At 45.8% G+C, this 72,089-nt stretch overlaps 1 protein-coding gene and 1 pseudogene across 1 annotated transcript; one reads left to right on the forward strand and one right to left on the reverse strand.

Annotated features, from left to right (window-relative positions):
- Window positions 1–17,008: 17,008 nt before the first annotated feature.
- Window positions 17,009–18,664, reverse strand: LOC147978378 (BTB/POZ and MATH domain-containing protein 2-like). Its single transcript, XM_087514730.1, has one exon. The coding sequence runs from the start codon at window positions 18,662–18,664 to the stop codon at window positions 17,009–17,011; it is 1,656 nt and encodes a 551-aa protein (XP_087370856.1).
- Window positions 18,665–19,594: 930 nt separating this feature from the next.
- Window positions 19,595–30,195, forward strand: LOC147978379 (uncharacterized; annotated as a pseudogene).
- Window positions 30,196–72,089: the final 41,894 nt, after the last annotated feature.

Consider the following 72,089-nt stretch of genomic DNA (forward strand, 5'->3'; position numbering starts at 1 on the left):
ACAGGCGGAGGCAAGCCATATAAATATGGTCCAAACCTCACTACTCCTCTTCCTGAGAGGGCTTACGACAGGACCGAGGAGCAAACCAATGCCATAGTGCGGGCAGAAGTCGACGCCCATTTTGGACCGAAACCGCCGCCGCCGCCAAGGGAGAAAGTGCCTGTGGAAGTAGTTGACCACTTCATTCATATGGCTCAAGCACCAGCTCCTAAGCCTGTTGACACAGACTATGAGCGCCACATCAGGAAGTTACATCGACAACGTCTATAGAAGGAGGCGAGCTCGAGCTCGAGCAAACAACAAGCAGCTGTCAAAAAATGCGGGAAAACCGTTGCCCAGCTGGGAAAACAGGCGGCGCAATCGATCCCCCCGCTTGTTGTGCCGCCAACAACACGTGACAGTACGCACGCCCAATATTATTGGGGGCAAACAGTTTACGTTCCCGAGGTGGGCGATGTGGTAATAACCCAGCAGCATATAATGCAGGCTGAAACTCTCAACATCACTGTTGGACAACTCCTCGAGATCGAGGACATGCCTGTGCTTACAGAGGAGGAAATAAAACGGAAATATGCCCGGGGCCAACCTTTGGTCAAGCCAGAAGAGGTCAAGAAGCTCCCAACGAGAATGTATGAATTGCATCAATGGTACATGGACATTACCAAGAGATCCGATCGAGAGTCCCTCATGGTGCAAGTCAAGAAGGATCATTACTACCATCAGAAACCTGTGACCGTTGACTATTCTGAACTGTTTCAGTTATACAATCAAGACGCACTCGACAAATCTATCGTCAGTTGCTATTGTCTGTAAGTGATTTCTTTCTGTAATTTAAGTCTCAAGCTAGCTGTAGTGATCCTTTTGATCAATCATTACCTGTAATTATCCTCACTATATTCTTTTCTGTGGTATTATGCAGGATGAGGATGTATGAAATGAGAAAAGGTGGACGCTATGGCATTGGGTTCATTGACCCAAACACCGTTAATGAATACACATGGAAAATAAACAAGCATCATGAAAAGCAGGTAGAGGACAACATGCTAGAGTTCTTGAAGAGCCTCAAATACAATGAAGATATACTACTTCCTTACAACTTCCAGTGAGTCACACTTTCTTGTACTACAAATTCTCTGTTTTTGCCTACTAGCTAGCTACATGTTTTTGCTTACATATGCCCGCTTAATTAAGACATGCAAACGTGTGTGCATGCAGATATCACTGGATCTTGTGTATCATTAAAGTTGACGCCGGAACAGTTGAAATACTGGACTCACTACTCAAAGCAAATAGTGACTATAACATTTTGTTGGGATAGTCAACAGGTAATTTCAATCATTATTAACTATATATCTCGGCCTATTTACTTCGTCATTTCATGATATGAACTATTTAATAACCCCTTTATTCATTTTCTTTGTCGGCGGGCAGGGCTTGGGCAAGGTTCATCAGCGTCACGGAAGGCGAATGGAAACGACAACTGAAATGATTTCGAACGAAGGTAAGTAATTGAAAGTGCGTTATATCGACTAGAGGGGGGGGTGAATAGGCGATTTTTATGAAAGTCTTCAAAACGTGAGAGTTATGAAGACAAACAACGAAGATTATGCCTATTACTATGTAGCGGAAGTTAGATTACACTAGGCCAGCCATGGTCATGTATTCAATAGAGTGAAAGCACAATGACAAACAGCTGCAGTGTAATAAGGATCAGGTAGGAAGAAGTTATGAAGCCAAACAGATCATACATTCATGTTGTGAAGACAAAAGATAAAGCAAGCATGCAATGGCTTCACAATGAGTAACAGTAAGAAAATGAAGTGAAGATGAAACCAGTGACTCGTTGAAGACAATGATATGTTGGACCAGTTCCAGTTGCTGTGACAACTGTACGTCTGGTTGGAGCGGCTAGGTATTTAAACCTTAGGACACACAGTCCCAGACACCCAGTCCTGAACACACAGTTCAGGACACCAAGTCCTCACCGTATTATCCTTGAGCTAAGGTCACTTAGTCCTCGCCCAATCACTCTGGTAAGTCTTCAAGGTAGACTCCCAAACCTTCACAGACTTCGTTCACTGGCAATCCACAATGTCTCTTGGATGCTCTGAACGCGACGCCTAACCGTCTGGAGGATTCACAGTCCTCAAGTGTAATAAGTCTTCAGATCACACAGACAAGAAGACTTAAGTGATGCCCAATGTTCTCTGGCTCTGGGTGGTTAGGGCTTTTCTCCTCGCTAGGAATTTTCTCTCAAAGGCTTCGAGGTGGGTTGCTCTCAAACGACAAAAGCCGTGCACTGAAATCTGAGCAGCCAACCGTTTATGGTTGTAGGGGGTGGGCTATTTATACCCACTTGGCAACCCGACCTAATTTGTCCGAAATGACCCTGGGTCACTAAGGAACTGACACGTGTCTCAACGGTCAGATTTCAAACTCTCATGGCAACTTTACTTGGGCTACAAGCAAAGCTGACTTGTCCGGCTCTGGACAAGATTCGCTCTCATTGTCTTCACTCGAAGACATAGGTTTTTTGATTTAGGCATCACTTCAGTCATTCTGACTGGTTCTCCTGGACCCCACTTAACAGTACGGTGGTTCCTATGACTCAAAACAAAAGAAAAAGAACTACGAAAGATCTAAGTCTTCGAGCTCCATAGGCTTCATAACGTGTCTTCTTTTGTCATAGTCTTCAATGTGAATATCTTCATATACCACCTTTGTCTTCAATGTCTTCATACATTTTTAGGGGTCATCTCTGGTAGTAAAACCGAATCAATGAGGGACTTCTACCTGTGTTATCCTGCAATTCTCACAAACACATTAGTCCCTCGACTAGGTTTGTCGTCAATACTCCAAAACCAACTAGGGGTGGCACTAGATGCACTTACAATCTCCCCCTTTTTGGTGATTGATGACAAACTAGTTGAAGTTTTCAACGGGGAATATAGTCTGTGAAATTGTAAAGGATAAGGAATTGTCTTCATAAGTTGCAAGGGCTCCCCCTGAAGATGTGCATATAAGTTAATTTGCTTTTGGAATGCAAATGCACATGGCAGGTTGTACTTGTGGAGATCCACTTCAGCTTATGATGACAATCCACTATGCATGTGAAAGTATATGAAGATAATGACATGCATAATGGAAAATGGACGTCTGCAGAATGAGATAGGTGCGGAATTTATCGTCGCATGCGGGATTTATCTTCGCATACAGGGTGGCAAACGAGTAGCAGACGACCATCGAGTTTTAGTGTTACAACTCAAAGAACCAAATGAAACAAAAACGAGAGTTGTAAACACGAAGCAAAATATAGCAAAGCACCCGCCCATATGGACCCGCTTGAAGACTATCAACCCATATGCTTCTCCCCCTTTTGTCAGCAAGGACCAAAAAGGTTTGAAGACATAGAGTGTCTACTCGTTTCTAGGAGCAGCAGGGTCGTTGGAGTTGTTTGGCGGTGCAGAAGAGCTTGGAGGTGCTGAAGCAGGTGGCGGTGATGTAGCATCGTCTTCTTCATCAATAATTCTAGAAGTGACTGTGGCAGCAGATGAAGAAAACTCAGAGTCTTCAAGTGATGGTGTGTTGCGCATCACAGCCCTTCTAGGAGGTGTGGTGTCAAACTTGAAGCGCTCAGTGAAGCCATCCTCTTCAAGTTCAGCTTCAGTACATATCATTGAGAGCCCTTTCCTTGTACGACGGCAGGTTTCATGTGTAACGAAAGCATTCTTGGTGGCAAGGTTTCGAAGACGATTGGCATCCACCAAGAGGCTTTTCATCTGACGCTTTAGCCAGTCGTGATGCCTATCTTATTTTTGATGAAGGGCCACAAGAGCTCTCGGTCAGTGAGAACACGAGCGCGCTTCTTGGGTCTTGAAGCAGTTGCACTATCAGTGGCTTCAGTTGAAGCAGGGTGTGGCGCACGTGTAGTGCCAGCCAAAGGATACACCCTGGAGATGGCTTCAACACCTTCATCATTCTGAGTGAAGCTATGGTGTTCTGCATTCTGAAGACTTATCGGTTGCTTGGCAGGCTCAGGATATATAGCTTCAGCAGAGGTATCTACATCTGGCAAGAAGATCCGATGGTTTCGGGCTGAGGGCTGATACGAGATCACAGAGTGCAGTTTGATTAGCTTCATCACCCAAGGAGCATAGAACTTCAAACCAAATAAATCTGAGCCTGACGCTGCAAGTTGGTGTATGAAGAACTCCTGTGCGTTGAAGCATTTGCCATGAAGGATATAGAATATGAGAGTCTTCATTGCACCCTCAATCTTGGCATGTGGAGAGTGTCCCTTAATGGCCAGAGAGTCCACTGGATGATGTGATATATGGTCTTGGGCAGGTACTCAAGGTCTTCAACGAAGAACTCAGTTGGATAGGGTGCATCATGAGGCAATGGCTTCATCATTGAGAGCATCTGACTCATATTTGGTTCAGGCGTCTGGAATATGCTCTCAATAGCTTCAGCATGTAGTTGACAGCCTTCCTCGAAGAATTCGCCAGGAGTGGGTAGGCCGGTGAGCTCAATGATATCAAATGCATTGGCTTCATGATGGACATTGCCGGTCATCCACTCCAGGACCCAAGTCTTCGGATCTCTGTTGTATCCTTTAATATGGAGGGTGGCATAGAACTGAAGCAGAAGCTCTTCATTCCGGTGCTCTTCATCAGTGACAAACTGCAGCAGACCCACTTGCTTAAAGCAATCCAAAGCTTCCTCTAGACATGGCAGACTAGCAGTGGCTTCAACCTCAAGGCGCTTGTGCGGGAAGATGCGACCTTGGTTGTATAGGATGCTTGAGTAGTAGCTGCGCTGAGGATAGCTCCAGAACCTATCTGATACAATCCTTTCCCTTGAATAGGGGTTCTTGGAGCTGTTGAAGAATGTGTTATCTGCCTTGAAGCTATTGATATCAAAGGAGCCAGGTGCTGATGCAGGACCTGGGAACCTTGGAAACCTTGGGACTGGCTTCTGGACATGAGGCCTGTGCTCAACATGATAATCAAATTGAGGACCAGCAGCAGACTCAGGAACAGAAGTGTCTGGATCAGTAGCTTCGCTGTCTGCTGAAGCTTTTGGTGGGGAGGGCTCCACATTTGCTTCAGTGTGTGTTGTGGCAGCCTCAACATTTTCAGCCTCCACTTGTGTAGTTGGAGGGACAAACTCAGGCACGTTCTCCTGGAGAATTGCGTCTTGATGGAGCGGGGGAGTGGGTTCTGGTGGTGCTTCTTCATTGTCTTCGGCTGATGCAGCCGGAATTTCTTTAGTATAGACTTGAGGCCTTGGACCTTTGCGAAGCCTGCGGAATGCAGATGACGCCTGTGGGGTTGGAGTGGGCTGGGCCTCAATGTCTTCTTCCTCTTGAGGGCGATCCGCCCATGACGCATCTTGTGCAATTGGCGTCAGAGGACGACCAATGCTGATGAGTTCGCTTGTTTCAAGCTGAGGAAGGGCTGCATCATCTTGCACATTGTCCTGGTGACCAATGTCTTCAGCAGCTATGGGGTCGGCTGTTGGAATATCTTCAGCTTCAGGAGCCTCTGTGGGAGCAGGCTCATGAACTGTCAGTTGTCTTTCTGCATTGGGGTGAACTATAGAGAGGGGTTCAACCATCAAGGGCTCTGTGGGAGCAGCCCGAGCTTTCTTGATCTTGCGCTTCTTCTTGCTGAGGTCAGAAGGAGAGGCTTCAAAGTGTTTCCTCTTCCTAGCTTCAACCTCTGCATTCCGTGCCCTTTTGAGCTCTGAAGCGGTTGACCGGCTCTTTGGCTTCGAGCCAGTCATGGCGGTTGGGAAGACAATCGGAGCTTCTTGCCTTGGTGCCTCTGGTTCAGCTGGAACAACCTTCTTCTTTTTCTTTGCGGCCATCTTGGGGTCGATGCCAGGACGCCCAAGTGCCTTGCGCTTCTCGGCCTCATTGTAGGCCTGCACACATCTTTCAGCCAGAGATTTCATCCGCTCACGCGAGCCCTGAGCTTCAGCACGCTTCTTCAGAAAATTTTCCTTGAGCTCATGCAACATGGTTTTGAAGCTCTTCACTTCCTGCACGCTGAGCCTGGCCATGTGCTTCTTGAACTGAGCCTTTTCATGATCAATTTTCTGCTTCAGCTCAACAATGTGCTGAGCAATGGCAAGTTCTGAAGCAATTGCGCCTTGGAAGGCGACGCTGAGGCCGACAGGCAGCTGCAGATCTTCGAAGCTGATGTCTGGTGAGGCAAACCATTCGTCGATGAAGTTGTGGATGATGGCGACATCAAAGAGAGGCAAATTGTTGAAGATTTCAGCTTCTTCTTTGCGTTTGATAAGCTGCTCTAGAGCGTCATCTCCAAGATCTTCATCGCTTGATAGATCAATGGCTTCGCTGCGCAGAATGGCAGCAGCAGTGAGCTCTTTGCCGGTGTGTTGCTGGGGCACCTTTTCCTTCTGGGGCTTGGAGACGCGGGATACGTCTTCAGACTGCACACTGACTTCAGGAGGTGCAGTTTTCAATGGCTTCGCCCTTGAGATTTTTGACGAAGGGGCCGGCTTTGAAGCTTTTGGCTTCTTGGACCGCTTTGGCTTCGGTACAGCAGGAGCTTCATCAGACTCAGAGTCAGCTGGAGGGTCATTCACAGCAGTCCCTTGAACTAAGATGTGGGTGATGAGGCCCTCAAGGTTGGCAAACGGACCGATGACATTGGGTTCTGCGTAGCGTGTGCCATCTGCCCTTGGTGCTGAGGGACCAGGGTTGAAGTCTAACCCAAATTTCTTCTTATTCAGCTTCGCTGATTGTTGGGCAAACTGAAAGTTGCGCTTGAAGATATTGTCGTCACGACACCAGAGGAGTGACGACGTATGCGCATCATCAGCTGTGGTCCTCGGACCATGCATGGGTAGAAGCCTTGAGCAATGGCTTCATCTCTGGTCCTGGGTACGAGATTCTTGTAAAGGATGTCCCCCCATGGTTTCTTGATGGCACATTTCTCAGCATACTCCTGGGTGACGAAGCGGTATTTGAACCATTGTTCTGCCCAATAGCGTCGAATCCATTGGATTCGGGTCTTGCGCTGCCCATAACTCTCTTCAGGATCCGTTTTTTACATTTCTGCCAGGTCTTCAGGTAGATCTTTGGAAGTCCCTTCACGTCTCTGTCTGCCCCCCTTCCTTGCTGCTGCTTCTGAAGCCATAAACTTTAACTTGAAAGGCTTCAAGACTTTCAAAGGCTTCAAAGGCTTTCTTTTTCTGGACCAACAGGAACTGGCTTTAGGAGAGTTTATGTGATGCTGTAGGAATTCTGCAAATGAATGCAGACTATGAGAACCGAAGGATTCTCCCACGGACATGTACCTGTGACAGCATTAAGGTGCGAGGGAAGGGGAAGAGGTCATATGCATTCTCAGAAGGTTTTGAAGATTAATCAGTTTAGAAGACATTGACCTCATCGTGCGAAGACATTCACTCATATATAAGAAGTTGGTTCCAGATTTGTACGAACCCACAGATCAGTACAAGTGAGGAATCTAACTAGTTTAAGCACAAGTGAATATACTAGGCATGTTATGAGATGCAGATTGAGAGATCTAACTTGTGTGAAGATAAACCTCTTATGGTAGAAAGTGACAGAACCATGAGATCAAAGGGGCTGTAAAAAGAAGTTTTATTTACCACACTTGGAACTGCTAGACGGAAGTAAGAGATGATGCTGAGCAGTTCAGTCCTCCATGCCCTAACTTGGCGACGGAAGACACCTACGGCGACGGCGGAGAAAATGATGTCCGCGGTCGGCGTGAGGACGGAGTCGGAGAGGTTGCGGCAGCAAAGCGCTTCGTCGCCGGCGTCGTCGAGTGCTAGCGGTGGCGCTAGGGTTCTTGCGAGGGTGGAAGAAGGAGATAATGACCGCGGTAAGTGTGAATTTATAGGCTCAGGGGAGGCACTGTGCTATTACACAGGTGCCCCTGGCGATTCGCATCTGAGGAACACGTGGCCAGTTTGCGGAAGTTTTGGGTCTGTTCCACGTCCCACACACGCCTGGATTGTCGGGCGGTCGTTCCTGCTTCTCCGGATTTTATGTGGAGGAATGAGCATTAAAAACGGACTTTATGGTTGTCTCTATATCTTCAGCTAACAAGGACACAGTGAAGACATTCGACAGTTTCAATAGAATGCATATGACTTGGAGAGATAGAATTTGAGATAGAAAGCATAGAGAGATTAGGGTCCGATCACATTCACTTAGTTCAAAAGATTCAACCAAGAAGACATAGCTATAAGTGAATGCTGTAGAGGACAGAACACTAGTATGTATATATCTATATAATCAACGTAGTGAAGATAATCATGAAGACATGTTGAGTTCGAAGCCAAAACAAATGTGAAGATATTGCAAGGTAACGCCATGAGTGAAACACTTCAAAATGGAACGTTTGGTGGTGGCGTTACCCACCGTATAGGAAGTATTAGACCCAGACACGACGCACAATTATCGTGGCGCTCCGAAGTCAAATTCCACATTAATGTATTCACACTTAGAATGTATGTCTTCATTGATTGAAGATATACTTTACTTTGTGTGTTGCTCATCTAAGTCATCATATGCACAAGTGTTAGGATGTGTGCCTGATCACAGGACATTTGAGGATTCCAGGATATTTAGCTCACACCGTAACTTGCAAAACCTCTTCTCATCCAAGGGCTTGGTGAAGATATCTGCCAATTGCTCTTCAGTGTTGACGTGTATGATATCAATGTCTTCCTTCACAACATGATCTCTGAGAAAGAGATGACGAATTTCAATGTGCTTTGTCTTCGAGTACTGAACTGATTTGTTGGCAATCTTGATGGCGCTTTCGTTGTCGCAGTAAAGTGGTACTTGCTTCAGATGAATGCCATAGTCCCTGAGTGTTTGCTTCATCCACAGAAGCTGAGCGCAGCAAGATCCAGCAGCAATGTATTCAGATTCAGCAGTGGAGAGAGATACACAGTTCTGCTTCTTTGAAGACCAACATACAAGTGATCGTCCCAGAAAGTGACATGTGCCTGATGTAGACTTGCGATCAACTTTGTCACCAGCATAATCAGCATCCGAAAATCCAACCAAATCAAACTCTGAGCCCTTTGGATACCATAATCCTAGAGTTGGGGTGTGAGCCAAATATCGAAGAATTCGCTTCACTGCTAAGTGATGCGACTCCTTTGGTGCCGCTTGAAATCGAGCACACATGCAAACACTAAGCATAATATCTGGCCTAGATGCACATAAATAAAGCAAAGAACCAATCATGGAGCGGTATACCTTTTGATCGAACTCTTTACCATTGTCGTCAGGACCTAGATGATGTTTGGCTGACATTGGTGTTGTGAAGCCTTTGCAGTCTTGCATACCGAACTTCTTCAGGCAATCTTTGAGATACTTCTCTTGAGATATGAAGATGCCATTGCGTTGTTGTCGTATTTGAAGACCAAGGAAGAACTTCATCTCCCCCATCATGGACATCTGATATTGCTCTTGCATCATATATCCAAATTCTTCACTGTACTTCTGATTGGTGCAGCCGAAGATAATGTCATCCACATATATTTGGCACACAAACAGTTCACCATCATATGTCTTCGTGAAAAGAGTGGGATCCAGGGAACCAGGTATGAAGCCTTTGCTCTTCAGGAAGTATTTGAGTGTGTCATACCAGGCCCTAGGAGCTTGTTTGAGGCCATACAGTGCCTTGTTGAGCTTGTATACCATGTCAGGATGTTTTGGATTTTCAAAGCCAGGCGGTTGTGCAACATACACTTCTTCTTCAATCTTGCCATTGAGAAAGGCACTTTTCACATCCATTTGATATAGAAGTATGTTATGATGATTTGCATAGGCCAGCAGTATGTGTATGGCTTCAATCCTAGCCACAGGAGCAAATGTTTCATCGAAGTCAATGCCTTCCACTTGAGTATATCCTTGAGCAACGAGACGAGCTTTGTTTCTGACAACTTGACCATGCTCATCTTGTTTGTTGCGGTATATCCATTTGGTGCCTATTATGTTGTGCTTCCGTGGATCAGGACGCTTGACCAGTTCCCATACATTATTCAGTTCAAACTGTTGAAGCTCTTCTTGCATAGCTTGAATCCATTCAGGTTCCATGAAGGCTTCTTCAACTTTCTTGGGTTCTGATATTGATACGAATGCGAAGTGCCCACAGAAATTTGTTAGCTGAGTTGCCCTTGAACGAGTGAGTGGACCAGGTGCATTGATGCTGTCAATTATTCTGTCAATCAGCACTTCATTGGCAACACGAGGATGTACAGGGCGAAGACTTTGCTCTTGCTGATCTGTGTTGTTGTTGGGAGGAATGTCTTCAGGCTGAGCATTGTCTTCATGTTGATCAGGTGCTGAGATGATAAGTTCTTCTTCAGGATGAGCTTCAGAAGGTATAATCTCTCCAGTTCCCATTAGCTTGATTGATTCACTAGCTGGAATCTCATCTAGCACATTTGGCAGTTGCTCTCTTTGTGAACCATTTGTCTCATCGAACCGCACATCCACTGTTTCAACCACTTTGTAATGAAAAAGATTGAAGACTCTGTAGGAGTGCGAATCCTTTCCATATCCAAGCATGAAGCCCTCATGTGCTTTTGGTGCAAACTTTGAGGTGTGGTGTGGGTCCTTGATCCAGCACCTTGCGCCAAATACTCTGAAGTAACTGACATTTGGCTTCTTGCCAGTTAGGAGTTCATAAGATGTCTTGTTCAGAAGCTTGTGAAGATAAACACGATTGATTGTATGGCATGCAGTGTCAATGGATTCAGTCCAGAATTTTCTTGGAGTCTTGTATTCATCTAGCATTGTTCTGGCCATCTCAATGAGTGTTCTGTTCTTGCGTTCGACGACGCCATTCTGCTGTGGCGTGTACGGAGCTGAGAATTCATGTGTGATGCCCAAGGTATCAAGATATGTATCAAGGCCAGTGTTCTTGAATTCAGTGCCATTGTCACTTCTGATGTGCTTTATCTTGGCGCCAAAATTGTTCATAGCACGATTGGCGAAGCGTCTGAAGACATCCTGCACTTCAGTCTTGTAAAGGATTATGTGCACCCAAGTATATCTAGAGTAATCATCAACAATGACGAAGCCATAGAGGCAAGCAGTAGTAGTAAAAGTTGAGTAGTGAGTGGGGCCGAAAAGATCCATGTGGAGCAGTTCGAAGGGTTGAGTAGTAGTCATGATTGTCTTCGAAGGATGTTTTGCCCTTGTCATCTTCCCTGCTTCACAGGCACCGCATAAGTGATCTTTCTTGAACTTGACGCCCTCGATGCCTATGTCATGCTTCTTCTTCGCAAGGGTGTGGAGGTTCCTCATGCCAGCATGCCCAAGCCTCCGATGCCAAAGCCAGCATTCTGAAGCTTTTGCAAGAAGACATACTGCAAGTTGTGGCCCTGCTGAGAAATCTACCACGTACAGATCATCTTTTCGATACCCTTCAAACACTAGAGACTTGTCAGGTTCCATTAGTACTAGGCAACGATATTTTCCAAACATTATGATCATGTTCAAATCACAAAGCATTGAGACAGACATTAAGTTGAAGCCAAGGGATTCAACAAGCATGACTTTATCCATGTGTTGATCCTTTGAGATTGCAACTCTACCTAGACCCAATACCTTACTTTTACCAGTGTCAGCAAATGTGATGTGGCTCTTGTCGGATGGACGTAAGGTTGAGTCCATAAGAAGGCTTCTTTTGCCAGTCATGTGATTTGTACACCCACTGTCAATAATCCATTCTAAAGACTTTGAAGACGCTGGTGTCGTACCCTACAGTGCAGTTAGGGGGATAGGCTTCACGAAGAGAATTGTGAAGCAAAAACATTTGACGAACCAGTGGATTATGAAAACTTAGATCCAGGTTAGGACTAATAGGGAGAGTAGCATGCGATTCAGGAACGAAGTACATAATGATGCCATTCGGGCATTTTATCTTGCGCCCTACAAGATTTTTAAGGTCCCCAGCAATAGCGTTAGAAGGTTTTGTTTTTCTGCTGGAGACCTTTCCCTGCAAAAGAGAGTTAAGCTTTCTTAACCACCCACATCTTCAAGGGTGGCTTAGAAGCAATAAGTCTAAGTGCAGCATCTGAGAATTTTGGCTTTGAAGCCTTAGCAAACAGTCTTGCAGGTGGACAATAATACTCATAGGAATAAGCAGAATAATTTTTGGTCATATGAACATGACGGTTCGATGAACCGCTCTCATATTCATATGCCTGAGTATGGTTTCCCTGCAAAACATTTGCGTTAGTGTGACTCAGGTGAGTCCTCTGTTTGTATGAAGCCTTTGGACCGGATGAAGCCTTTGGTCTGAGGTTTGTCTTCTTCAAGTGAGGTGTCATGAAGACATTCACAGGAAGATTTTTCAGACACTTTTTCGGAACCCAGATCTTCTTCATAGGAGGTCCATTCCTGCAGTTAGTACCAATGTACCTGGCAAACACTTCACCATTCTGATTCTTAAACAGTTTATAGTTTGCATCAAAGGATTCATCAATGATAATGGGGTTAGCACAGGTGAAGCCAGATAAATTGGATGGATCTGCTGAAAGTTCCTTTGCAGCAACCCATGTGGTTTTGGGGTACTGCTCAGGTTTCCAGTAAGAGCCATCTGCATTTATTTTCCTTACGAACCCAACACCCTCTTTCCTAGAGTTTCGGTTCAGAATCTGCTTCTTGAGGACATCACATAATGTCTGATGTCCTTTAAGACTTTTGTACATCCCTGTTTCAAGCAATGTCTTCAACCTAGCATTCTCATCAGCAATAGTAGTGGTATCCTCAGCAGAGGGGTTAGTTACCACATCAACAGTTGAAGATATTGCAACAGCAGTAGCAGTGGAACATTCAGCAACAGAAGTAGCATTATCACGCTCAATGCATTTAAGACATGGTGGTTCAAATCCTTCCTGAGCGGGACTGATCTGTTCGGCGCGAAGTGACTCGTTTTTCTTTTGAAGATCTTCATGAGCCGCTCTCAATTTCTCAAGTTCTTGCTTCCTTTGAAGATAATCATAGGAAAGCTTTTCATGAGTTGTTGAGAGAGTATCAGGACGATCCTCAAGTTCCTGATACTTAACGTGAAGATTTTTTATGTCTTCAATTAAGGATTCAGATCGAGTCATTTCAGCACCCAACAGATCATCGCTTCTGTCTAACAGTTTTTGAATATGTTCCATAGCTTTCTGTTGTTCAGTTGCAATTTTAGCAAGTGTTTTGTAGCTGGGTTTTGAATCACAGTCAGAGTCATCGTCACTAGATGTTTGATAGCGAGTAGTGCGTGTGTTTACCTTGGCACCGCGTGCCATGAAGCAGTAGGTAGGAGTGGAGTCGTTCTTGTCATTTGCATCAGTGTCGGTAATGCAGTCATTGTCTTCAGTGTTGAAGATGGACTTGGCGACGTATGCTGTAGCCAGACTCGCAATGCCAGAATCAGACTCCTCCTCAGACTCCACCTCCGCCTCCTCAGAAGCGGACTCCTCCTCTGAATCCATTTCCTTGCCAACAAACGCACGTGCCTTGCCAGATGAGCTCTTCTTGTGTGATGAAGACTTTGAGGAAGACTTGGAAGAAGACTTTGAGTATTTCTTCTTCTTCTTCTTGTCGTCAGAGTCATATTCCTTACTCTTCTTCTTCCTTCTGTTCTCATTGTCCCATTGTGGACACTCAGAGATGAAGTGTCCAGTTTTCTTGCACTTGTGACATGTTTTCTTCTTGTAGTCATGAGCAGAAACTTCATCATTCCTTGAGCTTGATCGTGAAGATTTTCTGAAGCCTTTCTTCTTGGTGAATTTTTGGAACTTCTTCACTAGCATTGCAAGTTCTCTTCCAATGTCTTTAGGATCATCAGAACAGCTGTCAGATTCTTCTTCAGATGAGGAAATAGTTTTTGCCTTCAAGGCATGAGTTCGCCCATAGTTTGGACTGTAGATATCTCTTTTCTCAGAAAGTTGAAACTCATGTGTGTTGAGCCTCTCAAGTATGTCAGACGGATCGAGTGTCTTGAAATCAGGACGTTCTTGAATCATCAGGGCTAGGATGTCAAACGAACTATCAAGTGATCTCAGCAGCGTCTTGACGATTTCATGTTTGGTGATCTCAGTGGCGCCGAGGGCTTGAAGCTCATTTGTGATGTCAGTGAGCCGATCAAATGTGTGCTGGACATTCTCATTGTCATTTCGCTTGAAGCGGTTGAAGAGGTTGCAAAGAACACTGATTCTTTGATCTCTCTAGGTTGAGATGCCTTCATTGACCTTGGAGAGCCAGTCCCAGACCAGCTTGGATGTCTTCAAGGCACTCACACGGCCATACTGTCCTTTTGTCAGATGGACATAGATGATATTTTTGGCAGTAGAGTCCAGTTGAGTGAACTTCTTGACATTAGCAGCAGTGACACCTTCTCCAGCCTTGGGAACGCCATTCTCGACGACATACCATAGGTCGACGTCAATTGCTTCAAGATGCATGCGCGTCTTATTCTTCCAGTAGGGATATTCAGTTCCATCGAAGACGGGGCACGCAGCGGAGACTTTGATTATCCCTGCAGTCGACATAGCTAAAACTCCAGGTGGTTAAACCGAATCACACAGAACAGGGGAGCACCTTGCTCTGATACCAATTGAAAGTGCGTTATATTGACTAGAGGGGGGGGGGTGAATAGGCGATTTTTATGAAAGTCTTCAAAACGTGAGAGTTATGAAGACAAACAGCGAAGATTATGCCTATTACTATGCAGCGGAAGTTAGATTACACTAGGCCAGCCATGGTCATGTATTCAATAGAGTGAAAGCACAATGACAAACAGCTGTAGTGTAATAAGGATCAGGTAGGAAGAAGTTATGAAGCCAAACAGATCATACATTCACGTTGTGAAGAAAAAAGATAAAGCAAGCATGCAATGGCTTCACAATGAGTAACAGTAAGAAAATGAAGTGAAGATGAAACCAGTGACTCGTTGAAGACAATGATATGTTGGACCAGTTCCAGTTGCTGTGACAACTGTACGTCTGGTTGGAGCGGCTAGGTATTTAAACCTTAGGACACACAGTCCCAGACATCCAGTCCTGAACACACAGTTCAAGACACCAAGTCCTCACCGTATTCTCCTTGAGCTAAGGTCACTTAGTACTCGCCCAATCACTCTGGTAAGTCTTCAAGGTAGACTCCCAAACCTTCACAGACTTCGTTCACTGGCAATCCACAATGTCTCTTGGATGCTCTGAACGCGATGCCTAACCGTCTGGAGGATTCACAGTCCTCAAGTGTAATAAGTTCTCAGATCACACAGACAAGAATACTTAAGTGATGCCCAATGTTCTCTGACTCTGGGTGGTTAGGGCTTTTCTCCTCGCTAGGAATTTTCTCTCAAAGGCTTCGAGGTGGGTTGCTCTCAAACGACAAAAGCCGTGCACTGAAATCTGAGCAGCCAACCGTTTATGGTTGTAGGGGGTGGGCTATTTATACCCACTTGGCAACCCGACCTAATTTGTCCGAAATGACCCTGGGTCACTAAGGAACTGACACGTGTCTCAACGGTCAGATTTCAAACTCTCATGGCAACTTTACTTGGGCTACAAGCAAAGCTGACTTGTCCGGCTCTGGACAAGATTCGCTCTCATTGTCTTCACTCGAAGACATAGGTTTTTTGATTTAGGCATCACTTCAGTCATTCTGACTGGTTCTCCTGGACCCCACTTAACAGTACGGTGGTTCCTATGACTCAACACAAAAGAAAAAGAACTACGAAAGATCTAAGTCTTCGAGCTCCATAGGCTTCATAACGTGTCTTCTTTTGTCATAGTCTTCAATGTGAATATCTTCATATACCACCTTTGTCTTCAATGTCTTCATACATTTTTAGGGGTCATCTCTGGTAGTAAAACCGAATCAATGAGGGACTTCTACCTGTGTTATTCTGCAATTCTCACAAACACATTAGTCCCTCAACTAGGTTTGTCGTCAATACTCCAAAACCAACTAGGGGTGGCACTAGATGCACTTACAGTAATTAAGTAGTACTAGCTAGCTAGCTAGCTGCCATCTCTTTAATTATCATGCTTGATTAATTATTATCTGATCAAATTAAATTCCATTCTCGTAATAAAGGCTCTGAAGCAGGCGCAGGGGACTGATCTGTATGCATTCTGCGTTTGCGAGAACATTCGCATGATAGCGTCCGAAAGGAGCAGATTTCAAAGACAGGAATGGGTACGCTTGTCAGAACACTATTCATAATTTTTACACCATTATCGATATCTAGTCACACAACTAATACACATGCATATTGATCTCCTTCTTAACAGTTCAAAGAGGTGCGGGACAAGCTCCTACAAACGGACCGCGTAGAAGCACTTCAAGAGGAAATAGCGGGATTTTTGCTCGACCATGTCATAAATCCGAATAGAGAATACTATTACCCGCTACCGCCCCCATCGACCAGGTCATGAACCACTTCCAATTGTCATCGTGCTCCGAAGGCACCAATTAGGCTAATGCCACTAGCTCCGAAGGCAACATGCATATGTAGGAGAAATTATATATAGCTATACATGTGTGTATGTGTAAATTAATATGATGGTTTGTGAGACATTGATGATATATATATGATTGGTTCTACTAGAAATTCTCTCTCTCTCTCTCTCTCTCTCTATATATATATATATATATATATATGCATAACGTGTACAATGTGTAGTATCGTAAAATACCAGCAAACGAAAAGGAATTAAAATGGAAAACACAAAATTAAATGAAAAAGAAATCATAAAACCAAAAACCCCCCAAACATTTTAGTACCGGTTGGTGTTATCAACCGGTACTAAAGGGTTCCCGGCCCTCGGAGCTGGCTCGTGCCACATGGTTGCCCTTTAGCACCGGTTCATGCTGAACCGGTACTAAAAGGGGAGGGGCCTTTAGTGCCCACACTTTAGTGCCGGTTATGGAACCGGCACTAAAGGGCCTTACGAACCGGTGTTATTGCTCGGTTCTGCACTAGTGCACGATGACCATGAATCTGGCGCCAATGGTGCTAGCCCTACTAGTGCAGGGCTCCTTAGCGACGTCGACTTCGCAGCGTATGGTCAAGGAGCCATCACTTGCCATGTACTTTGATTTCGCATTTTCTATGCCGACACACTTGAGACAACCCCACGACATAGCAGTGTCCCTCGCAAAGAGAGTGACAGAGCTGTAATTCACGGTGAGCGGCCACGTCCCGCTGGGGTCTTCGATCTTGAAGCACCTGGACGCCCTGACGCCGGGGAATCCTTTAGGAAGATGAGATAGAAGCGCGAGGAAAATGGAGATGTAGTGCCGAGCGTCGTCGGATCTCCCCGATGGGTACACGTCTAGCACCCAGTCATAGCCGCCGACCTTAAAAGGGCTGGAATGGATCCTTTGGCCAACGCCATGACTCCTCTGCACGGCGTTGAAGTTGGGGATCTTGAAGTCATGCCAGCCGTGCACCTCCTCCGACGCGTTGAACGTCGATGAGCTCTTCTCCGGCAGAAGGGAAGAGTTGCGGTAAGGCCATGCATGGCCATTGCAACTCTCTCTACGATCTCGAGTACCAAAGGGCTGCAGGTTTCCTTGAGCTCCTCGTACTCCTCCGTCGCCATCACGGCCGCGAGCACGTCGGGATGGGTTGCAATGTAGAATGTACTCGATGCAGGACTGCTCGAGCTGCCGGCAGCTCTTCCGGCCACGCACCAGCAGCAGCGTCGACATGACGGTCGATGCGTTGAGGTTCTCGGAGAGGATCTTCTCGCACATGAGCCTCAGCCTTTCCAGGTCGTACCGGTCGGCTGCCACGAGCAGGTCGCGTGCCATGGCTTCACAGCGCCTCGCCTTGGAGGGGCGCCGTCCCACGTTTTTGCTTGGTCTGATGGGCAGCTCGTCGGTGTAGATGAAGCGGAGCATGGCCCTGAAGGTGGAGACGCTCATGTCATCGATCCTGATGGCGCGCGCTCCCGCGGTGGAAGCCGAACTGTGCCACCTGAACTCCGCGGCGAAGACGGACGAACACATGGCGGGCACGAGCTTGTGCGCCTTGATCTCGGTCTGCTCCACCAAGAACGTCACGTCCGGCGGTATGCCGCTGGACGCGTCCGGTAGCACAAGTTTTTCGAGATCCTGGGAGATGGTCGGCGATGATGGCACCGCGACGACGAAGCGTTTCGTGCTCTCCGTTTTGGCAACCAGTTTCTCGTCGAGCACGTCGACGGTGCAGAGAATGGTGAGGCAGTCGTCCTCCACATATAGCGCCTCATGGCCACGGAATAAATCTGGGAGCGTTAGCTTCCAGCTCTTGCCGGTTTTGGAGAAGGCGTTGTGGCCGTCGCTCCGCCACACGGCAGCCGGCCACCGGCCGCGCGGGTCGTCCATGCGGAGGCTGGCCATGGCGACGACCACGTCTCCCTTGCTGTTGCCGCTGGCGACGAGCTCGAGGGTGATTGACGAGAGGTGATCGTCTCCTTTCTCACTGAAGTCGCAGAGGAGGGCCCATGTGTGGCCGCCGGCAAGAAAGTCGCCGGATTTGATACGGCTGTTGATCCTCGGCAATCTGTAGCCCACGATGTGGAAGTGGTGCGTCGCTCTGAAAATGGACGACTTATGCGTCGACGCCGTGTTTTGCGGCGTCGAAGCCATGGCGGCCAGATTCATGGTTTGCTAGATCGATCTATATATGCGGGAAGAGGATGGGCATGCAATGCGAATAAAGAGGCCAATACCCATATATGGTTATTGATGATTCGAATCGATCCCAACCGTAAAAGTTTCAATCTCTTCCCAAGCAGCACGCGCATGCCCTTTTGTAGTTTGACGCGAGGGCCGGGGGTCAATGCACAATGGTCAGGCAAGAGACGTAGTGACTAAATATCCATATCTTTATCTTTATCTTTACCTTATACTAATAAAGCGGCTATGGCTTCTGCCCGTCCATCATTAAAACCGTCTCTAAAGTTGCAAAAATTTATCCACCAATGCCACCGATAAATGAGAAAAATGTTTGGTTTCTTATTTTTTTGTCCCGCTGGTCCATAACTCAATAAGAGGAGACCCCCTTACATTCAATGATGATGTGAGCAGCGCACTGATTGGTTCCTTACCTACCAAGTTGGAGGTCGTGGGTTTGATTCCCATACCCCCCCTTTTTCTTTTTAAGGGTTAATTATCCTTTTGCTCTTAATGGTGTTCATGTGCTCAGTTTTGCCCTCAGTTGCGAATCGTGCTCAGTTTTGCCCCTAGTCTGTCCGTACTGACTCGTTCCGTGAACACTGCCGTCTCCTTAGGTCAACGTTTTGACTCGGCCCTTACAGGTGGGACCAGGCGGCAGAGACACGCTAGACGATCAGACCGTTGCACGCGTGGCTTGTGGGACCCAACAAAGAGCCATTGAGCAGAGAGCCGTTGCGGGTGTGCTATATAAGCGGGCAACAGAGAGCGGCGGTGACCACGGCGACAGAGAGAGCGGGCGACAGAGAGCACGGCGGTGACCACGACGACATAGAGAGCGGCGGTGGGAAGATAGCTGTGGAGGGCGCGACCGCGTTGAGATCCCCTTCGGCTTCGAGCTCCATGTCTTCTTCAAGCTCCCGCGCCACCTCGCGGATGCAGAGCCCGGCGCGCGTGGAGATGCCTATCTTCGTCTGTCCGCGGTGCCGGGCGGGCATTGATCGGAGGGTTTCTCACACACCGAAGAACCATAATCGTCCGTTCTACATGTGAAGTGAGAAACGGGTAAGAATCGGGGCAATTGGACCATTTTCGTGGTCGGGATCATTGAGAAATGGGTTGATCTGTTTGACGTTCATGCAGGTGAAATGTTTCTTTGAAAATGCAACTATCCCTAGGTGGTTTTGGTAATTCATAACAACATATAGCTCATTGAGCTAATGCTATTCCAAGATGATTATTTCAGGAAAGCTCAATGATTGGCATGGCATGGATGGTGAAAGTGGAACCCTCAAAATGCTAAGGACAAAGGATTGGCTCAAGCTCAAAAGCTCAAGACTCTTCATTTTATATTTTAGTGATCCAAGATCACATTGAGTCTTTAGAAAAAGCCAATACTATCAAGGAGGGATGAGGTGTTGCTTAATGAGCCTCTTGCTTCATGTGCTTAGTGATATGCTCCAAAACCCTCAACTACTTTCCCATATCCACATATGACCTAAACCCTAAGCCAAACTCGGTCCTACCGATTCTTTCTATCCGGCGCCACCGAGTTTCACTTGTCATAAGCCACTGCCAAACCCTAGCAATTCGGTTCTACCGATAGGGATCTCGGTCTCACCGAGATGGGATTGCAAACTCTCTGTTTCCCTTTCGTAACTTTTCGGTCTCACCGAAAGAGCGAATCGGTCCCACCGAGATTGCAATGTAAATTCAGTGTTTCCCTTTTGTAACTTTTCGGTTTCACCGAAAGAGCAAATCGGTCCCACCGAGTTTGCCTGACCAACTCTCTGGTTAGCTAATTACCAAAATCGGTCTCACCGAGTTTGTGCAATCGGTTTCACCGAGATTACGTTATGCCCAAACCCTAACCATATCGGTCCTACCGAGTTGCATGTCAGTCCCACCGAAAATCTCTAACGGTCACTAGGTTTACCTTTTCGGTCCGACCGAGTTTGTTGATTCGGTCCCACCGAGATTGGAAAACTATGTGTAACGGTTGGATTTTGTGTGGAGGCTATATATACCCCTCCACCTCCTCTTCATTCGTAGAGAGAGCCATCAGAACACATACACAATTCCAACTCATATGTTCTGAGAGAGAACCACCTACTCATGTGTTGAGACCAAGATATTCCATTCCTACCATATGAATCTTGATCTCTAGCCTTCCCCAAGTTGCTTTCCACTCAAATCTTCTTTCCACAAAATCCAAATCCTATGAGAGAGAGTTGAGTGTTGGGGAGACTATCATTTGAAGCACAAGAGCAAGGAGTTCATTACCTACACACCATTTGTTACTTCTTGGAGAGTGGTGTCTCCTAGATTGGCTAGGTGTTACTTGGGAGCCTCCGACAAGATTGTGGAGTTGAACCAAGGAGTTTGTAAGGGCAAGGAGATCGCCTACTTCGTGAAGATCTACCGCTAGTGAGGCAAGTCCTTTGTGGGCGATGGCCATGGTGGGATAGACAAGGTTGCTTCTTCGTGGACCCTTTGTGGGTGGTTGCTTCTTCGTGGACCCTTCATGGGTGGAGCCCTTCGTGGACTCGCGCAACCGTTACCCTTTGTGGGTGGAGCCCTCCGTGGACTCGCGCAACCGTTACCCTTTGTGGGTTGAAGTCTCCATCAACATGGATGTAGGATAGCACCACCTATCCGAACCACGGGAAAAACATCCGTGTCTCCAATTGCGTTTGAATTCTCCAAACCCTTCCCTTTACATTCTTGCAAGTTGCATGCTTTACTTTCCGCTGCCAATATACTCTTTGCATGCTTGCTTGAATTGTGTGATGATTGCTTGACTTGTCCTACAATAGCTAAAATCTGCCAAGAACTAAAATTGGGAAAAGGTTAAGTTTTTATTTGGTCAAGTAGTCTAATCACCCCCCTCTAGACATACTTTCGATCCTACAAGTGGTATCAGAGCTTTGGTCTCCATTTGCTTTGATCTCCATAGCTTTTGGTGGTCATAGCCTTGGTTTCACAACCTAGGAGAGTATGGCGTCTAGCGAGAGAAATTATCACCGTAGAGGTCCTTACTTTGATGGTACTAATTTTGCTAGTTGGAAGCATAAAATAAAAATGCATATTCTTGGACATAACCCCGCCGTTTGGGCTATTGTGTGTGTTGGTTTGCAAGGTGACTTCTTTGATGGGAAAGAACCAAACCATGAAGCTACCGCGGATGAGTTGAAGATGTTGCAATACAATACTCAAGCTTGTGATATTCTCTTCAACGGATTGTGCCCCGAAGAATTCAACAAAATCGGCCGTCTTGAGAATGCAAAGGAAATTTGGGACACTTTGATTGATATGCACGAAGGTACCGACTCCGTCAAGGAATCCAAGTTGGATGTGCTTCAAAGTCAACTTGACAAGTTCAAAATGAAGGATGGTGAAGGTGTCGCTGAAATGTACTCTAGGCTTGCTCTCATCACAAATGAGATTGCCGGCTTAGGAAGTGAAGAGATGACCGATAGATTCATCATCAAGAAGATTCTAAGAGCCTTGGATGGAAAATATGATACCGTGTGCACATTGATCCAAATGATGCCCAATTACAAAGATCTCAAGCCAACGGAGGTGATTGGAAGAATTGTTGCTCATGAGATGTCACTTAAGGATAAAGAGGAACTTCACAACAAATCAAGTGGTGCCTACAAAGCCTCATGTGAAGCCCCTACATCATCATGTGAGAAACAAAACTTCAATGAAGAATTGAGCTTAATGGTGAAGAACTTCAACAAGTTCTACAAGAGTAGAAGCAAAGATAGAAGCTTCAAGTCAAGGTCCTACAATGACAAAAGATCTTCTAGTCGAGAGCGAAACTGCTACAGTTGTGGAAGACCCGGACACTATTCCAATGAGTGTACGGCTCCCTACAAGAGAAGAGAAGATTCTCCAAAAAGAAGAAGCAAAGAATCACCACCAAGAGAGAGAAGGAGTAGAGATGATCGTTACGAACAAAGATACTCACGGAGAAGCAAGGATTCGGAAAGGAAGGAAAAATCATCAAGGAGCTACACAAAACAAAGACATCAAGCTCATGTTGGTGAATGGGTATCCGGCTCCGACTCCGACAGCCACTCCGAGAGAAGTTATCACTCCGACTCCAAAGATACTCAAGATGAAGGTGTTGCTGGTCTAGCACTTGTGTCAACCAACTCCTACAACATATTTGACTCACCAAATGAAGGAATTGGAAGATGCTTCATGGCCAAAGGTCCTAAGGTAACACACCCCGAGTATGTTGAGTTCAATAGTGATGAAGATGACTTGTTAGGTGATGATTTGCTTGTTGACAACTCTAGTGATGAATACTATGATGAAACGTCAATTAATCATGCTAATCAAGATAAAACTAATGACAATGATAAGGAGAAAATTGAGGCTCTAACTAAAGAACTAAACACTCTTAAGTTAGCTCATGAAACTATCTTCGAAGATCATCGAGAACTTTTAAGAGCTCATGAGAAATTACGCTTTGAAAAGCTCAATCTTGAGCAAGAGCATGAGTTCTTAAAAGCAATCAATGATGATCTCCGCAAGAAAAGTTCTTCTTACATTGCCAAGCGTTTACTCTTATCCACTTACATGCCTCAAGTCAAGTCTAGTAACAAGAACAAGAAAGATTCTTTCTCTAGTAGTAACAATGATCAATGCTAAATCCAATATTGTTGCTTCTAGTAGTTCTCTTGATTCCACTAATGATTCTCTTAGCCAAGTTACACTTGAGCAAGAAAATAGCTTATTGAAGGGAATTATAGAGAAATGAGTGTACAAAAGCCTTGCCGGGAGTAAGCAATTCGAGGAAATTGTGCGTAAGCAAGGAATGCACCGGAAGAATCAAGGTGTTGGTTTTGAACGAAAGTTCAATGCCAATGGAGTTGAGTGGGAAGAAGATCAATACCCCAAGACAAAGTTTGTTCCTCAACAAGAGAAGTATGATACTTCTTTCAAGGGGACACAAGTTCAAGATGATCTTCCACCACAAGACTACAAGCAAAAAGGCAAGACAAGCTTCAAGAGGAAATTGATGCATTTGAAGAAGCTCCTAAGACCTTAGTCAAGTGGATTCCCAAGACTACTTCAAGTTCCACTTCATCAAGTACGACTACAACTCCAAGGATTCCCATCAAGATGGTGTGGATCCAAAAGAAGAAGAACTAGAGAGTTTTTGAGGGTGACTCCGCCAACATACTTCACTCTTATCATTTTGGCAAGAACAAGTGCAATCAACTTCCACATCTTGCACTAGTTCAAGGAGTCACAAACCCTCTTGTTGGTAAGACAAGGGACAAGGTAACCTAAAAGTTTTCATGGACATCATCTTGTGTGTGCATCACTCTATGTCTATGGATATCCTTGTTTGTTCCTTGTGGGACTAACCCATGTAGGTATTGAAAGTGCAATTCACTCAAATGGATAGCTCCAAGTGATCTACATCAACATTGAGCATCCACATCTTCAACATCTACATGAAGTCATCATCGACAAAACCCGAGGTTAGTTCATCCCTCTAAGGGGGGATATCACATCTAGGGGGAGCTTTACTCTAAGACTTGAGCTAAAGCAACTCTAAAGATGTGAACACAACAATGCTTTATGTAAAAGTGGTAACCCCACTTGAGCTTAAACGATGAGTATGACCTATGATCAAGTGTTCTCACTTGACTCCTAAGTCAATATACTCATATATAGATGACCTTGTCATCGCAAATTGCTTGATAGATGCTAGAATTGGTTGTGCATGCCTTGTCACATATTTCATTTGCCATCTTATTGTGCGAGCATGCTGGTTGCATATTTTACTCATTCGAGGACATCCACTTGTTGCTTTGATTGTTTTGTTTTATTTCCTTTTGCCAAGTGGATGGACAAGAATGCCTAAGAACCTCCTCTAGCTATCTATGCTTTTCTCGTCTCAAACTCTATTCATGCTACATCACAAAATTTGATCAAGTCAGATTCGAACCACTCTGTGTGAGGAGCGCTCGGAGTCCCCGATTCGTCATAGACTTAAACTTCCAAAACCTCTTTATGATTCTCGGTCTGACCGATACCCCACTTTCGGTCCTACCGAGATCATTAAGTTGATCTAGGTTTTCGATCTCGGTGCAACCAATTTGAACCTTTCGGTCACACCGAGTTTCAGTAACTGCTTGCAGTTATGAATCTCGATGCCACCGAGTTGTTCCACTCGGTCACACCGACAGGGTTGGGCTATATATAGTCACGGGCAAAAATTTGGAAATTTCTCCGAACCCCTTCGCCCGCGCGATAGCCTGCTCTGCCAACGTGGTCTCTGGATCGTCTCCTCGCCACCAGCCGCCTCCAGTTGCTGGTCTCCATCGCCGTCAACGGAATTCTACCCCGCCGTTGTCGCCGTCGCGAGTCTCCGCCGAATTAGGGTATAGACTCGATCTTTGTGCTATTCTCCAATCCAATTCTTAGCACATTGTGATCATCATGATTCTTGCCACGATTGAAACACTCCTATCCAGTCAATGCGCTCGTAGATTAGGTTTGATTCGAAAATTTTAGGGTTAGGTTTCCGTCGAAACCATCTCGGACCCACCGAGTTGAAAAACTCGGTCCCACCGATTTGGCTTATGCCATTGCACAAGTGAGACTCGGTCTGACCGAGAATTACTTATCGGTGTGACCGATTTTGGAACTCTGTGAAACCCTAGCAGTCTCGGTGCCACCGAATTGTGACTCGGTCTGACCGAGTTCACTAGTTTAGGTGCCAAAACTGCTTCGGTATCACCGAGTTTAAAAATCGGTAGATCCGAGATGATTTCAGTGGGAAACTAAAACTAAGTTTGTGGATCATTCTTTTGCAAAAATCTCTGCATTTTGTGAAGCTCATCTATTCTACCTCATCTATAAACTATTCACAGGGTCAGCAGACAGCTTGTTCATCATGTCAGATCAGAGTGACAGCCAGAATGTGTCAGAACAGCAAGTGCACATGAGTGAGGGCACTAGTCCCTCCAGCTCTTCAGATGATGGCAGCAGAAGTACCCCAAGCAATTTGCCAAAAGCTGCCACCAGATAGAGGAAGAAGAGAATTTCAGATTCTGAGGATGAAGATTATGTGGCAGAAGAGGAAGCAACTTCCAAGAGAGTTGAACCAGCTCAAGGCACAAAGCCAGGATTAAAGATCAAAAGGCCAGCAGGTAGGCAGCCTATGCCAAAGGCCAGAGCCTCAACTCAGATTCCTGAGCCAGTTGCTGCTGAAGGAAAGAAAAGGAAGGAAAGGGTCAAGAAGACCGTAGCCAGAGTGCTTGGAAAGGCTTCCATCATGGAAGAAGAGGAAGAAGAAGAGGTTTCTACACCAGCACCTAAGGCACCTAAGCTTATGGGTGATGCTATAAGATCAGGGGCTGCCACATCTAAGCCCAAAGAAGCACCCAAAGCTGCCTCCAAGCCCAAGTCTGCACCAAAGAGAAATACGAGGAGCATACCTGCAACTGAGAAGAACAAGGCCCCAGTGCCTGAAGCTGTAGAAGAAGATGATGAAGAGCAAGTACTCAGAAAACTCAAGCCCAAGATCCCAGACCACAACGATGCTCATCCTGTGGCTGAGGATATGAAGCTCAGGAGAGACTCAGGGCTGAGGAAGTGGAGAGAAGCAGATCCGTATGCTTCAAGGAGAAGAACTGCTGTGGATTACATATTTCACACCAAGGAACAACAGGACTTCTATGAGACAGTTTTGCTTGACAAGAAGCAAATAGTCTGTGACATGAAATGGGTCGACTGGGAATACATCAAGGAAAACGAAGAGTACTACCCTGGAGTGTATGACAGCTTCAATGCTTGTGGAGTAGCAGACTTTGTTGGGCAGAAGCTCACAAAGTGGAACGAGGAGCTTATCATGCAGTTCTACTCCACAGCACATTTTTATCCAGATGGGAGGATTGTATGGATGTCAGAAGGAACCAGATATCAGTCAACAGTTGCTGAATGGGCACAGCTCATCAATGCCCCAGAGGAGCATGAGGGTGACTTGGATGTCTATGCTAAGAAAAAGATGGATCATAACTCGATGTCCAATATGTACAAGGAAATTCCAAACGAGGCACTTGATACTTTCAAGTTTGGGTCTGTGCATTATCTTCTATCAGGGCTGCCAACCATCAATTGGATATTGAGGCACACCTTATTACCCAAGTCTGGAGATCACAAGATGATCAGAGGCCATGCAATCAATTTGCTTCATGTATTTGATGTACCTCAGAAATTCAAGGTCATGAGCCTCATAGTAGAGACTATCAGAGGACTGCAGCAGATCAGAAGAGGAGCTGTGGATATGCCCCACAAATTCAGGAGCTCATTAACTCTAAGATGGGCACGGGCATATACTTGTTGGACAAGGAACACCTGCCCATCCGTCCAGATTTTGAAGATAATCAAGTTGTTATGATTGAGAATGAGCCATCGTCTGCCCAAGCACAAGCAAAGAAGGAAAAGGCAAGGAAGGAGAAAGCTGCCAAGATGCCAACTCAAGAGGAGGCATCTGAGTATTTCTTGAAAACCAAACAAGAGAAGCTTGGTTGCATCCACCCTGCGGATTGAGAAAGGACTAGCCACCCTAACTCAGAACCAGGCAAGCCTAGAGAGAATCATGGAACAAAAGTTCTATGACTTGGATGTTAAGGTGACAGAGATTCAGACTGCTGTGGAGCAGCTCCAAAATGACATGCAGGAGAGGAGAGGCAGGACTACAACTGATGCCTTTGCTAGAGTGCCACGAGGTCCGAGGTCGTCTGCAGTGCCAGTTCCTGACACAAGAGCAACTGCCTCAGCTCCAGCTGTAGCACCAGCCCAACCTGCTCCAGCGTCTACTTCAGTGTCTACAGAAGCCTTCGTCCTTGGAGTGATCCGGACTCCACCACCACCTGAAGATCAAGCCTGAGCGTCGATCTAGCACTATGCATTTTCTAGGAACTTTTTGGTAACTTGTTGCCAAAGGGGGAGAAAAATGTATAGATCATAGGCTTCGAGAGAGAGAGTGTTGCTTTTTTCTCTCTTGCTTTATTTGGTGGTTTTTCGAACTTTGTTTGCTTTTGAGTGCTTGAGATACTATGTCATTGCTCGTGAGACATTGATGATCATGTGTTTGATCATAAGCTACACTTAATGCTTGATGAATGCTATTATCTTATCTATCTTATGTGATCATTCACTATTCTTGGTGATGAGTGCATGTATTTCATTCTTATCATTTTAAGCGCTCCACCAAGATGTATGTGACATGGAAGAGTAACCCATGACTCTAACTCTTTGTGCATTTGCAGTCCAAAGCAAAATTTAAATATGTACAAATTTAGGGGGAGCTCTTACTTGTCACATACTTCTCAAAGCGACGATATATTTCATGCTTATTATCATTTGTCGAAGCTTTGATCTATATGTTGTCATCAATTATCAAAAAGGGGGATATTGAAAGTGCAACTATCCCTAAGTGGTTTTGGTAATTCATAACAACATATAGCTCATTGAGCTAATGCTATTCCAAGATGATTATTTCAGGAAAGCTCAATGATTGGCATGGCATGGATGGTGAAAATGGAACCCTCAAAATGCTAAGGACAAAGGATTGGCTCAAGCTCAAAAGCTCAAGACTCTTCATTTTATATTTTAGTGATCCAAGATCACATTGAGTCTTTAGGAAAAGCCAATACTATCAAGGAGGGATGAGGTGTTGCTTAATGAGCCTCTTGCTTCATGTGCTTAGTGATATGCTCCAAAACCCTCAACTACTTTCCCATATCCACATTTGACCTAAACCCTAAGCCAAACTCGGTCCTACCGATTCTTTCTATCCGGCGCCACCGAGTTTCACTTGTCATAAGCCACTGCCAAACCCTAGCAATTCGGTTCTACCGATAGGGATCTTGGTCTCACCGAGATGGGATTGCAAACTCTCTGTTTCCCTTTTGTAACTTTTCGGTCTCACCGAAAGAGCGAATCGGTCCCACCGAGATTGCAATGTAAATTCAGTGTTTCCCTTTTGTAACTTTTTGGTCTCACCGAAAGAGCAAATCGGTCCCACCGAGTTTGTCTGACCAACTCTCTGGTTAGCTAATTACCAAAATCGGTCTCACCGAGTTTGTGTAGTCGGTCTCACCGAGATTACGTTATGCCCAAACCCTAACCATATCGGTCCTACCGAGTTGCATGTCAGTCCCACCGAAAATCTCTAACGGTCACTAGGTTTACCTTTTTGGTCCGACCGAGTTTGTTGATTCGGTCCCACCGAGATTGGAAAACTGTGTGTAACGGTTGGATTTTGTGTGGAGGCTATATATACCCCTCCACCTCCTCTTCATTCGTAGAGAGAGCCATCAGAACACATACACAATTCCAACTCATATGTTCTGAGAGAGAACCACCTACTCATGTGTTGAGACCAAGATATTCCATTCCTACCATATGAATCTTGATCTCTAGCCTTCCCCAAGTTGCTTTCCACTCAAATCTTCTTTCCACAAAATCCAAATCCTATGAGAGAGAGTTGAGTGTTGGGGAGACTATCATTTGAAGCACAAGAGCAAGGAGTTCATTACCTACACACCATTTGTTACTTCTTGGAGAGTGGTGTCTCCTAGATTGGCTAGGTGTTACTTGGGAGCCTCCGACAAGATTGTGGAGTTGAACCAAGGAGTTTGTAAGGGCAAGGAGATCGCCTACTTCGTGAAGATCTACCGCTAGTGAGGCAAGTCCTTTGTGGGCGATGGCCATGGTGGGATAGACAAGGTTGCTTCTTCGTGGACCCTTTGTGGGTGGTTGCTTCTTCGTGGACCCTTCATGGGTGGAGCCCTTCGTGGACTCGCGCAACCGTTACCCTTTGTGGGTGGAGCCCTCCGTGGACTCGCGCAACCGTTACCCTTTGTGGGTTGAAGTCTCCATCAACGTGGATGTAGGATAGCACCACCTATCCGAACCACGGGAAAAACATCTGTGTCTCCAATTGCGTTTGAATTCTCCAAACCCTTCCCTTTACATTCTTGCAAGTTGCATGCTTTACTTTCCGCTGCCAATATACTCTTTGCATGCTTGCTTGAATTGTGTGATGATTGCTTGACTTGTCCTACAATAGCTAAAATCTGCCAAGAACTAAAATTGGGAAAAGGTTAAGTTTTTATTTGGTCAAGTAGTCTAATCACCCCCCCTCTAGACATACTTTCGATCCTACATTCTTCCTTTGGGTCGATGCTCTGGCCAAGACTCTGATGAATGAACTGCAAGAAGAGCATGAAGAATGGTTGCGCATGCTGCCACGAACGGCAGTGGCCGCAACACGAGCTCCGGAAGAAGAGATGGAGGGCGAAGCATGCACTGACAGAGAGCTAGTTGCTGAGGTTAGGATGTTGAAGAAGAAGGTTAGGAAGCTTGAAGATCAAGCACAAATACCCATTTGCAATTACTTTTGTGCATTTGTAGGTATGGTAATCGCACTGGGTGTACTATTGAAATTATATGGAAAGGCATGAATTAAGGAGGAATTTGTAAGCTTGAAATTGTATGAAAAATTCACCTTGTTTAAATGTTGGTCAAATTTGTTTAAATGTTGAAAAAAGAGAAGAATGACCAACATTTAAATATGTTGAAAAAAGGAAGAAGAAATGAGAAATTCAGAAACTTTGATCAATGAAATGCAGCTCTCTGCTCTGCCTTTTTGTAAAAAAAAGTTCCTCTGTGGGCCAAATTCAGAGTGGAGAGCCAAGTGCCGGCTAGACTAATGGGCCAACTGCATCCAATTAGGCCCATTCGGGGGTGGGCAAATGAGATCTCTTGCGTGTTTTTCTGTTTTCTGTTCTGATTTAATTTAGATAGTAAATCATTTTATGTAATGCTAAAACTTTTTGTGAAAGCTAATTGAATTATTCCAGAGCCAAACAATTAAGTTTATATTTTTTTGGAGCTGTTAAATATTTAATATCAATTTAATTACTCCAATTCAAATACACCATGATTTAAATCAAAGACCAAAATGTCATGGAAAATGTGCCTCAGCTCTGGTAGAGGTTTACACCCGATGCCAAAATTAATGAACATTTTTGAAGGACATTACATTGAGAAAAAAATAATTTATCTAAAAAATGAAGGGTGGAAAATGCACAAAAAATTATTGCGGCTGGGACTTGAACCCAGGACCGCGTGGGTTGTGGCATTTAGGGCTGCACTAGTAACCGCTAGGGCAGATGGAAAGACTTTGACATGGCTAGAGAAGGAAGCTATACATAGTGAGACCGTTGAAGGAAATATGCTCTAGAGGCAGTAATAAAGTTGTTATTTATATTTCCTTATATCATGATGAATGTTTATTATTCATGCTAGAGTTGTATTAACCGGAAACTTAGTACATGTGTTAATACATAGATAAACAGAGTGTCACTAGTATGCCTCTACTTGACTAGCTCATTAATCAAAGATGGTTAAGTTTTCTAGCGATGGACAAAGAGTTGTCATTTGATGAACGGGATCACATCAGTAGAGAATGATGTGATTGACTTGATCCATCCGTTAGCTTAGCACTATGATCGTTTAGTTTATTGCTATTGCTTTCTTCATAACTTATACATGTTCCTATGACTATGAGATTATGCAACTCACGAATACCAGAGGAACACTTTGTGTGCTATCAAACATCACAACGTAACTGGGTGATTATAAAGATGCTCTATAGGTGTCTCTGATGGTGTTTGTTGAGTTGGCATAAATCGAGATTAGGATTTGCCACTCCGATTGTCGGAGAGGTATCTCTGGGCCCTCTCGGTAATACACATCACTATAAGCCTGGCAAGCAATGTGACTAATGAGTTAATTACGGGATGATGTATTACGGAACGAGTAAAGAGACTTGCCGGTAATGAGATTGAACTAGGTATTGAGATACTGACGATCGGATCCCGGGCAAGTAACATACCGATGACTAAGGGAATAACGTATGTTGTTATGCGGTTTGACCGATAAAGATCTTCATAGAATATGTAGGAACCAATATGAGCATCTAGGTTCCCCTATTGGTTATTGACCGGAGATGAGTCTCGGTCATGTCTACATAGTTCTCGAACCTGTACGGTCCGCATGCTTAACATTCGATGACGATTGGTATTATGAGTTTATGTGTTTTGATGTACCGAAGGTTGTTCGGAGTCCCAGATGTGATCACGGACATGACGAGGAGTCTCGAAATGGTCGAGACATAAACGACCGATATATTGGAAGGCTATGTTTGGACATCGGAATGGTTCCGGGTCAGTTCGGGCATTTTTTGGAGTACAGGAGGGTTACCAGAACCCCCCGGGGAGTCAATGGGCCTTAATGGGCCCTAGTGAAAAAAGAGGGCACCAGGCAAGTGGTGGGGTGCGCTGTTGGGGAACGTAGGAGAATTTTAAAATTCTCTACGCATCACCAAGATCAATCTATGGAGTCATCTAGCAACGAGGGAGAGAGGAGTGCATCTACATACCCTTGTAGATCACGCACGGAAGCGTTCAAGAGAACGGGGTTGATGGAGTCGTACTCGGCGTGATCCAAATCACCGATGACCTAGTGCCAAACGGACGGCACCTCCGCGTTCAACACACGTACAGTTGGGAAGACGTCTCCTCCAACTTGATCCAGCAAGGGGGAAGGAGAGGTTGATGAAGATCCAGCAGCACGACGGCGTGGTGGTGGATGCAGCAGGATCCCGGCAGGGCTTCGCCAAGCGCAAGCGGGGAGGAGAGGTATTACGGAGGGAGAGGGAGGCGCCAAGAGCAAGGGGTGCGGCTGCCCTCCCTCCCCCCTCTTTATATAGGGGCCTTGGGGGGGGGGCGCCGGCCCTAGGAGATGGATCTCAGAGGGGGTGGCGGCCAAGGGGTGGCTTCCCCCCCCCCCCCCAAGCTAGGTGGGGGGCGCCCCCACCCCTAGGGTTTCCCAACCCTAGGCGCAGGGGAGGCCCAAGGGGGGCGCACCAGCCCACTAGGGGCTGGTTCCCCTCCCAATTCAGCCCATGGGGCCCTTCGGGATAGGTGGCCCCACCCGGTGGACCCCCGGGACCCTTCCGGTGGTCCCGGTACAATACCGGCGACCCCCGAAACCTTCCCGATGGCTGAAACTGGACTTCCTATATATAAATCCTTACCTCCGGACCATTCCGGAACTCCTCGTGACGTCCAGGATCTCATCCGGGACTCCGAACAACTTTCGGGTTACTGCATACTAATATCTCTACAACCCTAGCGTCACCGAACCTTAAGTGTGTAGACCCTACGGGTTCGGGAGACATGCAGACATGACCGAGATGCCTCTCCGGTCAATAACCAACAGCGGGATCTGGATACCCATGTTGGCTCCCACATGCTCCATGATGATCTCATCGGATGAACCACGATGTCGAGGATTCAATCAATCTGTATACAATTCCCTTTGTCAATCGGTACGTTACTTGCCTGAGACTCGATCGTTGGTATCCCAACACCTGTTCAATCTCGTTACCGGCAAGTCACTTTACTCGTACCGTAATGCATGATCCCGTGATCAACCACTTGGTCACATTGAGCTCATTATGATGATGCATTACCGAGTGGGCCCAGAGATACCTCTCCGTCATACGGAGTGACAAATCCCAGTCTCGATTTGTGCCAACCCAACAGACACTTTCGGAGATACCTGTAGTGTACCTTTATAGTCACCCAGTTACGTTGTGACGTTTGGCACACCCAAAGCACTCCTACGGTATCCGGGAGTTGCACAATCTCATGGTCTAAGGAAATGATACTTGACATTCGGAAAAGCTACAGCAAACGAACTACACGATCTTTGAGCTATGCTTAGGATTGGGTCTTGTCCATCACATCATTCTCCTAATGATGTGATCCCGTTATCAATGACATCCAATGTCCATAGTCAGGAAACCATGACTATCTTTTGATCAACGAGCTAGTCAACTAGAGGCTCACTAGGGACGTGTTGTGGTCTATGTATTCACACATGTATTACAATTTCCGGATAATACAATTATAGCATGAATAATAGACAATTATCATGAACAACGAAATATAATAATAACCATTTTATTATTGCCTCTAGGGCATATTTCCAACACGCGCCCCCCTTGGCCCAAACCAAACTGGTTTAGGGTTTGGGGGGCCGCCCCCTCTTTCCTTCTCCTCTCCTCCTCCTTCCTCCTTCTCCTAGTAGGAATAGGAAGGGGGGGCTACTTGGAGTAGGATTCACTACAAAAAAAGACACATCCGTGACATTTTGGGCCGAACGAATTTTTTTTCTGTCATACATATGACACTTCTATGACGATAATTGTGACAAAACCCGGTATCATCATAGATGTGGTGGGCTCCTACTTCTATGACAAAAAATCATGATAGAAAATGGGCTTTTCGTCCTGGGCGGGCTGGAGGCGCAGCTGCATGACATTCTTTGGGCCGTCCATGACGGAAAAAACCATGGTAGAAGCGAGGGGGAGGAAAATTTCGGGGAGTTCCCGGTTATGGTGGGAGGTCGGGGGCCGAGCGATGCGCGTTTCTCTTGTACACATACGCACGTGTGTGCGAGGCGTTGGCTCTAACTAAACCCGAGCGAGGCGTTGGGCTCTAACTGAACCCGAGCGATTGCACTGCAGGCTACGTGTTACTGAACCCGAGCGATCGATCGATGGTTGTTAACTGAACCCGATCGAGCGATTCCTTCGCTACTACTGCTAACTGAAGCTGATCGATGCTGCCTCTGGATGAACAATGAGTGTTGCGGGGGGGGGGGGGTTGGATGAACAGTTCCCGGTGGGGGTGGATGAACAGGACCCCGTGGTGTTGCCTCTGGATGAATAGGACCCCGATCGATCGAGCCGGTTGGGGCTGGATGAACAGGACCTTGTGGAGGGCTGGATGAACAGGACCACCCCGTGGAGGGCAGGATGAACAGTAGACGGTGGAGGGCAGGATGAACAGTAGCCCATGGAGGGGTGGTTGAACAGGAGCCCGTGGAGAGGGCTGGTTGAACAGTAGCCGGTGGAGTAGCGCGCGGTGGAGGCTGGATGAATAGGAGCCTGTGGATGAACAGTCGCAGGTGGAGGCTGGAGGAGGTCGACGGTGGATGAACAGTAGCTCGTGGAGGCTGGAGGGGGTCGACGGTGTAGATGAACAGTATCCTACGGAGTCCCGTTTTGCGGTACGCCACACCCCTCCCGATGAACAGGACCCCCGTTTCGACCGTAGCGCTCCAACACAAGTCCGTTTCGTCCGTTTTGCGGTACGCCACACCCCTCCCGATCAACAGGACCCCCGTTTCGACCTTAGGAGGTCCGTTTCCTCCGTTTTGCGGTATGCCAGACCCCTCCCAATGAACAGGATCCCGTTTCGAACATGGCCGGTCGAACACAAGGCCGTTTCCTCCGTTCTGCGGTACGCCTGGCCTCGTTTTCATCGCCTGTTCCGTCCAAGCCCTCTCGATGAACAGACGCATTCCGTTGCCTCCCCATGAACACGACGCATTCCGTTGCCTCCCCATGAACACGACGACGACGCTGTTTCTCCGTTCCAACCCAGCCATGTACACGAGCCCTGGCCGTACGTATGCGCGAGTAGGCGTTCGAGACCCCGCCCGTATGTACACATACGTGGCCGTATTTTCTTTCTTGCACCCTGGCCGCTATACATACGTGTAAATGCTACGTGCGCGCCTCTACTACGACACGTGCGCGCCTCTACATCGACCAGTATGTACGTACACGTTCACGACCAGAATGACAACGCTACGTACGCTTCAACCAGGTGGGTCCCGACTGTCAGGCACTTCCTTGCCTGCGAAGATGTAGCTGGTCGGTCTCAGCAGTCAGGGGGTGAAACGTTTTTTTTGCCCGGACGCACTTCCTTGCATGCGAAGATGTAGCTGGTGGGTCCTAGCAGTCAGGGGGAAATATTTTTTTTGCGAAATACGGTGGCCCGTCCGGTGGGTCCCGCTGTCAGGTGGAGGAATAATTATTTTGCATGCAATAAGGAGGCACTTCCTTGCTGCGGCCGTGGACCCAGCTGTCAGCCTCTCCACGTACAGTCCACGTCCGATGGAAGTCGTTCCTTGACCATGTTGACCACGCCGCACCGAGAGCACCAGGGCGGTGGACGACGGCGAGGCCTAGGAAGGGGACGACGTGGAGCCGGGGAAGATGCGGCAGTGGATGCCCACGCATAGAGGAGTACGAGGGTTCACTGGTTCACTGCGGTGTGAGGCTGCCGTCGCCGCAGAATAATAGGGGTGTGGGTGAGTAGAGGGATGGCCTGGCCAGCGGTGGGAGTAGTAGGGGGCGGTGAGGCCTCCGCCGCATCGCAGCCGGCCACGGGAGGCAGGAGCACGAGGCACGACCGGCGCTGGTTTGGGCGGCTGGAGCAATAAGACCAGAGGTTGAAGAAGTACTACGGCCGTTGGATGGACATCGTACGGTCACTAGAGCTAGAATCGTGCATATTGACTAAGTTGACAAAGCCCTCCGTCCCCGTCAACTTAGTAGGCCCACAAGTCAGCCTCCCACCAAGGTGGGTCCCAGCTAGCAGGGGGGTATTCATTTTTTTGAGCGTATAAGGAGGCACTTCCTTGCGTGCGAAGATATAGCTGGTGGGTCCGAGCTGTCAGCGGCGGTAACGTTTCTTTTGCGAAATACAGAGGCCCTTTTGGTGGGTCCCTGATGTCAGGTGGATGAATCATTATTTTGCGCGTAATAAGGAGGCATTTCCTTGTGTGCGGCCGTGGACCTAGCTGTTGGCCTCTCCACGTACAGTCCACTTCAGATGCATGTCGGTCGTTGACCATGTTGACCATGCCGCGCCGAGAGCACCAGGGCGGTGGACGACGGCGAGGCCTAGGAAGGGAACGACATGAAGGCAGGAAAGACTCGGCAGTTGTTTCCCACGTGGAGGGGAGTACGACTGTACGAGGGTTTACTGGTTCGTCTTCCGTCGCCGGAGAATAATAGCAGGTGTGGGTGAGTAGAGGGATGGCTAGGCCAACGATGAGAGTACGGTGGGGCGGTGAGGCCTGCGCGGCAGCAGAGCCGGCTGCGGGAAGGAGGAAGCAGGCAGTCCCGCCGGCGCCTGTTTGACCGGCTGGAGCAGGAAGAGCAGAGATTGAAGAAGCACGACGGCCATTGGATGGCCATCCAACAATCACTGCTTGTGCGTCAACCTTTTTTTAGGAAAGTCTCAAATCTGTGGAAAACAGCATACAACCCATCTGCCATTATTTCTAATAATTTACAGCCCATTTGCTAATTATTAATGTTTTTTTGAGCCCATATTCTTTTTGTTAGCATTACAACCCATATTGTGGCCACGGTTAAAAAATTATATGAAATTTTGCATATTTCGGTGCGGTCTGAACTGTTTTTAATCCCGAAATTTCGACTCACATTCAAACTGATTTTTAAAAATAAATGTATATCAATATAAAATCCAACAAATTCTCCACACAGTAAAATTAATGTAATTTCAAATCTCGAAATGAAGAAAAGATATTTGAAACTAATTGCCGGTTTGATGTGTTTTAAAAATGTACAACCCATTTCTCATTACTGATGGGCCATTTTCTCGGCCAGCCGAATGAAAGCTCTCCTCGTCTTGAAAGATTTGCAGCCCAACTGGCCTGACAAAGCGACTTACTTGGCAAATCACAAAAAAACTGGGCTGTGGCCGTGGACCCAACTGTCAGCCTCTCCATGTACAATACTCTTCCGATGGAATGTCGTTGACCACGTTGACGACGCCGCGCCGAGAGCACCAAGGCGGTGGACGACGGCGAGGCCTAGGAAGGGGACGACGTGGAGCCGGGGAAGACGCGACAGTGGATGCCCACACGGAGAGGAGTACGAGGTTTCACTGGTTTGGTTGCGGTCTGAGGCTGCCGTCGCCGCAGGGCCTGGCTAGCGGTGGGAGTAGTAGGGGGCGATGAGGCCTCATCGGCAGCACAACCGGCCACTGGAGGCAGGAGCAGGCGATCTCCCCGGCGCTGGTTTGGGCGGCTGGTGCAAGAAGAGCAACGATTGAAGAAGCAGCAGGACCGTTCGATTCAAATCCAACGGTTACTGCTGCTAGAATCATTTGTTGACTAAGTTGACAAGCCCTGCATACGCGTCAACTTAGTAGGCCCACAGGTCAGCCTCCTAATCGGTGTGCCCCAGATGTCAGTGGGAGGAATCATTTTTTTTCGCGTAATAAGGAGGCAGTTGATTGCATGCGGCCAGGCCAGCGGAGGGAGTAGGGTGGGCCGGGGAAGCCTGTGCGGCATCACAGCGGGCCACAAGAGGAGGGAGCAGGCAGTCCCGCCGGCGCTAGTTTAGGCGGCTGGAGCAGGAAGATCAGAGATTGAAGAAGCACGTCGGCCGTTGGATGGACATCCAAAACTAACTGCTGCTAGAATCGTGTGTTCAGTGACAAAGCCTTGCGTAAACAAGTCAGCCTCGAAATCTGTGGCGTGTACAGCCCATTTGCTATTATTTTTATAATTTTTACTCATTTTCTAATTCATATGGAATTTATTGCAGCCCATTTTCCATTTTTAGAATTGCTGGCCATTTTTTGGTCAGTACCAAGGTCAAAAAATTAACTAAATATGTGGGAAATTTTGAAAATTCGCAAATTTTTGCTGGGGAACGAAATATTCTTAATCCAAAAATTATTAGCCATACTAAAACAAATTTAAAAATAAATTAGTACTATGTCATGTTAAATCCAATAAAATACGTATAAGATATCAGTGAAGAACAAAAACAAAAAAAGAAACTTATATCCCATTTGCTATAATTTTTTTGGAATTTTCAACCCCTTTTGATATTACTTTTAACAGACATTGACCATACTCTTAAGCCAGGCCGGAATGCATCCCTCCTCGTCTTGAAAGATTTGCAGCCCAGTAATTCGGAGAAAACAAATAGGCCTAGCTTGGGTATTCTTCAAAAAGAAATACTGGGCTACCTATTTTCCCAAAGAACTGGTGCATGAACATTTAGCTTTATTTATTTATTTATTTACTTATTTATGTTTAGGGGACCATGAGCATGTACCTGGGCCAGATTCATGTGAGAGCCTCCCTTCCAGTTAATTATGGGCTTCTCTATTGGGCCTTCATCAGTGGGCTGCATGTTATCAACAAGTGGAAAATGTGTTCCGAGTTTCAAAAAAAATGTGTTCTGTATGATAAATAGTATGCGCTACGTATGGTACGGGGCACTAAAGGATCGAACCATGCAACGACTTCCAAAACATTGTGTTTGTCGTTCTAACAACACATTTATTCAACCAATAGACGATATACTACTGATTGTACATTGAAAACAGCAGCAACAGCAACCAAGGCTGGGGGTGTAACAGAAGCAGCAAGCAGGCCAGAAGAGTGAAGACGCAGCTCTCTCCTCCAAACCAAACATCAGCCATCATTACAAAAGGGCTACCAAAAAAGAACAAGTGTATGCATCAAACTAAATAAAGATCCCACTACACCAAGTGTACGCATCTAACTAACTGGCTCAGTTAGACGTTACTAATTTTTTTCGAAACGGAGGAAAAAGAATTGCCTCATCGATTAATTTAGAAGAAGAGAATTGCCTGGTTAATCTACGGAAAACCGGGCTAAAACCGAAGACGTTACTATTTATTAAGGTACAGTGGAGTCGTAGATGGAGAGGAGTGGGAAACTTCACTGGTTCGGGTGCGCGGCAGCACAGCCGCAGTGGTTAGAAGGGAAAACATAAATTGGACACGGCATTACTTTTATAAGAGACATGCGTTTTATACCCCACAGTAGGCATACTAACAAGTTCACACACAAATACAACATAAAAGGTAAACATTCATATCAAACTCAGGTTCACAGGACATGTTCATATCCATAGCCAACATTCACAATCAACAACTCAAAAGATTCATATATACACAAGCTCAGCATATCTATGCATCCAAATGATTGATAGATCACACGACAATATTCATACATAATTTATAAAAAGATTCAGATATACGCATGTTCAGTATGTTTATGCATCCAAATGATTGAGATCACAGCCAATATGATCCATGGACGAACTTTAATTACCTAGGGTACATACTGGTAAATGGTGTTCAATCGGAGGTACTTCTTGCTAAATCAGTTCTTGTACGAGTAAACTTTCGAGTACATAAGAGGCAGCACAGACAATCTAAACTTTGCTTGTAGGTTTATCCTCAAATAGTGGCCTCGTGCCCAGGGAGGTTTGAGCAACTTGGCCACTACTTTCATCCAACCAGTTTACTGGGTTATCTTGGTCCTGTATCTCGCCAAAATTCTACATTGAAGACGAGAAAGGAGGCGGTTGAGAAAATGAACCACCCAAATTTTTTGTGCAGTTCAACTGAAATGGAGCATCCTTGGCGTGCAGACTGATTAAGTGCCAGATGAATATACGCGTCAACCAACTTGTCTGGAATCTTTAGACTCCATGCCATATAGTTCGCTACCATATGTGCCGATAACCAAAAGGCACAAGTTGGGACCAAAGACTGGACTGCGTTTTTCTGGGCTATGCACCAAGCAATATTTTTGGCGTTCACTCTCCTAACACTTGGAGTTTGACAATTGGTTGACGTCGGTTGATACTCGAATGAATATAGGCACTTCTTGTCAACATCGATGCTTGTCTGAGTGAGCTTTGGAGTACATAGCAGCAACATAAGTACCTGTCCATCTGATCATTTTGTGCAGTTCTACTAAAATCACCCGATGTAATGATTTGCCTGTGAGTTCAGGCTCCAAATTACTCCTTTATGAAATCGGCAAACAGTAGCACAATACCAAGTTACCAATACATATGACAGGCACAATAATCAGGATAAAGACTAGTACCAACCTGTGTGAGGTAGCATATCAATTACTATTTCCTTTGACTGGAAGCCGAGATAAGCCAAGCGACTGACAGCAAAGGAAGAAAGCATGCAGAGTTTAGCAACTGGCAGGAAAGGACGGAAGCTGTCGAGGCAATGAAGCACCCAAAGTTTTTTGTGCAGTTCCACCAAAATCAAGCATCCCTATTGGCACATATATTGAGAGAGTGAGATTACTGTAATAGTGGGACTAGTTTATGAAACATACACTAACAAATAGAAGCACCCTCATTATCTTAATGGGTAAAGTTAGCAACATAGTAGTCTTGCTTAAAGAGAGGTATTAGTTTATTTAATCAGTGCCAATTAGCTCAACTCAACACTCAAAGCATTGCCATTTATCATAGGTTGCAAAACTTTAACGTGCAAAGATAAAAGAGTTTCTCATGACAGTAGCACGATACAAATAGAGATGACAGCAAACTAATATGGATGAAGGCCTTAGGCCCGTACCAACCTGAGAAAAAAAGCTTATTCATGTAGTCCCATTAGAGATGATAAAGCACTCACTGGAATCACACAATAGTATATATTTTTGTGCACTTCAAATGTATGGTTGAAACCACTCTTGTTTACCAGTGCTGAGATTATATCGAAAGATTATCAAGAACTTCCAGCAGAGTTAAAGCACTGGCTGTGATACAGTTCATTGTATTGTCTTGTGTAGTTCCATTTAATGTATGATTGGCACAACATGATCCCTATTTGCACAAGTAGGAACAAGGTGAAACCTTCATTAGCTTAGTGAGAAAGGATAGGAAGACATTAGCATATTACTCAACCAGTAGCATCAAATTCATGATGGACAATACGCAAAACATTGCCTCATTGAACCGATGGCAATAAATTGACATGCAAAACAATAGCACTATTATGTCATGACACTAATAATATTCCCTCCCTGCTCCACCACATGATTCACCTCCATAGACAAACATACATGCGTACATGATTCAGCATAGGGTCCTACTAAAGATTTGTTTAACTCCAACAGGAAAATTAGGCAGTAATAAATTAGTGGTACTTAAGTACTCCTAGTTAATTAAGTGAGACAGCAGAAGTGGAAGGGCTCCCTGGAGGATCGTCTCACATGTAAGGTAGTCGTTGCCGGAGCCCTTGAATGGCCTCGACTGAGGCCTCTGGCTTCAGCAAGATCGCCTTGGCACTGTTTATTCTTCTTCGTCTTCCTCTTCATGCTCTGTTTCTCTTTCTCCTCACCAGTTGGTGAAACCAAGTACATGATTGACCTTCTAATTCAGAATTGGTTTTGTCAGTGAGGGAGTACAAGTATACTAGTAAAAACAACATTATTTTCTCATGGCAGTCGGAAAATAGAGATGAACACATGCATTAAATATCATTCTTACCTAAATGAAGGTTATGGCGCCAATATGGATGATGAGGATTGGAACACAGATCTCCCTTTGTGCAGTTCCACCAAAATGAACCAACTTTTCCATTCTGACATTCCAGTTAAACAGCACAAAAGTCACTTCTTTTAAGAAGAGTTTTGTGCAGTGCACCAAAAGGTCACAACAGCAACCAGGTGAACTGGATATCCCTGTTTGCATAAAAAGGCACAGAGGAAATAGTCAGAGTCTCAAACAATTACAGGCAAAAACATTTGGCTAAACTTGTCATGGCTTATAACAGTGGGTGCACCAGCAGTCTAGTACCATGTACGTAAACAGGGGCATAAAGTGGCGATTCATAGTTTGTTGCCCAGAGAAACAAACATCCAAGAAACTTATTTGGGTTGGTCCCATTTTTGTTCACTCTATCCACCTAATCCTATGTGTGGATAGCAAATCTAGTCCTGGTCATACCACTGTGTACAGCGTTACCCCTATATTTCCCTTTTCGACCAAGAGACCGGTTGGATGACCAGTCTGTACTACTTTCACCCCCTTTCCTTCCTGTTTGTACCAAGTCCGATGTACACACAGGTGAAGCTATGTGTATGGCTGAGGGGGCTGTGGCCCCCCAAACCTAGTAGCTTTTGTGAAGAATTTTTTTAAGATGGCATAGATTGAGAAAAATAGGGACTTTTACCCCTTCATAAAGCCATATTTTGCCATTGCCCCTCCCAATGATCCTGTGCTAGCTCCGCCACTGGATGTACATACTAAATTCCCCCACCCCCACTTTATTTCTTGTTTGAACCAAGTACTCCCTCCGTCCAGAATTACTTGTCATCAAAATGGATGTGTCTAGAACTAAAATACATCTAGATACATCCATTTCAATGACAAGTATTTTCGGACGGAGGGAGTACAAGATTCGACTCCATGAAGTAGCTTTACCTCTAACAATAGAAGAAAAAATATATGTGATGTTGGACCATCCGATCGAGAGAGGCTGAGAGGTAGAAAATGATGCACATGCAGCGACGTACCGAGCTGGGGAAGTAGAGCTAAGGCAGTTTTGAACGAAGATATACCTGAAGGTCGTCAGGATGTGGATAGGTGGGCGGCGGGAGGCCGGATCTGCCCACAGGCAACGACGAAGGGATTGGAGGACCTCCCACGCCGGCGCTCGGCCAGAGATAACGGTGCGGCTGGCAGTGGGTCTCCTCCCTCGCTGTCGACGACGGCCTAAACACTGCCCCTCCTCCCCTTCACCAGCGGAGGGGGATACGTCCGGATCTGTAACCAGCGGTGAGGATAGAAAGCCAGTGTTTTTTGAAGGGAGAAAGACGGTGTTACTACCCCTATCTTGTTTAAATCTGGAGAGGATGAGAGTGTGTGAATAGAGCAACCCTAGCAAGCAAGCGCGGAGGCTCTGGCCTATATACACGTAGTGAGCAACCCTAGCAAGCAAGCAACCCCTATCTTTGTCAACTCGTACAAGACCGAGAAATTTCATTACTACAACGCCCTCTCCCTCGCGGACTGAGCTCCGGTGCCTTAACTGCACCTGCCTTTGGCTGCATGACAGGAGGGCCAACCACCTGTTGGGCCCACTTGTCATGGACGCAAAGGCAGGAGCACTAAGTTGAAGCTTTCGCTATCCCTCCCGCACGAGGTGGACGGACATGCAGCAGTGCATTCGATACTGTAGAAGTAGGAGTAATCATTATTGTTCGTCTTCTCGAAGAGGCGAAGAGCCAAGCGCAACCCGAACGTGGCAGTTGCGAACGCTTGCGTGGTGCGGTTCCTTGGAGTACTAGCCAGGCTCTTGCATGAGACAAAATTGCTATTGTTTAACAATTAAACTCCATTATCCATTGGTTGATACTCATTCTGCATAGGTCCACGCGCTTAGCACCGTTTCCTCCTGGGGTCACCAATGTTTATTTGCTAATTAATAGCATTGCATGCAATGAACTAGCCATTGCAAGTCATTAAAAGCATGCACACCTCTCATCTTTTATTGGTTGATATATCAAGAAACAAGAAACATGGTAGAAGTTAATGCACCGCGTCTAAGTGTTTTGGGACTATTTGGTTTTCGTAAGGCTGGTCATAGTGGGGAGTAACTTAGACTAGTGTCATGCATATGACACTAGCCTAAATTACTACCTTCATAATGCAAAGTAACATAATAGTAGTATTTTAGATGGCTTCATTTATTAGCTTGTAGACTCATCTTATCTTGAAAAGCGCTATGTTACAGTAACATATTATGTTACCACCTCTCATTAATTACTTGCCACATAAGCAAAAAATTCTTGGAGTGCGCTATGTTACTAGCTAAGTTACTCCCACTATGGCTAGCCTAAGATGACTTAAACACCTAGACGGAGGGAGTAGTATAGCCCTGTAAACCGCAAAGGAGTATTTGCCTTTCTAGAGATTTCAACAAGTGACTAGACTACACCGTGTGCAGTACTCTCTCCCTTCCGGTTTATAGGGCTCAAATCTCAAATCTCATGAACCAAGGCATTTTGCGAATGGAGGAATGTATCTCGTACTTTAAAAAACTACCCTAATTAAACTCATGCATTAATTACGTAGTTCTCTCATTTTCCTCTCCGCCTTGGTCGCGGTGCACAATATTGAGCACTCCTATATGACTAGCCGCTCTATCTACATGCGGGACATTTCAAAGCATCCGTGCTCGCGTGCCATCCACCAAATCACAACGAGGTGCTACAGTCAAGACTCACCTGTAACCCCGGTGTGGCCGTCATGACCCGTCATATCACAAAACCCACACCTTTACCAGCAGTGGTAAGGTGGCCTCCAAGTTGGACTGGACGAAGCAACCATCATTTCACTGGAACGCTCGTTCAAGCCCTTTCTTCCCTTTCTTGAAGAAAACCTCACTCCAGGCTACTCACTTCTGCCATTTTTCTTCTGTACCGATGAAGGAAAGGTGGGCAAATCAGTTATGCTGCTATATTTTCATTCCAAGAATCTTCTTTTTGCGAAGCACTGACCTATTCTCACATCCTATTCTTTTCCCGTTTTCATTGCGATTGTGGTTTCCTTTCGATTGCTTTTTGTTTGTCAGTTCATTGATGAATCCTGGAGCACTAGGCAAAGAGTTGCCGGCGGACAACCCACTGGAGACAGCGATCTCCAGGAAGCGAGCACCGACCAACGAGTTGACCATGTTGGCGGGCCAACCCATGGAGACGAAGAACTCCAAGAAACAAGCATTGGCCAAAGAGTTGAGGACGTTGGCGGACGAACTCCTCAAAGGAAGTTGGAAGAACGGAAAGGGCCCCACCGTGCCTACCCCAGGAACTCTGATTGCCACCTATGTGAGGCTCAAGACCGAGTTTGAGGAGATAGTCGCCGTTGAGAAGCAGTATTCCCCTGGCAAGGTGATGGCCCCCATCGAGGACGAGGAGATTGCCCCCGGAGGGATGAGATCCCCCGGTGAGCTGCACAAGGTAAAAAATAATGGCTTATTACCATAGTTGTGGTTTTTGATTATTTGCAATGTTCTTGCTAATATGTTAGGGTTGTGCAGGTGCCGGTGGACGTCCTTGATGATTCCGATGTCGTGGCCCGTCCTGTTGGCATCGCCCCGGAGATCGATTCTGATGCCGCTGTCCATCCTGTGGACATCGCCCCAGAGATCGATTCGGATGTCGCGGTCAGTCCTGCGGACATCGCCCCAGAAATCGATTCCCATGCCGCTCTCCATGCTGTGGTCATTGCCCGAGAGATCGATGACAAGAAATAGTTGGTCGGGCTAATACTTCACGGTAGTTTGCATTGCCCTGTGTTTAATTACCAGAACGATGCGTGTTATCAAACCATATTAGGGCTAGTGCACTATCTTGTGTGGGCGGATCTTGCTACTTTAGTTTGATAGTGAATCGTGCGATGAATCATGCGAACCCTCTCCGAGTTATGGAAACAGATGTATCCTCACCAGCTTTTGATGTAATATATGGCATGATTAGATGTAAGTTTGAACTGTTTATCATATCAGCAGGGCTTGTTTGATGATTCTTGGTGTTAGTAGGCTAGCTACTGTGCGAGCTATAACACTTGCAAAATACTCACCGAAGAGAAACGTTGGGGCTGATGAGCTCGTGGTACGCTTATACTTATCCCTCGTCGATCGACCAATTGCCCTAGTTCCTAAAATTGTAGGCTTAGCGATCGATGACCTAGGCGGGCTAGTTTGGCCTAGTGGGTTTCAGTGATATGACATGCAACACAAAATCATAGCAGTGTAGAGACATACTCCCTCCGTTCCAAAATAGATGACCTAGGCGGGCTAGTTTGCCCTAGTGGGTTTCAGTGATATGACGTGGTACAGTGCCGTCCAGTCTTCGCGTGTGGTAGCAGTATTGCGGGTACAGTAAGTTTTCTTGAAGAAGCGGAATTCAACGAAGTCATGATGGTTCCTTTGTCCGAACAACTTACAGTGGGAAAGGTTGGGCCTGCGATACGACCGGGGTAGACCAGGATAATTTTGTGCATGGCAGGTGGACCAGGATGGTCGACGTCCCACATGTAGGCGAATGAAAGTATTCTTTCCGATATAGTGGACGAGCAACGAGTATTCATTGTTTATTTTTGATGAAAGCTATTGTCTCCACTGTTACGACAGAGGAGTGTGAAACACGGCAGCCCAGTGAACTTGGCATGTGCACCACTCCCTCCTTCCTCATGTAATGCCCAGGTTACAACTTTTTCTCACTTTCTCTCTATCTATTTCCTCTCAAATGTTTTTTACCTTTCTTTTTGAAGACACAATTCTTTTTATGCCTTTTTTTAGAATTATTTTTTATACCTAGGAGCACGTGTAGAGACGGGCTCTTGCAGAGCCCACTCCTTGACTTTGTCAATGCCTCTCTCTCCTCCACATAAGGAGTACTACTTGCTATGCATGCATGCGGCGGGCAGCTAGTGTCTTGAGGGGCCAGGGCGGTGAGAGCGGGCTCCAGAAGCGGTCCGGACTCTAGCATAATTTTGGTTTTTACAGTATTTCTTTCTCCATTGACAGGTAGGCCCGCATAGATAGATAAAGAACACGAGCTGATGAGGCGCATGCGGACTGTTTGACTGGTCAACCAGACAAATACGGAGCTATACACTGAGCTAGTGACCGTATAATCACCATATCTCGTATACAATGATCAAAGTGAGCTATCAAGACAAGTTCAATGACCGCCAATGCATTTTAGTCAGTAATAAATGACCAGGATTGAAGGGGAATCCAAATTTGCTTCGTCTTCTCTCCTTCAGCTCTTGACAAACCAATGCACTATACGGTTGTCCGGCCACTCCACCCTAGAGCTCTCACCAAGCGTCGTTCATGCCACCACGCCGCACACTAACCGGTAAGGCAGCGATGGCATCCCGCCGCGCCGAGTTCCTCACCGCCCACGACCGCACACAAAATGGTAGGGAAGCGATGACATCCCGCCGTGCCGAGTTCATCGCCGCTCGCGACCTCACAACTACGTGGGAGGAATTTGAAGATGCCAAGGCCGAATGGGCGGTAGATCAAGAGGCGGCCAAAGCCACACAAAGGGAGTGGAAAAGTCAGAAAGCACTCAAGAAAAGAGAGGCCCGCCGCCACAAGAAAGAAAAGGACGCACGCGCTGCTGTGGAGAGGTCGGCGGAGATCCAAGCATGGTGGGGTGTCGCCGACAAAGCCGGGAGGGAGAACGACGGCGTCTGGCCAGCATCTGAGAAGTAGTAGTACTAGTAGTTAGTGTGTGTGTGTGTGTCTGAGTACGAGCATGTGCCAGTACTACTAGTTACTACTGTAGTTCTTAGAGCAAATTACCAGTACATTGGCCTAGACTAAATGGAAAAATTCCTATCCTAAGCATCAAATGGCATCTCTTTCTCTATAGGAATTGAGATGCATGTCATCTCACTTCCTATGATTTTCATATTCCTATCCTATGAATGAAAGGAGGCCTCTGTTGGAGTAACTACTGTAGCTAGCAGTACTGCTGGTACAGTAGTTTTCTTCAAGAAGCGGAATTCAACGAAGTCATGATGGTTCCTTCGTCCAAGCAACTTCAAAGCGGGAAGTGGGCCTGTGATTTGACGGCTCATTAGTCATTGTTACTGCGGCGCGACAACCTGGGTGACTCCCTTGGAGTTCTGCATGCATGGCAAGTGGACCAGGATGGTCGACGTCCCACATGTTGGCGAACGGAAGTATTCTTTTCGATATCGAGGAGCAAGGAAACCGTGTGGTATAGTATCATTGCTGTTTGGTTCGCAAAAAAATAGTATCACTGCCGATTTATAATTATTTTTTATTTCTGATGAATGCTAGCATTTCAACTCTTACGACGAAGGGTGCCAAACACGGCACGTGCTGGATGTCCCACACGTCAGCGAAAGGAGTGGGACATGAACAGCGTGGTAGAGCCCAGCGTAAAAAAACAGCGTGGTAGAGCGTCTCCACTTCTTCCACTTCTGGGTCGAAGACCACACGTAGTAGTACTTAGTGGTATGAACAATACAAAGTGCGACCTGGAGACAAACACACGTATAGTTGGAAGGTCTCGGGGCATACACGTAAACAAATATAAAAGTTAATATGTGCCTCCAACTAATATAGTAGTAGTAGAGTACTTAGGCACGTACTCCATAACATCACCGTGCATTGCACGTACAACATTTAGTGGTAGTACGTAGTAAGAGACAAATGCCGCCCAAGAGTTCCCTTCTCGACCTACTTTTGGGTGTTTGGTAGAGTGTATGGAGGGTGCATGAGTCCACACTAGTTTAGCACAAATACACTAGAAGCATGCATGAAGAGGGGTGTTGAGTTGAGCATGCATGAAGAGGGAACAACTATGCTGAGACGAGAACGCAACCAAACACACCCTATATGCCACGCATGTTCATACCATTTGTGCCTTTCTACTTCACTTACTGCGCTACATTACTCAGGTTCGTACGTCCACTCCTGGGTACATGTTCGTCTCGTAGTTCCAGTCCCACGTGTTCTTCATATAGATGGAACTATCCTTGCATAACACGTGCACCTTGATGCTAGATGTCTCGCGTGTTGGCAAAAGGATGAACAAAGCTCACGTAAAAAAATAGAGTGGAAGAACATAGATTCCGGACGACCAGAAGGAGCAAGGAACCTCGTGGTGGAGCATCTGCACTCATAATATTTAATATTATTCAGTGATATAAAATTAACCAATCATCTCCACAGTGGACTGGAAGGGTACGAAACACGATAGCCCAGTGTAGTATCATACTAATACATGGCTAACCCACGCTATCACAATATTTCTTGGTTTCCATGCGACACCTATCTCTAGTAATCTAGCAGCCTGTATCGCTTCTCCCTCCTCATCTCTATCAAAGTGCGGCGGGCTGGTGTTTCTGCCGTCTATTGAGGTCGGTTAATTATCACATGTTAGCGACATGCCAAGAGCATTCTAAAAAAATTCCTTTCACGTTCCGTTTTCAAAATGAAAAAAAAACCCTTTCACGTACGAATTTCCCTGTATGCTTTGAGCAACTTGCATGTCCTATACTGCTCCTGTTTGATACTCTAACTTAGCTAGAGGTTAGACTAACTCATGACTAACCTTGAACTAACTGTAGCCAAAGAGGTGTTTGGGTGAGAGGGTTAGATTGACAATAAATGCACTTCATGGAGAGAGAAAAGTGATTTTTCAGTGGTCCCAATGAGAACTATCTCCAGTTAGCACCTCTTGGGTGGGATAGTTTTTTTGTGGGTTCGGTGCAACTTGCTCCAATTTAAACCCTCATGCTTGGAAAGTTTAGGGCTATTTGAGCCACAACTAGCTCAAACTAACTCTAACCCATGGATCCAAACAGGGCCTATGGCCAGTCTCGATGCGGAGCAGTCGCGTGCACCGGGAAGCGGCGCTCTCTCGGCCGTCGCGCCACTTCAAAGCTGGCGCCAGTGAGAGGTCGCCTCTGCTCTGGCCGGGCATTAATGCGGCATTGACGCTCTAGGGGGACGTTGACCGTTTCACGCGGGAAGCGTGCGCTGGCAAGGGAGTATAGGTTTTGAACCGTTTCAGGTGTAGTACTGGTAGTTTGCAAAACTACTCAATTATTGCACTCAGTTTCCTAAGAAATTGTGGTAAAAAACGTTACTCCACAGCCCGCTTCCCTTCTCCTTCCTATTCCACCGCCCGCGCACGTCCACGGAAGCGACCGCTAGCACAAAAAGATGCATGCATGACCACTAAAATTTCCATATTAAAGCACCGCTCCGGCGGGAGTATGGCGTATGTTGTTACCTTCGGCCGGCCCATGGCTACCGGGCGACGGCGACCAGAGAAGAGGCGGCGGGAGGGGAATGAATGCAGCTGCTGTTTGGGTTCGCCTTCCATCTTAAATAAATGCGCATCATCATGTGTACCCGCGGGTGCACAAATTGTAACATACGTGTCTACTTAAGTGGGCGTCACGTAACTGGTGTGTGTGTGAGAGAGAGATTCTGAGAGACAGAGTGCGTGCGTGCGACTCTACTCTTCGGACATGTACTCAACCTTTTGCATCGGGATATAAGTATAATGGTATTTACTTTAGCTAGTGATTTACGTGGCCATGTTAACGTGGTTGTGTCAAAAAAATGTCACTTCCTGCTCGTGATTTGCGTTATATAATTACAAGCAAGATTCTCGTGCATTGCACGGAACATCAATATGCATTTTTTTATAGAACACCTGTTGTGATTGACCCATGTAGGAGTAATCCCATGTGTAAAAACTAGTGATATCTCAAGAATTTTATCGGAAATCTGGTATCTCGAGAATGTCATCGAAAAAATGAAAGATGAGAGATAAGGCGAGGAGGAGTGGAGCGTGGTGGTGACTGGTGGTCGGAATGGGTGGAGGCATGGGGATGGACGACGCCGGCAGGCGGCAGCGGCCACCATGCATGCTAGATTGTTCCAGAGACTTATTCCTTTTTTAATTGCTGAGCAATGAGGTTGCGAGAGATAATGATGTGGAGAGAGGTGCCGGTATCTTTTGTAAAATTATCATAGTTTGCTTTCTATCCTCAGATATAGATCATACGGTCTGTATTACAAGATGGTAGGCACACCATCACCACCAACTCGTTTTTTTATAAGGGTACAGATGATAAGTTTGCTGACTACTAAAGTAAAGTGGAATTTGTCCATGTTATGCAAGTAAATAAAGGTGATTGTTTATCATACGGGTAAGGTTGGATGAAGGGTGGTAGGAACAAATGCTCCGCCTAGAGCATGAATGTGTGAGATGGAGTCTTAGTGTGTGTGTGTGTGTGAGAGAGAGAGAGTAGAGAGAGAGACGGAGTCTTAGTTTGTGTGTGTGTGAGAGAGAGGGAGAGAGATGGAGTCTTAGTGTGTCTGTGTGTGTGTGTGGGGGGGGGCGTGCGTGCTTGCGTGTGTGTGTTTGTGTGTGTGTGTGAGAGAGAGAGATGGAGTCTTAGTGTGTGTGTGTTGGGGGGGTGCGCGCGCGTGTGTGTGTGTCGCGGGGTCCTCTGTGGCGGATATAATTTAAGTGTGCATGGCTTTCATCATAGAGAGGTGATGTGCATGGCAGAGGCCACCAACGATGGGGTGCGAGAGAAAATGCCCGTAGAGAGGGGAGAGAAGGTGTGTGCGCGTGAGAGGAGTCGACTTCGAGAGAACGTGTTTGTTCGAGAGACACCGAGGAAGACTACTATATATCGATGGTGCATGTAGGCGGGAATTAAACTAAGGGATGGTCTTATTGGTTTCGGGGATATAGGGGAAGAGTGAGAGGCGGGCGGGGGGGGGGGGGGGGTAGCTAGAAGGAGATTGTTAAGTGTGAGTGTGTGTTTTACCCATCCAGGCGGAAGTTATGTGCACAAAAGAGGATAACGATTCGATGTGGCGTTAGGATTGAGGGTAATTAACTACGTATGGAGACATAGAGACCTTGAATGTGCATGTGTGAGAGGTATACATGTATACGTGGAATGTGTGTGTGTGTGCGCGCGCATGATCGAGATAAAAGAAAGATGACATAAGTCATAAGATCAACGACATGGGAGAGACGGATCGGTATGACAATATGCATGCATGTGAGAATGCATGGAAGAAGTCCCGACAATTGAGCATGTGTTTTTATCTTTAAGAGATAGTGGCGTGGGCTGGATCATGCATCTATGGCGAGCAGAGGGAGTGAGGCGCAACGATTGTGCAAAAGAGACCAACCTATAAATGCATATGTATGGAGAGACATATATAGTGTGGGTGATAGGAAGCAAGACTCCATGCGAGAAAGAAATGTTGACGGAGAAACTACAGATAGATACAGAGATGGAGATGCTAGCTAGAGGGACATCCGCTAGTTTGGGTGTTGGAGATGACCGTCGGGTGGTTCAAAGGGTGAAGTTATATATGTGTGTGAGAGGGCACTTGACTGCATGTAGAGAGAAACATATGTAGTGTGCGTGATAGGAATCAAGAGTGAGGGCGAGAAAGAAGGTTGATGGAGAAACAAATAAATAGAAAGATAAAGATGCTAGCTAGTGTGCGTTAGAGATAGGAGTCGAGTAGATCAGAAGGCTGGGTTATGTGTGTGGGTGTGAGAGAGATAGAGAGAGGGTGCGTGTGAGTCACATACAAACAGATATCAGAGAGAAATGAGATCCAGAGAGACGGAGTTTTGTGTCTGCGAGAGAGAAAGATATTTCACAACGAGAGTGATAGCTAGAGAGACATACGAGGGAACACAAGATATCTCTAGGGAGAGAGGGTGTGTGTGAGCGACATACAAGAGAATAATGGAGAAATATGAGACCCTGGGAGACCGAGTTTGTGTTTGTGTGTGAGAAAGAGATATTGATGAGGAAGAGTCGTAGGTTCTCATATCTAAGGAGGAAAGACATCTCTGTATGAGGGGTGTGCGAGTGGCACACATGGGAATAGTAGAGAGAAATGAGACCCCGGGAGACAAAGTTTTGTGTTTGTGTGAGAGAAAGAGATTCCACATGGAGAATCATAGTTAGAGACACATAGCAGGGAGCGAGATATACTTAGAGAGAGATAGAGTGATGAAGGTCGAGGGAGAGAGTACCTTAGTGTGTTACGAAGATAAAAGATCATTGTCGACATACAGGTAGCACGAGAGATACCTGAGAGATGATGAACGCGTATAGGTCCAGAGAGATAGTCCTATATAAGCATGAGTGATAGCTATATGAGACGAATATCTGGATTAAAGGGGATTCAAATATTTAAACTGGAGATCACGACATCGATAATATCATAACGCAAATTGGTGTATCAAACATGCATATTCATTTGAATTTGGGCACACGTGTAATGTTATATAGTTTATCAATATTGGTGATCCATAGATTCTTCAATTACAAAAAATGCATGGTTTATATGCAATTAATGTCTAAACGGGATTACACTATATGTTGCGTGTGTGAAACACATTATACATGTTTGAGAAGTAAAAAAAACCCGCATGAAACACACATTAATTGGAGACAGTTAGCGAGGAATGCATACATTGGATTTCAACATAAAGTGGTTTCAAATATTTGAAAATCCAAATTGATGGATACAACCTTATGAATCTGAGATCATGCCATTTGTAAACCATATTAATGTATAAATGGTGTTGTGCTTTTGTCAGGACCCCGATTCCAAGTCACATCGATCTAGCCGGTAACACCTCATATCACTTTGCGGCCTCACGCACGGTATCCCACGGGTGTCGCCTTACCATGGCCCGGGACCGTTTGCGCCTTTTGGCTCACATATATGATAGTGTCGCTAGCATCCATATGACAGAGAACCCGGGCCGACATGGCTAGTCGTGAACCCAAAGCACCACAGACCTATGGAGACAGGCATACATGAATCACATCGAGCATGTCGGTCATCAGCGAGTGATTCCGGGCTGTAGCACTGGGCTAACAGGACTCCGGGGAACCCGGGCTGTAGCAGGCTAGGCAGGACTCCGAAAGTCACCGCGTGACATTTCCCCGAAGGGACAGACATAGGAACGACGTGAAACACATGCCGGCCAGTCAAGTGTCCTGAGTAGTAGTGCTGGGCTAGCAGGACTCCGGTGAACCGGGCTGTAGAGGACTACTATGGCTCGAGGAACACTAGACTACATTTTCCCATAAGAAAGGCTGCCAAGGATAAACAACTAGATTGTCGGATCCCACTCATACCAAGCATTTCAATCATACATACAATATGCCTGGTATGAGTACATACAACATGGCATCACAACAAAACTCTACAACTCAAGTACTTTATTTAAAGGCTCCAGAGAGCCATACATAACATGTTCATACATATAGGGGTCACATGACCCGACACTCAAGTCATACAATCATACACGCACATGCGGAAGCAACTAGTCTGAGTACAGACACTAGAAAGAAAGAAGGCTTCTCGAAGCCTGTCTATCTACATAGGGCCCTCCATGGCCAGGATCACCACCTGGGTGGCTAGTCACTCGTCGACATCAAGGTCTACATAAAACCCATCGGAGGGGGCGGTGTTGTCGTCTGAAAACAATAAATAAGCAAACATGAGTACAAAGGTACTCAGCAAGTCTTACAACAGAACCTACTATACATGCTCATTCTCAAGAAGGTGGTGGGGTTATTGCAGCAAGCCAGCTTTGACTCTTGGCTAAGCTATCCTATGGAACTCCACTAGTAAAATAGTTTTTGCACACGAGTCCACTACTCACTAACACAATACTCCACCGGGGATTCTCCCTCGTCATCCTACGAGAGGGCCATCCTCGGTACTCACGCTTATCTTGAGTCTTTTAGTAGTATCCATTAACTTGTCTATGAACTGTATAGGCAACCAAGTAGTCCTTTACCGCAGACGCCGCTATTCGAATAGATGATGTTAACCCTGCAGGGGTATACTTCTTCATACACGCTTTCACCACTTACCACCGTTTACACGACATGTACTCGGCAACCTTCAAGCGGAAGCCCAGCGAGGGTGTCGGCCACGGCCTACCTAAACACTTAAGTCTCTGGTCCAGGTGTATTGCCTATCCAGGTTCCATCTGCAGGGAGTCCGGCCGAGGTTTCCACATATGGCCCCGAATGATTTGAACAGGGTTCCCGAGACACCAAACGGGTGACTCGGTACACCGTGCCACGGTGTATCTACCGCAACATAGCCCACCCCTAGGGTCAGCGCTATGCACGGCCGCCAACACATAACCTACAAACACCAGAAACTATTTGCAACTCCTGGACAGAGTACTAGGGTATTTAAGAAGCCGAGAGGGTCCATTGGTTTCGGGCCCAATGTACGGTAGTAACTGCATCTTAAATCACACATACAGATCTCAGTTCTTATGGATGGCCTCAATGAAACAACCCACTATGTACTCCTACATGGCCTCTCATCGATACCTTTACCAAAACATGTTCAACACTTCCCTCACATTAACGACATAATCATATCACTCTAGCCCATCACCCAGATGAACCAGACCTGACACCCCTCTAAGCATAGCAGGCATAGCAAGGTAGGAATCACATACATGGCTCAATCAACTCCTACACATGCTAGTGGGTTTCATCTAGTTACTGTGGCAATGACAGGTCATGCAGAGGATAAGGGTTCAACTACCGTAACACACAACAGTTTGAATCGCGTTGTCTTAATGCAGTAAACAAGAGCAGAAGAGAGAATATGGGTTTGTATCAGAATGATCAATGGGTTGCTTGCCTGTTGTAGTGGTAGTAGGATACTGCCCTTCAGACGGATACTCGGGATTATCCTCGGAGGCAGAACCTACCACGGAAATCACATCAAACATAATCAACACATGGCAATATGCAACAATATGATGCATGCTATGACATGGCAAGATGAAAGTGTCTTGGCCTAATGCAAGCTAAAAGAGAAGGGGATGAACTCATTTGAATCAAAGATTCAAATATTAGCTCATTAAACATGGCCTTATTAGTGCATCACCTTATTCTGCTTAAACAACAAGGTTAACTTGTTTTGTCATGCATGAAACCATTACAGATGGATAGATTGAATTTTTCTGATCATTTTTCATATATAAATCTTTGCATTTGGAGCTATGGTTGATTTTCTATGATTTTTAGAAGTTTTGACTATTTTCTGGAATTTCCTATTAAAGAATAATTCCAGTAATTGAATTAATGCGTCAGCATGACATAGGTGTGACGTCAGCGGTCAACTGGGTCAGCCAGGTCAAACCTGACTGGTGGGCCCTCTCTGTCAGTGTCACAACTAATTAACAGAATTAGATTAACACTAATTAGCTACCAGTGGGGCCTGGGCCCACATGTCAGTGACTAAACTAATTAAATTTAGTTAAAATTAATCCTAAACTAATTAGCAGACCGGCCCCACCTGTCATAGACTCAGGGGGGTCTACCTGGGCCCACACAGGGGTCAAACAGGGTCAACTCGCCAGCGTCTAGCCGCCGGCGAGGCCAGACGTGGCGGAGGGTTGCGGGTTTCGTGTTCCGGCAACCAAAACGACGGCGGAGAGCATCTACGCATAGGTTGGAGCAAGCCGCATCGAGTGGTGGCAGTGGGTTGAGCTAGGGTGGCCGGAAACGTCACCGGCGACGACCTTGGCGGCCGCCGAAGTTCGGGCGAGGCCGAAACCGAGGCTGCGGGGCACGGCGAGGCGCGTGGAGTGGTGCGTTAGGCTCCTGGGAGCGCGTGGAAGATGAAGGCGTGCTCGGATTCGAGCTTACGCGCGCGCCTGTGGCCACGACGGTGACATGGCCGGCGGAGCCGAGCTCTCGGCCTCGATGGCAGAGGGGGTTAGAGGATGCGGGCGAGTGCGGGGAGAGGGGGAAACGATGGCGGAGCTCACAGCGGTTGCAGGGGAGCGATCGGCGAGCTCGGGGAAGGGCTGGAGCGAGCGGGGCGGCGAGGGGGATCTCCGGTGGCCGGAGTTGAGAACGAGCTCGGTGCAGCGTCTCCGGGGCGAGCGAGCGCACGGGGCTCGGCCTACTTGATGCAGTCGACGATGGCGGAGCTTCCTGGCATGTCGGGGCAGCAAATGGACGGCGGTGGCTGCGGTGAGGCTTGTCGGCGGCGACGGTTGTGCTCGGCGGGAAGAGGGGGAGAGAGTCAGAGAGGCACGGGGAGAGTGAGGGAGGGAGAGAGGGGGACGTGGGGGTCGGCATGGCACCCCTAGACGCCTCCAGGGCGTCGGCAGAAGCAGGAGGTGGCCGGCGTGTGGCCGCGGGCGCCGGCCACGCGCTCCTCGTCCTCTTGGTGGGAGGAGGAGGACGACTGGCAAGGCCAGTCGACTGGGCCGAGCTAGGTGGGCTGGGCCAGCACAGGTGAGGCCCAGGTGGGTTTCTCTCTCTCTCTCTCTCTTTCTGATTTGTTTTCTTTTTCAATTTTTCTGCAACTGTTGGGCTTTATTAAAAATACTAAAACGTTTCCAAAAATCCTAAAAATAATTGTGGGCTCTGTTTAGAATATTTCCAACAGCCCACACTTATTTCCAGAATTATTTGAGCATTTAAATTATTTTATAGCATTTAAATGCCCATAATCAAATACTTATGATTTAATTCAATGACCTTCTGTTGACCTAGAAAATTGTGCACCAATTTTGCCAGAGGTTCTCACCCAAGACAAAGAGAGTGAACTTTTTAGAAGGGCATTTCAGGTTCATTGAAAATAATTTTAGTAAACCCTAGTTGTTTCCAGGGGGGGCTGGGGGTTCTGTCACCCCCATTTCAATTTTAAGAGAAATTTAAACATGATGCACACTCTAATGCTTGAACTAACTAGGGTGTGACAACTCACCCCCGCTCAAAAGAATCTCGTCCCGAGATTTAGGATCCTCCAGAAAGAAGGTGGGGTACTTGAGTCGAAGACGATCCTCCCTTTCCCAAGTGGCTTCTTTCTCATAATGGTGCGACCATTGAACCTTGAGAAACTTGATATTATGACGTCGAGTGGTACGCTCAGCTTGATCAAGGATACGAATGGGATATTCCCGATAGGAGAGGTTATCTTGTAGATCAAGCGTTTCGTGGTCCACTCCATGGATAGGATCCGCGAAGCAACGCCTGAGTTGAGAAACGTGGAAGACATCGTGAACTCGGAAAAGATGCGAAGGTAGTTCCAATTGGTAGGCAACTTCTCCTCGTTTAGCAAGAATGCGAAAGGGTCCGATGTAACGAGGAGCCAATTTGCCTTTGATACCGAAACGATGGGTTCCCTTTAATGGAGTAACCCAAAGGTAAGCCTTCTCGCCGACTTCATAAGTCATAGGCTTATGTTTATGATCATATTGACTCTTCTGGCGAGATTGGGCTGTTTTCAATTTCTCACGAATAACGCGAACCTGTTCTTCTGCTTCCTGAATCATATCCGGACCAAAGAGTTGTCTTTCCCCGGTTTCTGACCAGTTAAGAGGCGTTCGACATTTTCGTCCATAGAGAACTTCGAAAGGAGCCTTGCCCAAGCTGGCTTGATAACTATTGTTATAAGCAAACTCTGCGAATGGGAGGCAATTCTCCCAACCCATTCCGAACGAGATGACAGAGGCTCGGAGCATATCTTCCAGAATTTTATTGACTCGTTCTACTTGACCACTTGACTGAGGATGGAAGGCGGTGCTAAAGGAGAGATGAGTTCCCATAGCATTTTGGAAACTTTCCCAAAATTGAGAGGTGAAGAGACTCCCACGGTCTGAGTTAATTTCCAATGGAACACCATGAAGAGACACTATTCGGGAGATGTATAAATCGGCTAGCTGGCTAGTGGTGTTACTCTCACAAACAGGTAGAAAGTGGGCTACTTTGGAAAGACGGTCGATCACGACGAAGATGGCATTATTCCCTCTCTTGGTCCTGCGAAACCCAGTGATGAAATCCATACTGATTTTATCCCATTTCCACTCGGGAATAGCCAAAGGTTGAAGGGTGCCAGCAGGCTGTTGATGCTCTGCTTTAACACGACGACAAATGTCGCAATTAGCAATGTATTGAGCGATTTCTCTCTTCATCCTAGTCCACCAAAACCTCTGGCGTAGGTCTTGATACATTTTAGTACCACCGGGATGAATGGTGAGAGGGGATTCATGAGCTTCCTTAAGGATCAGCCGCCTCAGGTTTCGTGCCTTTGGAACCACTAGGAGATTTCCAAAGTATACGACACCTTGATCATCAATGGAGAAACAATTCGCGACTCCTTTCTTAATGTTTCTCTTAATACGGGAGATTCCTGGATCTACCTTCTGTGCCTTGATGATCTGATCCGTAAGGGTAGGTTTCACCACTAGGGTGGATAGGAATCCTCGAGGAACAATGTGAAGATTAAGCTTACGAAATTCCTCATGGAGAAGTGGTTGACTTTGTTGTAACATCAGGTTGTTACAATAGGATTTACGACTTAGTGCATCAGCCATGACATTGGCTTTGCCCGGGGTGTAAGTTATTCCTAAGTCGTAATCCGAGATCAACTCGACCCAACGTCGTTGCCTGAGATTCAAATCCGGTTGGGTGAAGATATATTTCAAACTTTGGTGATAGGTGAAGATCTCGCAACGATTACCGAGAAGGTAATGTCGCCAAGTTTTGAGTGCATGGACTACAGCTGCAAGCTCTAGATCATGTGTGGGATAATTTTCCTCATGTGGGTGTAATTGCCGTGAAGCATAGGCAATTACCTGACGATCTTGCATGAGTATGCAACCTAGTCCTTGTCGCGAGGCGTCGCAATAGATAATAAAGTCCTTGGAGAAATCTGGTGGTACCGGTACGGGAGCAGATGTCAGGCGTCTTTTCAGTTCCTGAAAGCTGAACTCGCACTGTGGAGTCCACTCGAACTTTTTATCTTTCTTGAGGAGTTCAGTTAGAGGTTTAGCAATCTTGGAGAAATTCTCGACGAAGCGGCGGCAATAGCTCGCTAAGCCAAGGAAGCTCCGAACTTGCTTGACCGTCTCAGTTGGAGTCCAATCAAGGACGGCTTGAACTCACTCGGGATTGACAGCAATACCCTTGCCAGAGATTACATGGCCTAGATAGGTCACTTCTGGCAACCAAAATTCACACTTGGAGAATTTGGCATAAAGGCGATGCTGTCGAAGTTTCATCAATACCAGCCTTAGATGTTCGGCATGTTCCTCTTCATTCTTGGAGTAGATGAGTATGTCATCGAGGTATACTACGATGAATTTATCCAAGTACTCCATGAAGACCGAGTTCATTAACCGAGAGAAGGTAGCTGGGGCATTGGTTAAACCGAAGGACATAATGGTGTACTCGTATTGGCCATAACGAGTAACAAAGGCCGTTTTGGGAATGTCCCCATTTCTGATTTTGATTTGATGGTAGCCCAACCTCAAATCCATCTTGGAAAAAACTGAGGATCCAGCGAGCTGATCATACAGATCGTTGATCCTGGGAAGCGGATACTTGTTCTTGATGGTGACCAAGTTGACAGGTCGGTAATCTACAACCATTCGATCCATTCCATCCTTCTTCTTGACGAAGAGGACGGGCCAAGCCCAAGGAGAGGAACTAGGACGGATGTAACCCTTTTTCAAGGACTCATCGAGTTGGTTCTTAAGCTCGGCTAGTTCTAAGGGTGCCATCTTGTAGGGTCTTCTAGAAATTGGAATGGTTCCTGGAACAAGGTCTATCACAAAGTCGACATCCCTGTCAGGTGGAACACCTGGCAGTTCTTCTGGAAAGACATCCGGAAAGTCTCGGACTACCGGAACATCCTCAAGGTCTGGAAGGGGGTTGGAATTTAGGGGGTAAAGCTGGCGCTTGGCCACTCGAGTTAAGACATTGACTGTCTTGCCCGATGGGTGAGTAAGTTGAACGGTTCTAGTGGCACAATCAATCTTAGCATAATGAGCTAACATCCAGTCCATACCCAAAATGATGTTTATGTCCGAGGACTTGAGAGCTATTAAGGATGCAAGGAAGACAAGTCTATCAACAAGAATTTCGTTCCCATGGCTTACTCTAGAAGTTTGCCATTTGGAACCCGGAGTTTGAATTACCATGGAAGTGGGCATGTCACAGAATGTCGTGTTATGCATTCGAGCATAGTTCTCGGATATGAATGAATGAGATGCTCCAGTATTGAAAAGAACAGATGCCGGATGGCAGTTAACAAGGAGCGTACCAAGGACGATGTTAGGATCCTCATGGGCCTCCTCGGCTGAAACATAGTTGACATGGCCACGTGCAGTAGTGTCCGGCTTGGCATAGAATGTCTTTCCCGCGGGCTTACCACGGCCAACGGACTTTCCAGTTTGATTGGGGTTGTTGTTTTGGGGACACTCTCGACTATAGTGACCCGGCTCTCCACACTTGAAGCACGTCACCACATTGGGGCGTGGAGCAGTATTAGCAGCGGGGCCACCATCGGGCTTGGGCGGTGCAAACTGCTGGTTGGGACGAGGCGCCTCAAAGGATGGCCTCGGAATGAACCTGGGTGGCAATGCCGTGCTTGGGATCCACACCCGGCGCTTCTGAGCTCTAGAGCCGGATGAAGAGCCAAAATCACGGGAGTGCTTGCGTGAAGCGTCATAATCAGTCTGGCCTGTCTCAGCACTAATGGCTTTATTGACCAACTTCTGAAAGGAGGTGCACTCGTGCAGACGAAGATCGCGGCGAAGCTCAGGGCTAAGTCCCTTGCGGAACCTTGCCTGCTTCTTAGCGTCAGTAGATACCTCTTCAGGGGCATAACGTGCCAGATTCCCAAATTCACGACTATATGCATCCACAGTCAGTCTTCCTTGGGTGAAATTGCAGAACTCCTCCCTCTTGCGATCCATGAGACCTTCCAGAATGTGATGTTCATGAAAAGCTTCACTGAATTCAGCCCAAGTAGTGATTTGGCCGACCGGGCGCATAGCTTCGAAGTTTTCCCACCAGAGGCTAGCAGGGCCTTCGAGGTGATAGGAAGCATAAGTAACCTTGTCGGCTTCGGCTACGTTAGCAGAACGTAGCTTGTGGGTGATGCTGCGAAGCCAGTCATCCGCGTCGAGGGGCTCGACGGAATGGTTAAACTTTGGTGGGTACAGCTTGATAAAGTCATTGATTGACACCAAGTCATTTCGCTGATGGCGTGCAGTGTTCTGCTCAATCCGCTCTAGCAGGCGGTTAGTCTCACGCTTGTTTCTTTCCGCCTCCAGCATCACTTCTGCCAGAGAAGGTGGGTGAGGCAGATTTTCACCCCTAGTTGCACTGTCTTCCCCCTACTCCGAGGTAGCAGGGTTGCTGCGGGTGTTGAACATCCTAGAAGAAAACAAGACAACGGTTTAGATAAGGATGGCTCAAACTTAGCAAGGAAGTGCAGAATGTAATGGATAACACGGAATGCAGAGATGTTCATCCATATGTCATGGTAATATAAAACTTCCATATATATACCAACGGTCATACACATCATACATAGTTTAGTACAAGCCCAGGCTACAGTACAACTATGATGTAAGACGTTACATCTCATCGGAGGCATTCCAAGCTCCTATACATTATTTGTCTACACCTCCGGAATTGATTACACACAAAGTCATATTCCACAAGTCACGCAGGACAGTGGAGATACAACTATTACAATACTAGTGATACTACTACTAACTCAAACAGCTCCGTAGTAGTCCTCATAGAAGTCACCTCCATAGCCTGGAAGTTCAACATGATCATCCGGGAACAAACGGTCCTGAGGAGCCTGTGGACCAAAGAGGCTAGGATGAGGTCTTGGACCAACAAACGGTGGCCTGCAGGGACCACGGGGTGGGGTGGTGCCTCCCACATCACGCCAATCCACCATGTCTGGCAGAGCAGATCTCACAGGATACAGATCCCTTGTATCCATACATCCAGCTTGCACCGCAGGTGCAAACCGAGTCAATGATCAGCACGGGTATTGAAAAGCTCCAACCTCATGGCCCGATTCTCTCGGTCCTTATCTTCGAGCATCTCGGCAGTGGTACAAGTTAATGAGTCCTCCTGAGTGGAGTCAGCATAGATAGCCTGAAGATACCCTTGCGCTCCCGGAAGTGAAGCTAGCATGTAACGGAAGTCGGTGTTCCGAAGCAGGCCAGTCCGGACTCGCATGATGGTCATCATGGAATAGGCAGCATCCTGCACAGCCATCTCAACAGTAACCCCGAGTCCATAGGAACAGTGAAGGGGCTCGGTAGATCCAGGATAAGAAGGAAATATCCTGACGGTGCAGAAATATTGGCTTTGATTAAAATCTCGGAATTGCTCTTCGACGGTGTATTCGGGATACCAACGGTAACCCGTCTCGATCATTACCCAGACTAACATAGCAGTATGACCGGGCACGTCGAGGCACCGGGTCAGGCGAACCACTTGGTTTTGAACACGGTTGGCCATCTGAAAGCACAACCACAATGCAAAGACATTAGAATTTCTAGGGAAAATTGGACAGCATAACAGCTGTAAATGCTCAGAAAAAGATTTGAGACATCCACAACAGTTCGCAATTGTAGGATCAAGAAGTAGATGTGTCTAGAGGGGGGGGGGTGATTAGACATTTAATGCTAAAGTTGCAATTTTTAGGCTTTTTGGTTTAAGTGGAGTTTAGGCACAATTTCAACACACACAATACATATCAAGCAAGCATGCAAAGAGTATATGAGCAGCGGAATGTAAAGCATGCAACTTGCAAGAATGTAAAGGGAAGGGTTTGGAGAGATCAAACGCAATTCGAGACACGGATGTTTTTCCCGTGGTTCGGATAGGTGGTGCTATCCTACATCCACGTTGATGGAGACTTCAACCCACAAAGGGTAACGGTTGCGCGAGTCCACACAGGGCTCCACCCAAGGGTAACGGTTGCGCGAGTCCACACAGGGCTCCACCCACAAAGGGTCCACGAAGAAGCAACCACCCACAAAGGGTCCACGAAGAAGCAACCTTGTCTATCCCACCATGGCCATCGCCCACACAGGACTTGCCTCACTAGCGGTAGATCTTCACGAAGTAGGCGATCTCCTTGCCCTTACAAACTCCTTGGTTCAACTCCACAATCTTGTCGGAGGCTCCCAAGTGACACCTAGCCAATCTAGGAGACACCACTCTCCAAGAAGTAACAAATGGTGTGTAGGTAATGAACTCCTTGCTCTTGTGCTTCAAATGATAGTCTCCCCAACACTCAACTCTCTCTCATAGGATTTGGATTTGGTGGAAAGAAGATTTGAGTGGAAAGCAACTTGGAGAGGCTAGAGATCAAGATTCATATGGTAGGAATGGAATATCTTGGTCTCAACACATGAGTAGGTGGTTCTCTCTCAGAACATATGAGTTGGAATGGTGTGTGTGTTCTGATGGCTCTCTCTATGAATGAAGAGGAGGTCTAGGGGTATATATAGCCTCCACACAAAATCCAACCATTACACACAGTTTTCCAATCTCGGTGGGACCGAATCAACAAACTCGGTCGGACCGAAAATGTAAACCTAGTGACCGTTAGAGATTTTCGGTGGGACTGACATGCAACTCGGTAGGACCGATATGGTTAGGGTTTGGGCATAATGTAATCTCGGTGAGACCGATTACACAAACTCGGTGAGACCGAATTTGGTAATTAGCTAACCAGAGAGTTGGTCAGGCAAACTCGGTGGGACCGATTTTCTCTTTCGGTGAGACCGAAAAGTTACAAAGGGGAAACACTGAATTTACATTGCAATCTCGGTGGGACCGATTCGCTCTTTCGGTGAGACCGAAAAGTTACGAAAGGGAAACAGAGAGTTTGCAACCCCATCTCGGTGAGACCGAGATCCCTATCGGTAGGACCGAATTGCTAGGGTTTGGCAGTGGCTTATGACAAATGAAAACTCGGTGGCGCCGGATAGGAAGAATCAGTAGGACCGAGTTTGGCTTAGGGTTTAGGTCAAATGTGGATATGGGAAAGTAGTTGAGGGTTTTTGGAGCATATCACTAAGCACATGAAGCAAGAGGCTCATTAAGCAACACCTCATCCCTCCTTAATAGTATTGGCTTTTCCTAAAGACTCAATGTGATCTTGGATCACTAAAATGTAAAATGAGGAGTCTTGAGCTTGAAGCTTTAGCCAATCCTTTGTCCTTAGCATCTTGAAGGAGTTCCCACAACCTTTAGTCCATGCCACTCCATTGTTGAACTTATCTGAAACATGCTAGATAGAAACATTAGTCCAACAAGAGATATGTTGTCATCAATTACCAAAACCACCTAGGGAGCACTTGTGCTTTCAATCTCCCCCTTTTTGGTAATTGATGGCAACATACATCAAAGCTTTAGATAAAGATATAAAGGCCAGCAAGTAAAGCTTTGGAAGGACATGTAACAAGCATAGGCTCCCCCTACATGTATGCACTCATGTAAATATGAAATAGAGAGGCATGTGAGAGCATAACCATGACAGAGTAGGCAATGTGTTACATGTATCTTGGCCATATGCATCAGAGCAAAAGATTATCAAGGAAAATACCTTCATGCTCATGAGTCCTTCTTGCAAACAGTATGTACATAAGCAAGAACTCCTCATACTCATGATTTTGATGCATATACTTGCCTTGTGGTCTTGAGTTGGCTTAGGATGGAATGAACCTGCACAAACAAGGTTAGATAACATAGGTACGTCCACTAGCCAGAGCAAACAAAAGAAACCACAAGAATACCAAGACTGGGATGACATGTAGAGAATGAGTACAAGGTACCATATTGAATTCAACATGTCCCTAAGAATAAAGATATGCAATGAATTTGACTGATTTCTTTCCCTTAGGTGTCTTGCTCCCCCTGAATCTTACATGGGATATTGGGAGAAGATAGGAAACAGAAAATCAGAGCTGAAAGATATGAATAGAACTAAATTCAAATGAGTTCATATGAACATGTCTTTCCCCCAAAAAGACATGTGGCATCTCTCCTCTTGAACATCAAGCATCTGGGATCCTTGAGTATTCTCTCCCCCTTGGAGATTTCTTTCTTCCCCTTAATATATGGGATCCTTGAGTATTCTCTCCCCCTTAGTACTTTCTCCTTTGTAGGTGATAAGCTTTTGATGTGATCTCTCTCTCTGATGATAAGCTTTGATGTGATCTCTCTCTCCCCCTTTGACATCAATTTCCAAGAAGGTTTTTCCTGGAATCCGTCGAATAGGTTTGGTCCTTGAGATTCACTACAAAGCAGTGAATAAAACTATGATGCTTGTAGAGGATAAGATTCATTGAGTGGAGCTGGATCAGAAGAAATATAGAATATGTGGCAAACTGTTTTTCCTGTTGCGAAATCGGTGGCACCGAGTGGCATGTTTCGGTAGTACCGAAGGGATTCGGTTGGACCGAAAATAGCTATTCGGTGAAACCGAGTTCATCACAGAGAAAAACACTTGTCACCTCAGCTCACTAGTCAAGTAAGATCTCACAAAGATTTGCAAGGAATTTGATGCAGAAATATGCAGAACAAAAATCAAAAAGAAAAGAGTGAAAGTTTCTAGATGAAGTTTTTTTTGATTGAAAAAGAAAGAAACAAATTTGCAAGGGACAAATGCAATAACTCAGAAAGGAACACAAGAGAACTTCATCTAGAATTGGGCGGTGACATAGTCACCTATGTTAGAGTATATTGACTTAGGAGTCAAGTGAGAACACTTGATCATAGGTCATACTCATCGTTTAAGCTCAAAATGGGGTTACCATTTTTCGTTTAAGCATCTTGATGTATTCACATTTGGTTGAGTTGCTTTGACTCATGTCTTGGAGTAAAGCTTCTGTAAGATGGAATAACATACCTTGGGTGGTGATGTGGTTCTTGCTCATGTAGTTGAACTTGTGTGGGTGCTCAAGGTTGATGTAGCTCATCGAGAGTTGGGAGCACCATTTGGAGTTTGAGTTCATCTACCTACATGGGTTAGTTCTTGCAAGGAAAAGCACTTGTGTATCCAAAAATGACAATCATGAAGCTTAATATAGAATTTGTCAAAGGATATGTTTGAATGGTTTTGTGCTTCCTTGTCTTCAACCACTATTGTGTAGAGTCTTGGTGATGTAGAGATCGCTCAGGATATGAGTGAGTCGCAATCTCATGGAATTAGATTCAACCAAGCACCTACATGGGTTAGACAACATGCAAGGTGCAAATATATCCAAGACATAAGATAGTTATCATAAGAGATATATCATGGATTAGTCATAAGCTCATGTCTTGCATGTATCCAATGGAGTTTCTACTCCAAGTTCGAAGCATCAATGATGTTCAATTCTCCTCTCAACCTGCAAAACACTTTCTCATCAAGTGGTTTAGTGAATATATCCACTAATTGCTTATCGGTGCGAACATGCTTAAGATTGATGTCACCCTTAGCAACATGATCTCGAATGAAATGATGACGAACTTCAATATGCTTAGTCCGAGAATGTTGTACAGGATTATGACCAATTTTGATAGCACTTTCATTGTCACAAAGCAGTGGAACATGTTTCACATAAATCCCATAATCTTTAAGAGTTTGGGTCATCCAAAGTAATTGAGCACAACATGAACCAGCGGCAATGTATTCAGCTTCGGCGGTGGATAAGGATACCGAGTTTTGTTTCTTGGAAGACCAAGACACAAGAGATCTACCAAGAAATTGACAAGTACCCGAAGTGGACTTTCTATCAACCTTGTCTCCGGCATAATCCGAGTCAGAATAGCCAACAAGATCAAAAGAAGACCTCTTAGGATACCAAATGCCAAAATTTGGTGTATGGATTAAATATCTCACTATCCTTTTCACAGCCTTAAGATGATAATCTTTAGGAGCAGCTTGATATCGTGCACACATGCACACACTTAGCATAATATCGGGACGTGAAGCACATAGGTATAACAATGAACCAATCATAGAGCGATAAACCTTTTGATCAACCAGTTCACCATCTTTGGTTAAATCATTATGTCCACTAGTAGGCATGGGTGTAGACATACCTTTGCATTCTTGCATATTAAACTTCTTGAATAAGTCCTTGGTGTACTTTGTTTGAGAGACAAATGTACCTTCCTTAGTTTGCTTGATTTGCAACCCGAGAAAGAATTTTAGTTCACTCATCATAGACATCTCAAACTTCTCTGACATTAGCTTTCCAAACTTTTCACTAAAGAGAGGGTTAGTTGAACCAAATATGATATCATCAACATAAATTTGGCATACAAATAGCTCTCCATTAACCCTTTTAGTAAAAAGAGTAGAATCAATTTTACCAATTTCAAAACCACTTGTAGTAAGGAACTTGGTCAAGCATTTATACCATGCTCTAGGAGCTTGTTTAAGACCATAAAGAGCTTTGTGAAGTTTGTAAACATGATTTGGTTTCTTAGGATTGATAAAGCCGGGAGGTTGTTTGACATAAACTTCCTCCTCTATTTCACCATTTAGAAAAGTACTTTTAATGTCCATTTGGTACAAGGTGATGTTATGGTGATTAGCATAGGCAAGTAAGATACGAATGGACTCAAGTCTAGCAACGGGGGCATACGTCTCACCATAGTCCATACCTTCAACTTGTGTGTACCCTTGGGCGACGAGACGTGCTTTGTTGCGAACCACTTGTCCATCTTCATCTTGCTTGTTGCGAAACACCCATTTGGTACCAATGATGTTGTGATTGTTGTCGGGCTTCTCGACCAATTTCCAAACTTGGTTTCTCTCAAAATTATGTAGCTCTTCATGCATAGCGTTTATCCAATCTGGATCTTCCAATGCTTCTTCAACCTTCATAGGTTCAATGCTAGAGATGAATGAATAGTTTTCACAAAAGTTAGCTAAACGAGTTTTTGAGCGAGTGATTCTCCCGGTTTGTATATCATTGAGGATTTGCTCGACGGGATGATCTTTGGCAATTCTTGCTTGAACTCGTGAGAGCTTTTGCTTGGGTCTTCGTTGAACATCTTCTTCATCTTGTTCTTCTTCTTGGCCTTCTTCATTGTTGACATCGTCGTTCTCTTGTCGTGGTGGAGAAGGAGGTTGTTGATGTTCATCTTGATGTACTTCCTCGTTTTCTTCATCTTGGTGTGTCCCACTTGTGGATGCTTCCGTGTTGATTCTTGGTTCACCTTGTCGTGAAGTAGAAGCTTCCACTTGGACGGATGAAGTACTCTCCTTCACCTCCGTTGGACAAATTTTGCCAATGGACAAGTCTTGAATTGCTTCTGAAGAGTCTTTGTCTCCTACATCAATTGGCAATTACTCTACTTGCGAGCCATTAGATTCATCAAACTTCACATCTACCGTCTCTTCAACCTTTCGGGTGAAATTGTTGTAGACACGGTAACTGTGAGAGTTTGAGCCATAACCAAGTAGAAAACCTTCATGAGATTTAGGAGCAAGCTTTGAACGATGATGCTTATCAAGAATGTAGCACTTTGAGCCGAATACTCGAAAGTATCCAACTTGGGGTTTGTTACCGGTGAGAAGCTCGTATGCCGTCTTGCCGAGTAGCTTGTGAAGATATAAGCGATTTGTTGCGTGACAAGCTGTCTCAACCGCTTCTGCCCAAAAGTGCTTTGGCGTCTTGTATTCATCAAGCATCGTTCTAGCCATTTCGATGAGCGTCCGGTTCTTCCTCTCAACAATTCCATTTTGTTGAGGTGTGTACGTAGCCGAGAACTCGTGTGAAATCCCTTCTTCGTCAAGAAAGGTGTCCATATTTGCGTTCTTGAACTCCGTTCCGTTGTCACTCCGAACCTTCTTGATCTTCACATCAAACTGATTTTGGGCCTTCCTAGCGAAGTTTTTGAAGATCTTCTGGACCTGCGACTTGTCATTAAGAAAGAACACCCATGTAAATCTTGAAAAATCATGAACTATAACTAGACCAAAGGAATTTCCACCGAGACTCTTGTAGGCATTGGGACCAAAAAGATCCATGTGAAGTAGCTCGAGTGGCCTCCTTGTGGTCATGATGTTCTTCACGGGATGTCTTCCTCCAACCTGTTTACCTGCTTGACAAGCACTGCAAAGTCTATCCTTATCAAATATGACATCGTTGACTCCAAGGATATGATTTCCTTTAATAAGCTTGTCAAGGTTTCTCATGCCAACGTGACCTAGTCGTCTATGCCACAACCAACCTTTTGAGGATTTAGCAACAAAGCAAGTTTTAGGTTGTGCCTTTTTAGAGAAATCGACAATGTAAAGATCACCTCTACGCATACCCGTAAAGACCATTTTATGATTGTATCGACGAAATACTTGGCAATCTACCTCAGTAAATAGGACATTCAAACCGAAGTCAGCAAGTCTAGATACTGAAAGTAAGTTGTAGCCAAGAGATTCAACGAGCATGACATTTTGAATGGAACTATCATGTGAGATGGCCACCTTACCAAGGCTAACCACTTTACCCTTTGAATTATCACCAAAGGTGACATATTTTCGAGGGCCGTCATTTTCAGCAATCTCACGAAACATCTCTTCATCTCCGGTCATATGATCAGTACATCCACTATCAAGAACCCATTCCTTTCCTCCTGATTCATATCCCCGAAGATTTGCCATAAGACCAAAATGTTTCATTGCATCATCAAGATCGAAGTCAGTATCATCATCATCATAATATTCATGTTCATCATGATCTTGTGACTCATCATTTCCTAGAGAGGGTAATTCATTAGATAAATGATCATCAAGGTGGTCACTTTTATGAATTCTTATAGCTTTGAATATGATATCATTAATGATTCCAACATCTCCTTTAGCATGCTTAAGATTGGTAAGTTCAAGTAGACATTTACCAAAACTAGGATCACTAGAATTCATCTTACTCAAGGCAATAGTTTTATGGAAAATTTCATCCAAAGTTTTCAAGGAATGATCGGGAAATCGTTCCTCAAGAAATTTCCATATAGTATAGGCACAACTTTGAGTAGGCAAACTAGCAATCAAGTTTTTGGGCAATCCTCTAATGATGAGCTCAATAGTTCTAAGATTGCGAATCAAGTCAATATCTTCATCTAGGGTAGGATGCAAAGGATCAATATGAAGTGCACAAGGGCTAGCAATATACTTGTTCAAATGATATTGATTGAAGATTACAAGCATCTCATTTTTCCACTCATGAAAATACTTTCCATCAAGAATAGGCACTCTATGTCTAAGACTCCCTAGGGTAGACACATCCATCTTCCTCCAATGGTGATTAAACCAAGGCAATGGAGACCAATGCTCTGATACCACTTGTAGGATCAAGAAGTAGATGTGTCTAGAGGGGGGGGTGATTAGACATTTAATGCTAAAGTTGCAATTTTTAGGCTTTTTGGTTTAAGTGGAGTTTAGGAACAATTTCAACACACACAATACATATCAAGCAAGCATGCAAAGAGTATATGAGCAGCGGAATGTAAAGCTTGCAACTTTCAAGAATGTAAAGGGAAGGGTTTGGAGAGATCAAACGCAATTCGAGACACGGATGTTTTTCCCGTGGTTCGGATAGGTGGTGCTATCCTACATCCACGTTGATGGAGACTTCAACCCACAAAGGGTAACGGTTGCGTGAGTCCACACAGGGCTCCACCCAAGGGTAACGGTTGCGCGAGTCCACACAGGGCTCCACCCACGAAGGGTCCACGAAGAAGCAACCACCCACAAAGGGTCCACGAAGAAGCAACCTTGTCTATCCCACCATGGCCATCGCCCACACAGGACTTGCCTCACTAGCGGTAGATCTTCACGAAGTAGGCGATCTCCTTGCCCTTACAAAGTCCTTGGTTCAACTCCACAATCTTGTCGGAGGCTCCCAAGTGACACCTAGCCAATCTAGGAGACACCACTCTGCAAGAAGTAACAAATGGTGTGTAGGTAATGAACTCCTTGCTCTTGTGCTTCAAATGATAGTCTCCCCAACACTCAACTCTCTCTCATAGGATTTGGATTTGGTGGAAAGAAGATTTGAGTCGAAAGCAACTTGGAGAGGCTAGAGATCAAGATTCATATGGTAGGAATGGAATATCTTGGTCTCAACACATGAGTAGGTGGTTCTCTCTCAGAACATATGAGTTGGAATGGTGTGTGTGTTCTGATGGCTCTCTCTATGAATGAAGAGGAGGTGGAGGGGTATATAT

This window comes from Triticum urartu, chromosome 3A (genome assembly GCF_056163025.1).
Source record: "Triticum urartu cultivar PI428250 chromosome 3A, HENAU_Tu73, whole genome shotgun sequence".
In the NCBI taxonomy this organism is placed as follows: Eukaryota; Viridiplantae; Streptophyta; class Magnoliopsida; order Poales; family Poaceae; genus Triticum; species Triticum urartu.

Coding starts and splice junctions, on each gene's coding strand:
- LOC147978378 (XM_087514730.1), bottom strand. CDS start 18,664: ATGGCTTCGACGCCGCAAAACACGGCGTCGACGCATAAGTCGTCCATT.